Below are 72,089 nucleotides of genomic sequence, written 5' to 3'. Positions count from 1 at the left end.
ACGGAGATTAAGCACGCACATTACAACCAAACCAAGATCTTTTCTACAAAGATTTCTTATCATACAAAATATATTGTAGCACAAATGAAATTAAAAGGTGACATAAGTTACCCAAATTAACAAAAAAGGTAATATCTATTTTCCTTATGTACAAAAGGATCAAGTAATTTATTTTTTGTCATGTAAAGGATTATGATTTTAAAAGTACAAAAATTGATGTAATATTGTCCACATGCATGACAGTCATGACTTACTCACTTAGACACCACTTGGACTCCTGGGACGCCAGGTAGTCGTCATCTCCAACTCACTAACGATCGTTAGTCAAATTCCGTTAAATGCTCAAATTTTGTTAAATGCTCAAATTCCGTTAGTTTTTTACTTCCAGTCATGTAATCACGTGAGGATATTTTCGTCTAAGTTAATTTTTACCCTTTCCTTCGTCACCTTCATCTTCTATCTTATTCTTCCTTCGTCACCTTCATATCTTCATCCCTATCAAGATCTACAAATTCTATTTTTCAGTAACAACTTTATTTTATTTATTTACAATCAAAATTTGCAAAACTTTATTGTCAGGTCAATTATATATCTACGATTCTACTCAAGTTAGGACATTTTCTCTTTTATGGGAACCATGCAACTATGCAAGCACAAATATTTAGTTCACTATTAGTTTTCTTTTAAAATAAGACACGCACTACTACACTAGCTACACATTAGTAAACATTTCCACAATTAATTAATTAAGCCTGGCTAGAACAAGAGATAAGAGCGGTAGGTGATGACAGATAGAGAGTGAGCACATATAGCTTCAAGCATATTAGTGATCCATTTATACGCGTACTCGTTATATCTTCTTCATCCCATATCATGCAAGAAAACCTATTTGTGCTCACTCTCTTCTGTCACTACTTCTACTCTTGCCCTTAATCACACCACCATCAAATACAAAAAGATATATAACGTGTGCATAAAATCATACAATAGATGGATACAAAACAATTAAGGAAGAGAAGGGGGTGACAGAGAGAGGGTGAGCACACATAGTTTCAAACATATGATCATTAATTTGCATGAAAAACCATGTGTGCTCACTCTCTTCTGTCACCACCCTTTTACCTTTTTCATCTGAACATGATATGCAAATTTATACATATGTATAAAATAACCCTAATATATGTGTACAGTATCTAGAGAGCTTTCCTTTATTAGGCAAAGCCTCATATTTGGTTGTGTGATGGTAGTACTGTTTCATAAGACTATAACAGAAAACTACAGTGAGATTGAATGTGTGAGTAACTAGTGCAGGTTTGTTATCCCTTATATAGACCCAAAAAAGGTACTTTCCATGTCCCTTGGAATAAATGTGGTTCTATCTTTAACAAACCCTTCCACTTTTTAAATATTTATGAAATTTTTTTTCTTCTTAAAATGGTGATGCAATCTAACAACAAACTCATTAACTCAATAACTGTTACCAATGCTTTCTTGTAAGTCTAAATTTGTAACTATCCAAGACTTCATCTCCCTATGCTGTTCTTCCATATTAAATGGACATCTGGAAACTTGTTACACATACTCAATTGACTGCTTGCAAGATAAGGTAACATTGTTGACTTTTCTAGTCAAAGGATTGACATGTGTTGATGGTTAGAATTGGATATGTTAGTATGAACTAAATTGATAGACGTATGTAATTATCCTTCTTAGTGGCATCTGTTTGTATGGCAATAACTTTTGATTTTGACAGTTTTTATTAAAGAGAGAGAAGAAGGTATATATAGATTATGACTATTTTTCCTTGAAAAAGTAAAACCTTTCTTTATCAGTCATTTTTCATAAAGGCACTAGAATGGTGCATTGTTAAGTAGAATATTGTTGTTTTGTGCTGTCCCAAGAGGGAATTATGCTGACATGGCAGTGTTGTGGGAAGGAGAGGCCGGTGCCACGGTGATAAATGTTGTATTGTGATGCTGTGGAGTGTTGTAGGTGATGTGGTAGTTGAGTAAAAATAGCGATAAAAATTAAATAAATTATTTTGGACCAATCAAAATTCATTACATCCATTGTTTTCATCGCGGTCCGCCTAGCTCTACCACGCCTACAACTAAAACAATTACAACGACCCACAAGGCCGTTGGCCACGTAAGACAATTTACGTTGTCCTTGCCCAACAAATGGTCTTACTGTACAAATTTTGATATATGTATGTGGTCAAATTTGCCTCCTCATGGGGAGGCCGAAGATCAATTGCTTTAATTTTTAAGGTTTGTGTAGAGGGACTCTTTACAAGTACATGTTGTACTGAATTGTATATAAAGGACTACAACTCACATTATAAAAACGAATACAGTTTTTTCACTATCCGGTGTTTTTCACTATCCGGTGAGAGTGAGTATTTCCGAAGATATTCTGCTAGTTAGATAAGGAATTTAATTCTAATTCCATCAAATTCTTTTGGAATTCCGTGAATCAAACGGGGCCTTATATTCCATATATATTTCAACCATTAGGCTATCTCGGTGATATTTTTTAGTCATTACAATTATCATTTTTTATAGTTATTGTCTTTTCAATGAAAAGAATATGAATATGAATATATGACAAAGCCATATTTCAGTCATCGTGATAAAATATATACCGAGTGATGGTATAATTGAATTTTTTATTATAAACCGAGGACCTACATGTCGATCATTGTAGAATAATACGAGTATGTAGAACATAATAATGCAATTAAATTAAAAAATATTATCTCATGCTATAAAAAGGACCTACTTAGTGTGTTAGATATGGACGTTATGGAGACACATGCAGATGCCTGAAACCTCTCAAATTAGTGATCTTATTAATTTTTAAAGAACAGGCCACAATAGGCTTCTTCTAATAGAGAACAAGATTGGATTGATTATGGATCATGCACATTATAAATCAAGGTGAGAGTGGAATATTAGTGATTTCTGGTTTCACTTTCGGGTTAATTTGGATAATGAACATTCACTTCGCTAGAGAATCGATACTATTTGCAACGTGTTAAAGGGTTAATTAAAGGGTAGAGTTTTTTCCTTTTTAGGATAGCAATATTTTTACTCAGATGGTACTAGTTAGGTTTTGAACCTGAGACTTCAAGCGAGGTTATCAGAACGACAAACACTAAGCTTGTACCTTTTTTTTTCTTGCTTAAAAAGCATAAGCTTGTACTCCGTACTTCTTTACAATTGAAGCTAACTTTAATACATACAAACAGGAGTCCTACTAATTAATATTTTCTTTTTTTCGTAAGTTATTGATTTTTTGATTAATACTTAGTTGAACTATCACAAGATAGTCCAGTAGTTGGGGCCATTAATACTTAGTTGAAATATCACAAGATAGTCTAGGACGGATATTTGGTGGTGGCTAAGGAACTGTACATCAAAGTACAAGGTTGATGGTGTTGAAACTCGCGAGCATTTGTTTTTTGATTGCGATATAGCTCGAGATGTGTGGCATAAAATTCAGGTTTGGCTCGATTGCGGTATGCCTGTTTTATCGTCTTGGGATTCGTTTGTGGTTTGGCTTGAAGGTACTCGATTATCGGTCACTTCAAAGAATCGGATTATTGCGGTTACGGTGACTACTTTATGGGCTCTTTGGTGGTTCAGGAACGGCGTTGTTTTTCACGATTCATTTTGTTCTAAAAGTGACTTATTTGATGTAATTAGACTTTTTTCTTTTCGTTGGATTAAAAATAGAGGTCATTTAGTTTCTAATTGGAACTTATGGTTAGCTATTCCTTTGTAATCATCCCTTAGCGCTTGCTAGGGATCTTTTATTTATATAAATCATTCTTTGGCCGTAAAAAAAAAGTACAAGGTCAGATAAATCGTCCTCCAGAACAGGGAAAAACCTTCTACCTTTTCTTCATTGATTAATTATAGTTAGTTGTCTAGCAGTACCAACCTGTGGTTCGTAAAATATTCCACAATTCTTAATTTCCAGACATTTCCTATATACGCCTCTGGGTGTTCTTTTCGAATGCGAGTTCAATGACTTGATCGTGTGAACTCGATCTAATCCGATTGGCACAATTTCACTTCGAACATGTAAATAGATGAGATTCCAGTACGTGCACTTTAATTTGTTTATCTTTTAGCTAGCTAGCGTGCACACTCTTGCCTAGTATATTTTATCCAAAAATCTTGTCAATCAGTTTACTCGGCATTATATATGATGATAATAGCAGCATCAATAAGAATATGTCTCCCATTATTAAAGGCTGGTAACAAGTGTGTGATGTTGAGTACTTTTTGAACCTTGTCAAATATATTGACCAGGAATCCAGGATATAGTTTCTTGCACCTTCGAGATTACTTTCTATTTTGTTTCTCTTTTTTGACAAACCACAAGGACTATCCTGTCAAAAATATAAAACTGGACTATTCACGAAATTTTTAACAAACCAAAAGAATTATTTGTGTAATGTTGTCAAAAATATATTACATTATTATACACACCCAGCCCTCTCCAGCAAAAACTTAGAAGAGGCCAATGAATTATATAGGATTACATTGCCTGAATGCCAATTAATTTCCTTTCTACCTTAATTGACTATCCAACAATACGAGAAGCTGTATAAAAAATCAATATAAGTTCTCCAATTTTTTCTTAATAGTAAGTTCTACTTTCTACCTTAATTGGAAGTTTCATCTTTTTAATGAATTTTCTTTGTTAATATAAGTTTTTCGTTTTTTCGATGGAAAAAAAAAAATACGAGAAGCTACGATTACTATAAAAAATAGTTAATGTCTAATATATTTGCTTCTCTATATTTTTTATTGATACTATATGTAGTTTATATATGGGAGGTGATATTCACACACCACTTTTTGATCCATGTTGAAATGTCCCGTTCATATTGATTATAAACGTTCCATATTAATTGATTTCGTTGCGAGGTTTTGACCTCTATATGAGACGTTTTTCAAAGACTGCATTCATTTTTAAAACAAACATAACCTTTATTTTATCGATAAAGGTTTAAAAAGCATTACGTAGATTATCAAATAATGATAATCTAAAATATACTGTTTACACACGACCATTACATAATGGTTTACAATAAGAATATATTACATCAAAAATAAGTTTCTTGAATGCAGTTTTTACACAATATCATACAAGCATGGACTCCAAATCTTGTCCTTATTTTAGTACGCAACAGCGGAAGCTCTTAATAATCACCTGAGAATAAACATGCTTAAAACGTCAACAAAAATGTTGGTGAGTTATAGGTTTAACTTATATATTATCAAATCATAATAATAGACCACAAGATTTCATATTTCAATACATCCCATACATAGAGATAAAAATCATTCATATGGTGAACACCTGATAACCGACATTAACAAGATGCATATAAGAATATCCCCTATCATTTCGGGAAACCCTTCGGACATGATATAAACGAATTCGAAGTACTAAAGCATCCGGTACTTTGGATGAGGTTCGTTAGGCCCAATAGATATATCTTTAGGATTCGCGTCAATTAGTAGATCGGTTTACTAATTCTTAGGTTACCAAGCAAAAGGGGCATATTCGGCTTCGATCATTCAACCATATAATGTAGTTTCATTTACTTGTGTCTATTTGGTAAAACATTTATAAAACTGCATGTATTCTCATCCCAAAATATTAGATTTTAAAAGTGGGACTATAACTCACTTTCACAGATTTTTACTTCGTCGGGAAGTAAGACTTGGCCACTGGTCGATTCACGAACCTATACAAATATGTACATATATATCAAAGTATGCTCAAAATATATTTACAACATTTTTTAATACGTTATAATGTTTTAAGCTTATTAAGTCAGCTGTCCTCGTTAATAACCTACAACTAGTTGTCCATAGTTAGATGTACAGAAATAAATATAAATTATCTTGGATCAATCCACGACCCAGTGTATACAAGCCTCGGGCTAGATCACAACTCAAACTATATATATTATTTTGGAATCAACCTCAACCCTGTATAGCTAACTCCAACATTACTGCATATAGAGTGTCTATGGCTGTTCCAAAATATATTATATAGATGGGTCGATATGATATGTCAAAACATTGTATACGTGTCTATGGTTTCCCAAGATTACATAATATATATTAGAATACATGAATAATACAATATAAGTTTGCTAAGTTATGATTTGTATAGAATTGTTACAATATTTCCCGTAGCTACAATAATCAAAAAAATATCCAATCTTGTTTTACCCATAACTTCTTCGTTTTAAATCCGGTTTGAGTGAATCAAATTGCTATGGTTTCATATTGAACTCTATTTTATGAATCTATACAGAAAAAGTATAGGTTTATAGTCAGAAATATAAGTTACAAGTCATTTTTGTAAGAGGTAGTCATTTCAGTCGAAAGAACTACGTCTTGATGACCATTTTGAAAAACATACTTCCACTTTGAGTTTAACCATAATTTTCGGATATAGTTTCATGTTCATAAGAAAAATCATTTTCCCAGAAGAACAAATTTTAAATCAAAGTTTATCATAGTTTTTAATTATCAAACCCAAAACAGCCCGCGGTGTTACTACGACGGCGTATGTCCGGTTTTACGGTGTTTTTCGTGTTTCCAGGTTTTAAATCATTAAGTTAGCATATCATATAGATATAGAACATGTGTTTAGTTGATTTTAAAATTCAAGTTAGAAGGATTAACTTTATTTGCGAACAAGTTTAGAATTAACTAAACTATGTTCTAGTGATTACAAGTTTAAATCTTCGAATAAGATAGTTTTATATGTATGAATCGAATGATGTTATGAACATCATTACTACCTTAAGTTTAGTAGGTAAACCTACTGGAAGTGATAAGAAATGATCTAGCTTCAAAGGATCTTGGATGGCTTGAAAGTTCTTGAAGTAGGATCATGACACAAAAACAAGTTCAAGTAAGATTTTTACTCGAATTAAGATAGTTTATAGTTATAGAAATTGAATCAAAGTTTGAATATGATTATTACCTTGAATAAGAAAGATAACCTACTGTAAATAACAAAGGTTTCTTGATCTTAGATGATTACTTGGAATGGATTAGAAAGCTTGGATGTAAACTAGTAAACTTGAAAGGATTTTCGAAGTGTTCTTCCTAAGATGATTATAGCTTGATTCTTGAAGTAATTTTTGATGAAGATGATGATTAGCTACTGGCAAAATTCGTTCATAAGTGTGTGTGTGTGTTGAGAGAGAATTAGAAAGAGAATTGGAAGTGAAATGGAGTGAATGATGAGTGGTAAGTGGTGAGTGGTGAGTGGGTTTAAAAGGAGTTCTAATTAGTTGACTAGTTCATGGTAGAAGTTAAAATTGATTAGTCATGTATGACATAATCAAGAGTGGAATAACATGCTAGTTCCTATTGGTATACACCCATAGTAAGTACGTCTAGAAGCTGTGTATAATACGGGTATGAATACGACTAGAATTCTTGATGAAAAAAAGAATGGGAATGTAACTGTAACCATTTTCGTTAAGTATGAGTGTTTTGATATATGTCTTGAAGTCTTCCAAAAGTATATTAATACATCTAAATACACTACATGTATATACGTTTTAACTGAGTCGTTAAGTCATCGTTAGTCATTACATGTAAGTGTTGTTTTGAAACCTTTAAGTTAACGATCTCATTTAATATTGTTAACCCATTGTTTATTATATCTAATGAGATGTTAAATTATTATATTATCATGATATTATGATATATTAATATATCTTAATATGATATATATATATATATATATATATATATATATATATATATATATATATATATATATATATATATATACATTTAAATGTCGTTACAATGATAATCGTTACATATATGTCTCGTTTCGAAATCCTTAAGTTAGTAGTCTTGTTTTTATGTATATAACTCATTGTTAATATACTTATGGAGATACTTACTTATTATAATCTCATGTTAACAATATGTATATCCATATATATATATCATCATGTCGTTTTTACAAGTTTTAACGTTTGTGAATCGCCGGTCAACTTGGATGGTCAATTGTCTACATGAAACTCATTTCAAATAATCAAGTCTTAACAAGTTTGATTGCTTAACATGTTGGAAATATTTAATCATGTAAAAATTAATTTCATTTAATATATATAAACATGGAAAAGTTCGGGTCACTACAGTACCTACCCGTTAAATAAATTTCGTCCCGAAATTTTAAGCAGTTGGAGGTGTTGTCGTATCTTCTGGAAATAAGTGCGGGTATTTCTTCTTCATCTGATCTTCTCGTTCCCTGGTGAACTCGGGTCCTCTACGAGCATTCCATCGAACCTTAATATTTGGTATCTTGTTTTGCTTAAGTCTTTTAACCTCACGATCCATTATTTCGACGGGTTCCTCGATGAATTGAAGTTTTTCGTTGATTTGAATTTCGTCTAACGGAATAGTGAGATCTTCTTTAGCAAAACATTTCTTCAAATTCGAGACGTGGAAAGTGTTATGTACAGCCGCGAGTTGTTGAGGTAACTCAAGTCGGTAAGCTACTGGTCCGACACGATCAATAATCTTGAATGGTCCGATATACCTTGGATTTAATTTCCCTCGTTTACCAAATTGAACAACACCTTTCCATGTCTAGACGAGTTCCTAATGCTTGCTGTAATGTCTGCCAGAATCTTGAAATAAACCTGCCATCCCTATCAGAGATAATAGAGATTGGTATTCCATGTCTGGAGACGACTTCCTTCAAAAACAGTCTTGCTAACTTCTCCATCTTGTCATCTTCTCATATTAGCAGGAAGTGTGCTGATTTGGTGAGACGATCAACTATTACCCAAATAGTATCAAAACCACTTGCAGTCCTTGGCAATTTAGTGATGAAATCCATGGTAATGTTTTCCCATTTCCATTCCGGGATTTCGGGTTGTTGAAGTAGACCTGATGGTTTCTGATGCTCAGCTTTGACCTTAGAACACGTCAAATATTCTCCTACGTATTTAGCAACGTCGGCTTTCATACCTGGCCACCAAAAATGTTTCTTGAGATCCTTGTACATCTTCCCCGTTCCAGGATGTATTGAGTATCTGGTTTTATGAGCTTCTCTAAGTACCATTTCTCTCATATCTCCAAATTTTGGTACCCAAATTCTTTCAGCCCTATACCGGGTACCATCTTCCCGAATATTAAGATGTTTCTCCGATCCTTTGGGTATTTCATCCTTTAAGTTTCCCTCTTTTAAAACTCCTTGTTACGCCTCCTTTATTTGAGTAGTAAGGTTAGTGTGAATCATTATATTCATAGATTTTACACGAATGGGTTCTCTGTCCTTTCTTCTCAAGGCGTCGGCTACCACATTTGCCTTCCCTGGGTGGTAACGAATCTCAAAGTCGTAATCATTCAACAATTCAATCCACCTGCGCTGCCTCATGTTCAGTTGTTTCTGATTAAATATGTGTTGAAGACTTTTGTGGTCGGTATATATAATACTTTTGACCCCATATAAGTAGTGCCTCCAAGTCTTTAATGCAAAAACAACCGCGCCTAATTCCAAATCATGCGTCGTATAATTCTGTTCGCGAATCTTCAATTGTCTAGACGCATAAGCAATTACTTTCGTTCGTTGCATTAATACACAACCGAGACCTTGCTTTGAGGCTTCACAATATATCACAAAATCATCATTCCCTTCAGGTAATAACAATATAGGTGCCGTAGTTAACTTTTTCTTCAACAATTGAAACGCTTTTTCTTGTTCATCCTTCCATTCAAATTTCCTCCCTTTATGCGTTAATGCAGTTAAGGGTTTTGCTATTCTGGAAAAGTCTTGGATGAACCTTCTAGTAACCAGCTAGTCCTAAAAACTGGCATATGTGTTTTGGAGTTTTCGGGGTTTCCCACTTTTCAATGGTTTCAATCTTTGCTGGATCCACCTGAATACCTTCTTTGTTCACTATGTGACCGAGGAATTGAACTTCTTCCAACCAAAATGCACACTTTGAAAACTTAGCGTACAGTTTTTCCTTTCTGAACAACTCTAGCACTTTTCTCAAATGTTCTTCGTGCTCTTGGTCATTCTTTGAGTAAATAAGTATGTCATCGATGAAAACAATGACAAACTTATCAAGGTATGGCCCACACACTCGGTTCATGAGGTCTATGAACACAGCTGGTGCGTTAGTTAAACCAAACGGCATAACCATAAACTCATAATGACCGTAACGCGTCCTAAAAGCAGTCTTCGGAATATCATCATCCTTCACCCGCATTTGATGATACCGGAACGTAAATCGATCTTCGAATAAACCGACGAGCCTTGTAGTTGATCAAATAAGTCGTCGATTCTCGGTAATGGGTAGCGGTTCTTAATGGTAAGTTTGTTCAACTCTCGATAGTCAACCTAAATGTACCATCCTTCTTCTTGACAAACAAAATAGGAGCTCCCCACAGTGATGTGCTTGGTCGAATTAAACCACGCTCTAAAAGTTCTTGTAATTGGCTTTGGAGTTCTTTCATCTCACTGGGTGCAAGTCTGTATGGAGCACGAGCTATTGGTGCAGCTCCTGGTACAAGATCTATCTGAAATTCAACAGATCGGTGCGGAGGTAGTCCGGGTAATTCTTTCAAAAATACATTGGGAAATTCTTTTGCGACGGGAACATCATTGATGTTCTTTTCTTCAGGTTTAACTTCCTCGATGTGTGCTAGAATGACGTAACAACCTTTTCTTATTAGTTTTTGCGCCTTCAAACTACTAATAAGATTTAACTTCGCGTTGCTCTTTTCTCTGTACACCATTAAAGGTTTTCCTTTTTCACGCAAAATGCGAATCGCATTTTTGTAACAAACGATCTCTGCTCTCACCTTTTTCAGCCAGTCCATGCCAATTATTACATCAAAACTCCCTAACTCTACTGGTATTCAATCAATTTTAAACGTTTCATCCTCCAGTTTAATTTCTCTCTCCCGACATATATTATCTGCTGAAATTAATTTATCGTTTGCTAATTCGAGTAAAATTTACTAACCAAAGGCGTCAATGGGTAACTTAATTTAGCACAAAATTCTCTACTCATATAGCTTTTATCCACACCCGAATCAAATAAAACATAAGCAGATTTATCGTCAATAAGAAACGTACCTGTAACAAGCTCCGGGTCTTCCTGTGCTTCTGCCGCATTAATATTGAAAACTCTTCCACGGCCCTGCCCATTAGTATTCCCATGATTCGGGCAATTTCTAATAATGTGGTCTGGTTTTCCACATTTATAACAAACAGCGTTGGTATTACTTGCTCCGACACTATTCGTTTCGGCATTACTTGTTCCGACATTATTTGTTCCTTTAGTTCTGTTAAACTTTGGTCCGTAGACCTCACACTTTGTCGCGCTATGACCATTTCTTTTACACCTGTTGCAAAATGTCGTGCAAAACCCCTGATGATTTTCTTCAAACCTATGACATGGCTGTTTTTGGTTTTTGTTGTCGTTGTTGTTATTGAGGTTGTTGTTGGGATTGTTATTGTTGTTGAAATGGTTGTTGTAGTTGTTGTTGTTGTTGTTGGGATGTTTGTTGTAGTTATTGTTAGGATTGTGGTTATTGTTGCGATTATTGTTGCGATTGTTGGGATAGTTGTTGCGATTGTTGTTGTAATAATTGTTGTTGTTGTACTGGTGACTCTTGTCACCGTTTTCCTCCCACTTCCTCTTGAGTTGTTTCGTGTTGGCTTCTTCGGCCGCCTGCTCTTTAATTCTTCCCTCAATCTGATTTATGAGTTTATGAGCCATTCGACTTGCTTTCTGTATAGAAGCGGGCTCGTGTGAACTCACATCTTCTTGAATCCTTACTGGTAACCCTTTTACAAACGCGTCGATCTTCTCTTCTTCATCTTCGAATGCTCCCGGACACAATAGGCACAACTCTGTGAATCGTCGTTCATATGTGGTAACGTCAAACCCTTGTGTTCGTAACTCTCTAAGTTCTGCCTTGAGTTTATTGACTTCGTTTCTAGGACGGTACTGCTCGTTCATCAATTGCTTGAATACTGACCACGGTAGTGCGTAAGCAGCATTTTGTCCTACCTGTTCAAGATAGGTGTTCCACCACGTTAACGCAGTACCTATGAAGGTATGCGTAGCGTACTTAACTTTGTCCTCTTCAGTACACTTACTTATGGCAAACACCGATTCGACTTTCTCGGTCCACCGTTTCAATCCAATTGGTCATTCGGTTCCATCAAATTCCAAAGGTTTGCAGGCAGTGAATTCTTTGTAGGTGCATCCTACACGATTTCTTGCGCCGTTAGCTGCATTGCTAGATTCAGAGTTATTGTTGGTATGTAGCGCAGCTTGTACTGCAGCTATGTTTGCAGCAAGAAAAGTACGAAATTCCTCTTCGCTCATATTCATGATTTGTCGAGTAGTCGGTGCCATTTCCTTCAAAATAGCCAACTGAATCGAGTTAATCATACAGAATATTAAGAGTAGTCAATAGTATTTCGTAGCATAATATGAACTTATTTATAAAAGCTTTTTCTTCATATTAGCGTTTTATAAGTTTAAATTTGGGTACTACCTACCCGTTAAGTTCATACTTAGTAGCTAATATACAATTCAACTACTACAATTCCATATGAAAAACTGATTATAATAATATATCACATACAAATATTCTTCAAACTTACAACTTCGCTATATTACATATAACATGAAATATATTACACTTTGATACATGACAATTTTGAAGATAAATCTAGTTAATACGCAAGTTGTTCAGCAAAGGAAATAAAGACACGTAATTCATAAGTCCAGAAATAAGTCATGCATTCTGGTTTTACTAAGACGACTTCCCATCCTTGGTCTTGTGGAAAATAACCGTTATGACCATTGGCTAGGCAGCATGTTGTAATGTCGTCAAAAGGACGAGGGTTTCATAATGTCCAACAGCCCCGTAATAATCTAAAAACCTTGTTTCTCACCCCAACTACTGAATCCGTCATTTGTGGAAAGGTTTTATTTAAAAGTTGTAACCCGATATTCTTTTTCTCACTTTGGTAAGAAGCGAACATCACTAACCCGTAAGTATAACATGCTTCTTTATGTTGCATGTTAGAAGCTCTTTCTAACTCGCGAAATCCTATGTTGGGATATGTTGAGTCAAAATAGGTTCTTAACCCGTAGCGTAAAATTGCATTTGGGTTCCTCGCATTTAATGCTTTAAAGAAAACACGGCGTAACTTACGGTCTCTCCAATGTGATATACCCCACCTATCAAAGGAAAGCCTTTTATAAACTAAGGCATTTCTGGAAAGTCTTTCAAATGTTTGACAAGTTAATTTCGCCATAACTAAATGTGCTGATGAACTCTGACCGACTCTAGACAAGATTTCCTCAATCATATCCTCTGGTAGGACTTCTAAAATATTCGGTTGTCTACCCTTAACGTCCATTTTGTTTTTATACTGTAAAATAGACAAGGATTAGATTCATAAAAGATAATTAACAAACAATACAAGCAATTTTTACATAGAACATAAAAGTACAAGCACACTATAATACATATAATACACAACATGATTACAACTCCCTAATCTTAATCACTGGTTTCTTCTTCTTCGGACTTGGTTCGCTTTCCTAATTTTTCCAGGGATATATGGTGTTCCTCTAATACGAGGCGTCATTTTCCACAATGGTTTAGAAAAACCTGGTGGTTTAGAGGTTCCCGGGTTATTGTTACACTTTAGGAAATACGGATGTTGCCGATACACATAAAGCTCATCGGGGTTGGAATCGGGTTTCTCTATTTTTATACCTTTTCCCTTATTATTTTCTTTTGCTATATTAAATTGGGTCGAGGTGATTTCTATAACATCATCAGAATCCTCATCGGGATCCGATTCATCGGAAAATTGGTAATCTTCCCAATATTTTGCTTCCTCGGCAGAAACACCATTGACCATTTTTAACTTTGGTCCGTTGGTTGAGGATTTTCTTTTATTTAAACGTTTTACTGTAGGTATCACTATTTCTTCCTCCGGAACCTATTCTTCTTCTGGTTCCTCCTCTTCCGATTCATCCTCTTCTGGTTCCTCTTCTTTCGGTTCCTCCTCTTCCGGTTCCTCTTTGGAAATTTGTGAATCTTCCCAAAATATATTCGACTCTTCATTATTATTAGGTGAATCAATGGGATTTGTACTAGAGGTAGACATCTATCACACAATATCAAACACATTAAGAGGTTAATATATCACATAATATTTACATGTTAATAATATATAGTTTCCAACAAAAGTGTTAAGCAACCATTTTTTTAAAGAAAACACGGTCGAAGTCCAGACTCACTAATGTATCCTAACAAACTCGATAAGACACACTAATGCAAATTTCTGGTTCTCTAAGACCAACGCTCGGATACCAACTGAAATGTCCCGTTCATATTGATTATAAACGTTCCATATTAATTGATTTCGTTGCGAGGTTTTGACCTCTATATGAGACGTTTTTCAAAGACTGCATTCATTTTTAAAACAAACATAACCTTTATTTTATCGATAAAGGTTTAAAAAGCATTACGTAGATTATCAAATAATGATAATCTAAAATATACTGTTTACACACGACCATTACATAATGGTTTACAATAAGAATATATTACATCAAAAATAAGTTTCTTGAATGCAGTTTTTACACAATATCATACAAGCATGGACTCCAAATCTTGTCCTTATTTTAGTACGCAACAGCGGAAGCTCTTAATAATCACCTGAGAATAAACATGCTTAAAACGTCAACAAAAATGTTGGTGAGTTATAGGTTTAACTTATATATTATCAAATCATAATAATAGACCACAAGATTTCATATTTCAATACATCCCATACATAGAGATAAAAATCATTCATATGGTGAACACCTGGTAACCGACATTAACAAGATGCATATAAGAATATCCCCTATCATTCCGGGAAATCCTTCGGACATGATATAAATGAATTCGAAGTACTAAAGCATCCGGTACTTTGGATAGGGTTCGTTAGGCCCAATAGATCTATCTTTAGGATTCGCGTTAATTAGTAGATCGGTTTACTAATTCTTAGGTTACCAAGCAAAAGGGGCATATTCGGCTTCGATCATTCAACCATATAATGTAGTTTCATTTGCTTGTGTCTATTTCGTAAAACATTTATAAAACTGTGTGTATTCTCATTGATGTTCTGCGAGGTGTATATAAAATAGCTTATATTTTACAAGGAAATACTATTAAATACGATACAATTTTACTCAAGATATTTATTTATTTATTGAATGGATATACTTAAACCTTGCTACAACACTTATAAGCAGTGTACCTAATCGTATAGTAGTGTAGTTTTTAGTAAGTCCGGTTCGTTCCATAGGGAAAATCTTTAAACAAAGCTTAACGCTATATTAGTTTAAATTTATAAAAATACAAATATATATAAGTAATATTATTATTATAAAGGGGGTTTTTACCGTTTAATGACCGGTTTGTCGATTTTAAAACTTTAGTCGCAGTTAAAACCAAAATTAAAAATAAATACAAGACTTAATGTAAAGTAAATAACGATAATGAAATTGCGATAAATAAAAGTGCGATAAAATAAACTTGCGATAATTAAAAAGTACGATAATTAAAAGTGCAATTAAATACAATAACAATAAATAAAAGTGCGATAATTAGAAGTGCAATTAAATATAAAATAAAGGAAATTAAATATGAAATAAAAGAATTATGCTTATTTAAACTTCCGTAATCATGATGTTTGACGTGTTGATTTTAGTTTTATGCCCATGGGTTAATTGTCCTTTGTCCTGGATTATTTAATATGTCCGTTTGGTTTTTGTCCATAACAGTCCATCAGTCATAAATATAAAGTGCAAGTGTCCTCTTCAAATTATCCTTATACCCGAAGTTAAATATTCCAACTAATTGAGGACTTAAACTGTAACAAGCTTTTAATACTTTGTTTAATAATTACACCTGGATGTCGACTGCGTGTAACCCAAGGTTTTAATACTTTGTTATCAATTATGCCAAGTGTCCTTGTACATAATTTCACCCCTGTTTTAATAATTCTAGTGACTATTAATCCATTCCCGTGTCCGGTTAAATGAACGATTATTCGTACATATAAATATCCCGCCCATCGTGTCCGATTGAGTGTATATTTTTATTTATAGGGACGTCCAATTGTAAATCTTTATATTAAAATTAACAAACTAGCATTTAGTTAAACAAATATAAAGCCCATTAATAGCCCATAGTCTAATTTCCACAAGTGTCGTTCTTTTGTCCAAACCCCAATTATAGTACAAAGCCCAATTACCCAATTTTAGTAATTAGCCCAACATCATGATTACTTCATTTTAAATAAGCATAATAATAACTTAGCTACGAGACATTAATGTAAAAAGGTTGAACATAACTTACAATGATTAAAAATAGCGTAGCGTTACACGGACAGAATTTCGACTTACACCCTTACAACATTCGCTAACATACCCTTATTATTAGGATTTAAAATTAAATTTAAAATTAAAATTAAAATATAAATATAAATATTACGTATAGATATATTGAGAGATAGAAAAAGATGTGTTTTGTGTTACACCAAAGCTCGATTTTTATAAGCATGTGGGCTGGAACTGTGCACCATGCGATCGCATGGATTTATGCCTTCCAGGTCATGCGATCGCATGGCCAGCTGGGGAGACTCAAAAGTCTTTGTTTTTTTATGTCGACGGTTTTTAAATATAATATTATATATATATATATATATATATATATATATATATATATATATATATATATATATATATATTAATTTTAAAAATTAATTATATATTATATTATATTCATGTGCATAGTTGACTTGAAATTTTTAGTCCGTTGCGTCGAGCGTTGAGAGTTGACTCTGGTCCAGGTTCCGGATTTTCGAACGTCCTTGCAAATAATTTAATATCTTGTACATTGCGTTTTGAATCTTGTACTCTTGTAATTTTGAGACGTTTCTTATCAATAATTGGAACCTTATTGATTGTATTTTGTACTTTTGAGCTTTTTGGTTGTTTGCGTCTTCAATTCGTCGAATCTGTCTTTTGTCTTCACCTTTTATTATTTAAACGAATATCACTTGTAAATAGAACAATTGCAACTAAAAGCTTGTCTTTCTTGAGGAATAATGCTATGAAATATATGTTGGTTTTTAGCATTATCAAATATTCCCACACTTGAGCGTTGCTTGTCCTCAAGCAATATCGTCTTGAAATACTAGAATCACTTCTTTATTCTTCACACTTTGTACATCAGTGATTTCAATACGGCGGTACAAACAATGGTAGTAATGATGTGGTTTACAGTCTCACATGACTTATGAAAATTTAGATCCTTTAGAAAATTGGATCTTTATGAAAACATTTGATTTTTTTGAAAATTAAATCTAGCTTTTACCCTAGATAAGTTTTCCGGAATAACCCTTCACCGGTGTTTGCAAAATATTTTTGTGGGTTTGGTGGGTTTCAGATTTGAAAATTTTAGCTCAAAACTTGCGGTTTTGTGTCACCCACTTGATAACCATGTATTGGGAAAGCAACACGTCCAGTTTACTTGCTCCGTATATTACCTTTTGATAAACTACCGTCCGGTTGTAAAGGAAAGCGTTGAACAAGAAACTGTTAAGGCAATGTCCCCTGACATGCTTTTAATTATGGTCTATAACGTGTCGGACGCAATTACTATCCTTGGTAGGAGCAATAGTAAAGATCATCCTATGATTTTTTTGGTCTGGCACAAGGTCCTGTCTTTGACCATGCTATGCAACCACCGTTCTTACAGTTGACACCCGATTTGGTTTAGGTGACCTAATGAATTCCAGGTGAATTCCTAGGATTTTACGTTCAATGGTAATGAACGCATTGAAAATGGGTTTTCAGAAAACAAATCGGTTTGTAATTTTGATCAAAATATTTTCTCGTTCAAGCTCGAGTTTAGATATCATTGAATTCCATAAATTGAATTCTCAATCTTTAAGGTCAATCTCAAGGATTGAGTAATATCAGTCTTAAAAGCTGATTTTTAATCTTTAAGGAGATTATCCTTTCTGGGGATCTGATTCATTAGTCTTATCAAGCTAATTTGCACGGTGCCCCCCCATTTTACAAGACATATCCTCTCATGATTAGGATAAGTCTGACCACTTGGCGACCCTATTTTATGCTGAGGTCCGTGGATTTCCTGATGATGTTAGTGATGACTTTTCTAGGTTTTTTGTCAACCTACAGCTGGTCTGGACGACAACTTCATGATCTAAATCAAGAAGCGCGTGTCTTTTTCGGAAGACTTTACTTCCTTTTAATGATGGAATTGATTCATCGTGTAGATCCATCTTTTCTTTTCTTTCATCGGGTAAAACAGTTTAGTTTAGTCCAAAGCAAAAGTATCTTCAATTATTTGTTACAGAAATATGTGACATATGTTTAAGATAACTAGGTAATTTTTCCCACACTTGGCTTTTATTTTCCTTTTTATTGTCCTCTATTCCATTTTAAATGAATTTTAACATTTTGGTTTGTTTCTCAATTTATGTCCTTTTCGAGGTAACAATAATTTCGGTGTTAACACCTAGTTTTATCGTTCATAAATATGTATAAACATGATTTTGAGTTCATTTAATTGAAAATTTTGAAAATTTTTACTAGAATTGGGTAGTCAGTATATAAGACTAGGGCTGTTCTTTATTATCAGAGAGCACTAGATTCTAATACAACTACTACTTTACTAGTATTTTTAATGGTAACCAAGTGTATAAAGTAAAAATTTTAAAAATCCGAAAGAATTTAACCCCTTTCCACACTTAAGATCTTGCAATGCCCTCATTTGCAAGAAATCAGTAATAATTTAAATTATTGAGGGTGATTAGTGTGAAAATGATTAAATTTTACCAAAGTTTCCAAACATATTGGCGTTTGTTTGCTGAATGATAATTGGTGCATATCATTTGTTCATTCCGTCTGTTGTTACATCACATTTATTTGTCATCTTGTCGTCAAAATTAGTAGCTTTTGCTGAACTTAATGTCAGTCTTTGAAAATGCGCTGTTTTACCCTGTTTTGTACAATTTACAATATACATACATACAAATATAAACATGCATGGTAATTTGAAATGGGACTTAATATCCCACTTTCAAATCCTAAATGTGAAATATTAGTACACAATAATAATAAAAATGATAAAGGTTACATAAGTATATTCAATAACATAAGTTTAAACATGAATAAGTAAAAAGATAAAAACATAAAAATCATATAAATAACCAAATGGAACCAAATCAGTCTGGATAGGGGTTCCAGTTCATCTCATCAGGTGGGTTCCATTGTTGGTTATAGGTGTTCTGATAGGCTTGGTTATAGTCATACCGGTTAAAGGGTGGTCGGATATCGGGGCTGTGTGGCGGAAAATGAGCAGGTCGAGTAGGTACATAGTTATTTAGTACCTGATATGATAGCTGGCTCATGATTTGGTGCTGATGAACTACCCAGCTATCGTGTTGGCGTCGCCTATAATCCTTGTATACTCGCTCGGAGTTCCACTGCTCATACATACTATGTCTGGCCGCGTTCGTCATTGCTTCCTTATCTATACGAATGTGAACGTCAAGAATAGCATCTCGAAAGACATCCCTAATGTCTTCCGCCTCCTCCATTTCCTCGTCTGAGCCTCTCTCTACCTGAGGATGATATCCCTCATAGGGTACTGCCTGGTTACGTCTACTTTTCAATACCTTAGCACCCACATAAACTTTCAATCCTAAGGGCTCAACCTATTCTCTACAAAGCTGTATTGGACCCCCTTGGTTCCTATCAACACCTAAATACTCTCCAATGAGAGTAACAAAAATACCTCCTCCTATTATACTCTCGTCCTGCATTCCCTCTACCATTTTAGATAAATAAAAAGCAACACAGTAAGGGATATTGACAAAGCTTCTAGGATCCCGAATACACTTTAGGTAGAATAAATCATGTAAGGTAATTTTTTCTTTATTGTGACCTCTCTGTGTAATCGAGTTAGCTAAAAAATCTATGAATAATACGAAGCTCGGCTCTGTCAATATGTGTATAGGAGTGTCCTCCTGCTCGTGTAAAAACATCAAAATGTGACATACGCCTCCAAATGGCGTCAGCGTCAAAGTTACTATCTACCCTTTCACCATAATGAATCAAATATGTACAATCGGGTAATAGCAACTCACCAGGAGTATATATCTGTAAGGCCCTGGCCATGTCCAGCATGGACATTCTGTACATCCTACCGCCAAGGATAAACCTAAGAAATCTTCTATCATCTATTCTAACTATATTTGTATCAAGTGATACAGTACTCATCAACTCAACACACCATTCCTTATATACAGGTCTACGAATGGTGAAAAGACGTTCCCAATCTGTAAAAGAAGAACTGCCATACCTTTGTACCAAAAGCTGTCTAACACGGTCAGCTAGATGGACCGTTTCCAAAGGGGCCCAATCGATTACCCTTGGCACCTCTACATTTTTTGTTACTAATTTGAATTTGTTCCTTTGATATGTCTCGTAATCTCTCCATTTCCTATCAAATCTTAGATTAGGATGCAGAGTGTGCTCAGGAATCGTTGGGAATTCTACTGGCGGCCTCATTGGGAATACTATGAATTCATCAACAAACTGTACTGGATCATAATAAGGTACGTGCTGATCAGGCTGTTGTTGTTGTTCTTGTTGTTGTTCTTGTTCGTGTTGCATTTCTGGTTCTGGTTCTGGTGCTGGTGCTGGTCGTCTAGATGATGATGCTCCTGAACCTCCCGTATCGGATTTCTGCAAAACACATTAAACACAAAATTTGTGCATCCAAATATGCATTAGTGTTAGCAAAATAACAACTTAAAACAATCACTATAACATGTTAAATCAAAATTAAACTTATACACATTTTCACAATTTTTCACAATTCTACACTTTTCAAATAAGCATATATGAAAATGTATACAAAATTCATAAGCATTTAACTCAAATAACATGTCAAAATAGTCATTACTAATAATTAAACAAGTCTCAAATGGCAAATATATCAAATTAATCAAGTTCATGAATTTTGGACTTAAAAAGTCCACTTTAATCTCTAAAAATCATGTTTAGGATCAATGTTTGGATCATTTAACTATCTAAACATGTTACACTACTCAATTTAGCAATAATTCATGACAAAAATCGGCCATAACCTGTTTATATCAAAAAGCCCCAAATTACTCAAGAACACAAACCCTAGATTTTTAAAAATTTTGAAGTTTTTGGCTTCAAATCATGTTAAATAGCATCAATCTAGGTTATACATGCATAAAATACTAACAATTTAACACTAATTACACTAGAAATTAACAAAATTGCATTAGGTAAAAAATTGGTAATTATCACAAAAACTAGGAATTTATAGAGTTTAGGGGTGTAATTTTTACCATTTTGCTGAAGAATGAGAATCTAGGCATGATTAGAGCAAGAAAAATGACGAATTACGGTGGAAAATTGCGAATTTTAGAGGTGATTTTAGGGTTGGTTCGTATATGTGTGTGTGTTTTTTGTGCAGAACAGCGAGCTGTTCTTTTTATCAAACTGGCCTGAAATCCAGCCTCATGCGATCGCATGAGGTTGAAGAGTAAACCCCATGCGATCGCATGGGGTTCCGGGTACAGTACTTTCAGGTTTTTTATTTTATTTTATATAAAACCTTATTCTTAATAAAACATAAAATTAATAAAATTTTAAAAATTTGTTTCTTTTTAGGATAAGGGCGTTTCGGATCGATGTCCTAGTCTGTAACTCGACATAATTTTAAAATTTGTCAAATCAAAGCGCGGTTTTTAAAAGTAAAGATTTTTGGGTTTTTTAATGTTTTTGGCATACTTTAATTCAATAAGATTAAAAATAATGATAATAAAAGTTCTCGTCCCTCCCTCGGGTAAAGCAATTTCGGTTCAACGACCTAGTCTTCAACTCACGACGAATTTTAAAAAACATATTTTTAACTTAGCGAAATAAAGTAAATTTTTGTTTTTAAATTAACACCAAACTTAAATTTAAAATGCATAAAATTAAAAATTCACACCAAACTTATATTATATTTTTATTTTTATACATACAAACTTATATTAAAAAGATTAATTTTTCAAATATTTATAATTTTAAATATATTAATTTTAAAAAGTTTACAACATTATTTTAATTTTTATATATTAATTTTAAAACATGGTAAAAATAAAATTAAAAATCTTTTTGGCTTTTATCCCACTTTAATCAATCAAATATTATCAAAAATATACGCCCCTCTTTTCGGTAAAGTAATTTTGGTTCCATGACCTAATTTAACTCATGACGAATTTTTGAAATATTTTGGGTTGATTGATTAAAGATATTTATACCTTAAGAATAAACGTTAAATTTCGCAGTGATGTAATAAATTTTTGAATGATATCAATAATTTCGGTCGCCAAACCTAATTTTATTCAATACCAATTTAATACTTTATAGCGAACAAATTAGCGTTTATTATCAAAAGATTAAAAATAAAAATAAAAAAAATAAAAACTGTACAGACTTACCTGTAAGATAGTATTCTTAGTTATATGATCTATCACATTCATAAGATAGTCGGTTTTTTTGGTTTTCCATAGCTACATAGGCGTAACCTCGAGCATTCAGTGTTTTTTCTTCTAAACATATGAACGGTCCGTCTCTGCATAAATTAACAAATTCGGTGTTTGAATAGGTTTGATTATTTGAACATTTACCTCCATGTGACCATTTTCCGCATTTGTGACATCTTTCAAGGTGTCGTGCTCTTCTTTTCGCTGCGGATTTTGATTTTCCTTTATCAAATTGTAACTTATTATCTTCGCATCTGGATTCTTTTCTTACTCCATCCAATCTTTCTCTGATTACTGATACTAGTTCACTCGGAAGTGTGTCATTATTACGTTTAGTGATCAAAGCGTGTAGCATTAGACCATGGTTTAGTTCACAGGCAGCCTTCATTTCGTAAAAACCTAAAAAGAAATAAAAATTCAGAATGGGGGGAGAAGACTAGTTCTTTAGGGTCTGCTAGGGAAAGACCATTCGGGTTCCATTTTCGAGAACTACATGAAAACAGACAATCTAACTCTAACAGAAATACATATTATCCTTTAAAGACTTGATTCTCCCCACACATTCTTTTATCATGCTATTTATTCGTTCTTTCCTTATAGATTAACGAATTTTCGTATGCTTCTTGTCTTAATTCTTCTAATTCGTTTAGTTGAGTTAATCGTAGACGTCCAGCTTCATGTAAATCAAGATTACATGTCTTCAAAGCCCAAAATACTTTGTGTTCAATTTCTACTGGAAGATGACATGCTTTTCCATAAACGAGTTTGAAAGGTGTGGTTCCAATTGGAGTTTTGTAGGCTGTTCTAAAAGCCCAGAGTGCATCCTCCAACTTAATGGACCATTCCTTCGGATTTGATCCTACGGTTTTCTCTAGAATACGTTTTAAAGCTCGGTTGGTATTTTCAACTTGTCCACTTGTTTGTGGATGATATACAGTGGAGATTTTATGAGTTACTCCATATCTTTTAAGAACTTTCTCAAGTTGATTATTACAAAAATGAGTTCCCCGATCACTTATTAAAGCTTTCGGCGTTCCAAACCTTGCAAAAAGACGTTTTAAAAAGTTGACTACAACTCGTGCATCGTTAGTTGGGAGAGCTTGTGGTTCCGCCCATTTAGATACATAATCAATGGCTACGAGAATATATAGATTATTATGAGATTTTGGAAATGGACCCATAAAGTCAATACCCCAAATGTCAAATATTTCACATACTTGAATGACATTTTGTGGCATTTCATCACGTTGACTTATTTTTCCGGCCCTTTGACAAGCATCACAGGATTTGCAAAGAAGGTGTGCGTCTTTGTAAATTGTAGGCCAATAGAATCCAGCATCATAAACTTTTCTTGCTGTTAGTTGCGGCCCATAATGCCCTCCTGTTGGTCCTGTGTGACAATGGTTTAAAATTTTACTAGCTTCATCTCCGAATACACATCGGCGTATTATTCCATCGGGACAACTTTTAAACAAATGTGGATCTTCCCAGAAATAGTGTTTTATATCACTGAAGAATTTCTTTCGTTTTTGGTACGACAATCCTTTTTCAAGGAATCCACGTACTAAGTAGTTTGCATAGTCTGCAAACCATGGAATTTCATTATAATCTATCTTCAATAGATATTCATTAGGAAAGTTGTCTTGTATGGCCTATTCATTTAGAACTTCTAATTCGGGATTTTCAAGAAGAGAAAGATGATCGGCGGCGAGATTTTCTGCTCCTCTTTTATCTCGGATTTCAATATCGAACTCTTGTAAGAGTAAGATCCAACGGATTAATCTTGGTTTGGCATCTTGTTTCGAAAATAGGTATCTAAGAGCAGAATGGTCGGTATAGACCACCGTTTTTGCTAGAATGAGATATGAACGAAATTTGTCAAAAGCAAAGACAATAGCAGGGAGTTCTTTTTCAGTAGTTGTGTAATTCGTTTGTGCTCCTTGTAACATCTTACTAGCATAATATATAGGTTGAAATCGTTTTTCAATCCTTTGTCCTAAAACGGCTCCCATTGCAAAATCACTTGCATCGCACATTAGTTCAAACGGTAGATTCCAATTTGGTGTTATCATGATCGGCGCATTAGTGAGTTTCTCTTTAAGAATATTAAAAGATTTGATGCATTCATCTGAAAAGATGAATTGAGCATCCTTTTCTAGGAGTTTATTCATAGGAGTGGCAATTTTAGAAAAATCTTTTATGAAACGTCGGTAAAAACCGGCATGCCCTACAAAACTCCTAACTCCTCTAACATTAATGGGATGTGAAAGTTTAGCAATTACATCTACTTTAGCTCTATCCACTTCAATTCCTTCCTTTGAAATTTTATGACCAAGAACGATGCCTTCTTTAACCATGAAATGGCATTTCTCCCAATTAAGTACTAGATTTGATTGTCCGCATCTAATAAGCATTCGTTCCAGATTAACTAGACATGATTCAAAAGTATCACCGAAGACTGAAAAGTCATCCATGAAAACTTCCATGCATTCTTCTATCATGTCGTGAAAAATCGCCATCATGCACCTTTGAAAGGTTGCAGGGGCGTTGCAAAGTCCAAATGGCATGCGTTTGTAAGCAGAAGTACCATAAGGGCACATGAACGTGGTTTTCTCTTGATCTTCGGGTGCTATTGGAATTTGAAAATATCCGGAAAATCCATCAAGAAAACAATAGTAACTGTTTCCGGCTAATCTTTCCAACATTTTATCAATAAAAGGTAAGGGAAATTGATCTTTTCTGGTGGCGTCATTTAATTTTCTATAATCAATACACACACGCCATCCTGTTACAGTCCTTGTAGGAATAAGCTCATTTTTTTCATTTGTAATGACAGTCATGCCACCCTTCTTAGGCACGCATTGAACTGGGCTTTCCCATGGACTATCAGAGATTGGATAAATTAAACCTGCATCTAGCAGTTTAATAATTTCTTTTTTAACTACATCTTGCATATTCGGATTTAGTCTTCGTTGGCATTGCACATACGTTTTATGACCTTCTTCCATAAGGATTTTATGTGTGCAATACGAAGGACTTATTCCTTTAATATCATGAATCTTCCATTCAATGGCTGGTTTATGAGCTTTCAACACAGAAATGAGTTGTGATTTTTCATTTTCAGTAAGAGAAGACGATATTATTACAGGTAATTCAGATTCACCATGTAAATAAGCGTATTCCAAATGGTTTGGAAGTGGCTTTAATTCTAATGTCGGTGGTTCTTCTATCGATGATTTATATCGATATCTGTCTTCTTCTTTTAGCATTTGAATTTCTTCTGTTGTTGGTTCATATCCATTAGCTATTAGTGTAGCTAACATTTCAGCTTCATCAATTGGTTCATTACCTTCTCCTAAAGAACATTCTCCTATTCCTTGTAATTCTGGAAATTCTTCTAACAATTCTGCATGTGAATCTATAGTTTGAATATAATAACATGTATCATCTGCAGATTGCGATTGTTGCATTGCTCTATCAACTGAAAAGGTAACACTCTCGTCCTCTATAATTAAGGTTAATTTCTTACTGAACACATCTATCATTGCTTTAGCCGTGTTTAAGAATGGTCTTCCTAATATGAGAGGAACTTGAGAATCTTCTTCCATGTCCAGAACAACAAAATCTACTGGAAATACTAAAGTACCAACTTTAACTAGCATGTTTTCCATTATCCCTCTAGGATATTTTATTGATCTATCGGCTAGTTGTATACTTATTCTTGTTGATTTCAATTCTCCAAGGTCTAGTTTAGTGTATAGTGAATACGGCATTAAATTTATACTAGCACCTAAGTCTGCCAATGCTTTTATTGAACTAAGACTACTCAGAAAACATGGATTTGTGAAACTTCCTGGATCAGATAATTTTTCTGGTATCTTATTCAACAGCACTGCTGAACAATTAGCATTCATAGTAACAGCCGAGAGTTCTTCCATTTTCTTTCTATTTGAGATTAGATCTTTCAAGAATTTAGCATATCTAGGCATTCCTGAAATCACATCAATGAAAGGAAGATTTACATTTATCTGTTTAAACATATCCAAGAATTTGGATTGCTCGGCTTCAAGTTTCTCTTTCTTCATTTTACTCGGGTAAGGAAGTGGTGGTTGGTATGGTTTAACATAAGGTTTAGCCTTAACTGTGTTATCTTCATTAACCTTTTCAACTACCGGTTCTTTGTCCTTATCTTGTTCAGGTTGTGGTTCTTGTGGAGTAGGAATAGCTTCATCAGAAGTTACAGGTATTTCAGGTGGTTTAAGTGTTGTACCACTTCTTGTGGTAATGGCTTTAGCTGTTTCATTCCGGGGGTTAGCATTTGTATCACTAGGTAGACTTCCCGATTTTCTTTCACCTATTAACCTTCCTAGGTTACTTACTTCTTGTTCCAAGTTTTGAATAGAAGCTTGTTGATTTCTAAATGCTTGAGCATTTTGTTCATTAGTTTGTTTTTGAGATGTGAAAAGCTGTGTTTGAGTTTCAACTAGCTTCGTCATCATATCTTCTAAATTCGGCTTTTTATCATCGGTTTGTGGTGGTTTGTTTTGAAAATTAGGTCTTTGCTGATTGTAAGTATTATTGGATACTTGTTGATTGTTAGGACCTTGTTGGTTGTTGTATGGAATATTTCGATTATAATTCTGGTTTTGATTGTAGATCGGTCTTGGCGGTTGATAATTATTCTGATAATTATTTCCAGGCCTTTGGTTTAGATATGAAACATTCTCTCTTTGTTCCATTGTTAATTCAATACTGAGACAATCTTTTGTCAAATGTGGTCCTCCACACTGCTCACAACTAATTCGTATTGAGTGGATATCTTTAGTCATCTTTTCCATTCGTCTCTCGACAACATCTATCTTTGCGGAAATGGAATCTAAGTCATGGCTAGAATCGGCTCTAGCTGCTTTAGATGATCTAACAATATCTTTTTCTTGGTGCCACTCATGTGAGTGGGAAGCAGTGTTATCAATAATTTTGTAAGCATCAGTTTCGATTTTCTTCATAATAGAACCACCATCTGCTATGTCGATATCTTTCCTTGTAGTGATGTCGCATCCTTGGTAGAATATTTGTACTATTTGACAGGTGTCTAAACCATGCTGCGGACATCCTCTTAATAACTTTCCAAATCTTGTCCACGCCTCATATAGAGTTTCATTTGGCTTCTGTGTGAACGTAACAATTTCTCCTTGAAGTCTTACGGCTTTAGATGCCGGAAAGAATTGTTTAAGAAATTTTTCAACTAAAACGTCCCATGTATCAATCGCCCCTTCAGGTAACGATTCCAACCAATATTTGGCTTCTCTCTTTAAAGTCCAGGGAAATAACATGAGATATATCTGTTCATCCTCCACTTCTCGAATTTTAAATAGTGTACAGATCCTATTAAAGGTACGAAGATGTTCATTTGGATCTTCCTTCGGCGCACCACTAAATTGGCATTGATTAGTCACCATGTGTAGAATTTGTCTTTTGATTTCATAATCTGGCGCATTAATGTCAGGATGAGTAATTGCGTGACCTTGGCCAGTACGTTTAGCTCTCATTCGGTCTTTCATACTTAAAGGTTCCAGATTCTCCATAATTGAATTTGTTGAATCGGAATCACTAGAGGATTCTGATTTAATGGTTCGTTCCTCAACAATCTCTGTTTGAATGATTGGTGGTTCCGGAGGAAAATTTAATGGTTCAGGATCTATGAATCGTCCCTGAATATTCTCCGGATTCTCAATTGTGAGGTCGGGTTCAAAAAATGGATTATCGGAAATTTGAACTGGAGTACTTGGTTGACTGGATGACGATTCTAAAGAAAAATCAACGGCGGTAATATTTGCTAGATGTCTTGATCTAGTTACAGGTGGTGAACGTACAAAAGGTGGTGAACGTCTTGCTCGGTACATTCACTGAATATCCTATTAGTCTTTAAAAGGAAAGAAAAAATTATATAAGTTATCCAATTAATAGACTTTTCTGATTTTGCCCACGTTTCGAATAGCCAAAAGATGCAGCAGAGGGGCAGGATTCGTTTGGTCTCAATATAATTGAGGACTGTTTGGCTCCAATAACCCAGTCCACGTACAAATCCAACTATTACTACGAACCTAGAAAATTTTGATGTCTATCAATTTAACCACTTAAAATAAAATTTCGTAATTTTAAGAAGTATAGATAAGAAGTAGAAAAAAAAAATCTATGTCCTAAAAACTAGAATGACGAGAAATAAGAAAGAAAAAGAGCGCGTCGAAAAAGGTTGAAAAATAAAAGGCGTCGAAAAATAAGAAAGAAAAAATGACTTATAGAACTTAAAAACACTCGACTAATCCAACCTTATTACTATCACTAACTTAAAATTATAATCGCAAATTGAGATTACTAATTGGAATGATAATTGATACATAGGTAAAAGGCGTCTAAAAATATTAAAGCTTACAAGTAAAACTATATCCCAAATGGCAATATCTTAAAAAGGTACTAAAACTTAAAAAGGCGTCGCAAAATTCTAAAGCACTTAAATCTTAGTCTAAAGAAAAAGCACTTAAGGGATTTTACGGCAAGGCCTAAAAATCTATAAATAACTATGGCAAAAACTATATTTTAAAACTAAAAATGAGCGAAAAATACAAAAATTACGCTAAAATGAATAAAAAGGAACAAATTATAAAAATATACTAAAAGTTGCAAAAATTACAATTTTTATAAAAATATTATTTTTATATTATTTATTTTATAAAACTATTAATTTTATAAATTAATTAAACTAATTAAACTAAATAATACAAATAATAAAATAACTAAACTAAATAATATAATATATATAACCTAATTAGGGTTTTAAATTAATAATAATAAATAATACCCGTAATAAATGCTGAATTAGGGTAAACTGTGGCGTGTCAGACGATCTCATGCGATCGCATGAGTTTATACCTTCGGGCTCATGCGATCGCATGAGCCAGGATTTTGGGCCAGGTTACGGGCTGCTACAGTAGAAGGCCGAATGTTTTATTTTTTTTTTTTTTTATATTGCTGTGTTTATTTTTTCTGTTTTAAATATTTATATAATATATTTTTATATATTAAATAAAACTTATATTTTTATAAAATAAATATAAAGAAATTTTTATAGAACTTAAATATTTAACAAACTCTTAAAAATATTTATATTTTTGTTTTTCTTTTTATATTTTCGAATATATTAAAACGTATTTTTTTTACAAAAGCGTATTTTTTTTATAAAAGTAAACTAAAAAGAAAAATCTTTTTTTTATATATATATATATATTAGCGTTGCGCTTCCGGCTTTTAAGCAAGAAAGTTCCCCGGCAGCGGCGCCAAAAATACTTGATGTTCTGCGAGGTGTATATAAAATAGCTTATATTTTATAAGGAAATACTATTAAATACGATACAATTTTACTCAAGATATTTATTTATTTATTGAATGGATATACTTAAACCTTGCTACAACACTTATAGGCAGTGTACCTAATCGTACAGTAGTGTAGTTTTTAGTAAGTCCGGTTCGTTCTACAGGGAAAATCTTTAAACAAAGCTTAACGCTATATTAGTTTAAATTTATAAAAATACAAATATATATAAGTAATATTATTATTATAAAGGGAGGTTTTTTTTCGTTTAATGACCGGTTTGTCGATTTTAAAACTTTAGTCGCAGTTAAAACCAAAATTAAAAATAAATGCAAGACTTAATGTAAAGTAAATAACGATAATGAAATTGCGATAAATAAAAGTGCGATAAAATAAACTTGCGATAATTAAAAAGTACGATAATTAAAAGTGCAATTAAATACAATAACAATAAATAAAAGTGCGATAATTAGAAGTGCAATTAAATATAAAATAAAGGAAATTAAATATGAAATAAAAGAATTATGCTTATTTAAACTTCCGTAATCATGATGTTTGACGTGTTGATTTTAGTTTTATGCCCATGGGTTAATTGTCCTTTGTCCTGGATTATTTAATATGTCCGTCTGGTTTTTGTCCATAACAGTCCATCAGTCATAAATATAAAGTGCGAGTGTCCTCTTCAAATTATCCTTATACCCGAACTTAAATATTCCAACTAATTGGGGACTTAAACTGTAACAAGGTTTTAATACTTTGTTTAATAATTACACCAGGATGTCGACTGCGTGTAACCCAAGGTTTTAATACTTTGTTATCAATTATGCCAAGTGTCCTTGTACATAATTTCACCCCTGTTTTAATAATTCTAGTGACTATTAATCCATTCCCGTGTCCGGTTAAATGAACGATTATTCGTACATATAAATATCCCGCCCATCGTGTCCGATTGAGTGTATATGGTTATTTATAGGGACGTCCAATTATAAATCTTTATATTAAAATTAACAAACTATCATTTAGTTAAACAAATATAAAGCCCATTAATAGCCCATAGTCTAATTTCCACAAGTGTCGTTCTTTTGTCCAAACCTCAATTATGGTACAAAGTCCAATTACCCAATTTTAGTAATTAGCCCAACATCATGATTACTTCGTTTTAAATAAGCATAATAATAACTTAGCTACGAGACATTAATGTAAAAAGGTTGAACATAACTTACAATGATTAAAAATAGCGTAGCGTTACACGGACAGAATTTCGACTTACACCCTTACAACATTCGCTAACATACCCTTATTATTAGGATTTAAAATTAAATTTAAAATTAAAATTAAAATTAAAATTAAAATATAAATATAAATATTACGTATAGATATATTGAGAGATAGAAAAAGATGTGTTTTGTGTTACACCAAAGCTCGATTTTTATAAGCATGTGGGCTGGAACTGTGCACCATGCGATCGCATGGATTTATGCCTTCCAGGCCATGCGATCGCATGGCCAGCTGGGGAGACTCAAAAGTCTTTGTTTTTTTATGCCGACGGTTTTTAAATATAATATAATATATATATTAATTTTAAGAATTAATTATATATTATATTATATTCATGTGCATAGCTGACTTGAAATTTTTAGTCCGTTGCGTCGAGCGTTGAGAGTTGACTCTGGTCCCGGTTCCGGATTTTCGAACGTCCTTGCAAATAATTTAATATCTTGTACTTTGCGTTTTGAATCTTGTACTCTTGTAATTTTGAGACGTTTTTTATCAATAATTGGAACCTTATTGATTGTATTTTGTACTTTTGAGCTTTTTGGTCGTTTGCGTCTTCAATTAATCGAATCTGTCTTTTGTCTTCACCTTTTATTATTTAAACGAATATCACTTGTAAATAGAACAATTGCAACTAAAAGCTTGTCTTTCTTGAGGAATAATGCTATGAAATATATGTTCGTTTTTAGCATTATCACTCATCCCAAAATATTAGATTTTAAAAGTGGGACTATAACTCACTTTCACAGATTTTTATTTCGTCGGGAAGTAAGACTTGGCCACTGGTCGATTCACGAACCTATACAAATATGTACATATATATCAAAGTATGCTCAAAATATATTTACAACATTTTTTAATACATTATAATGTTTTAAGCTTATTAAGTCAGCTGTCCTCGTTAATAACCTACAACTAGTTGTCCATAGTTAGATGTACAGAAATAAATATAAATTATGTTGGATCAATCCACGACCCAGTGTATACAAGCCTCAGGCTAGATCACAACTCAAACTATATATATTATTTTGGAATCAACCTCAACCCTGTATAGCTAACTCTAACATTACTGCATATATAGTGTCTATGGTTGTTCCAAAATATATTATATAGATGGGTCGATATGATATGTCAAAACATTGTATACGTGTCTATGGTATCCCAAGATTACATAATATATATTAGAATATATGAATAATACAATATAAGTTTGTTAAGTTATGATTTGTATAGAATTGTTACAATATTTCCCGTAGCTACAATAATCAAAAAAATATCCAATCTTGTTTTACCCATAACTTCTTCGTTTTAAATCCGTTTTGAGTGAATAAAATTGCTATGGTTTCATATTGAACTATATTTTATGAATCTATACATAAAAAGTATAGGTTTATAGTCGAAAATATAAGTTACAAGTCATTTTTGTAAGAGGTAGTCATTTTAGTCGAAAGAACGACGTCTTGATGACCATTTTGAAAAACATACTTCCACTTTGAGTTTAACCATGATTTTTGGATATAGTTTCATGTTCATAAGAAAAATCATTTTCCCAGAAGAACAAATTTTAAATCAAAGTTTATCATAGTTTTTAATTATCAAACCCAAAACAGCCCGCGGTGTTACTACGACAGCGTATGTCCGGTTTTACGGTGTTTTTTGTTTTTCCAGGTTTTAAATCATTAAGTTAGCATATCATATAGATATATAACATGTGTTTAGTTGATTTTAAAAGTCAAGTTAGAAGGATTAACTTTATTTTCGAACAATTTTAGAATTAACTAAACTATGTTCTAGTGATTACAAGTTTAAATCTTTGAATAAGATAGTTTTATATGTATGAATCGAATGATGTTATGAACATCATTACTACCTTAAGTTTAGTAGGTAAACCTACTAGAAGTGACAAGAAATGATCTAGCTTCAAAGGATCTTGGATGGCTTGAAAGTTCTTGAAGTAGGATCATGACACAAAAACAAGTTCAAGTAAGATTTTTACTCGAATTAAGATAGTTTATAGTTATAGAAATTGAATCAAAGTTTTAATATGATTATTACCTTGAATAAGAAAGATAACCTACTGTAAATAATAAAGGTTTCTTGATCTTAGATGATTACTTGGAATGGATTAGAAAGCTTGGATGTAAACTAGTAAACTTGAAAGGATTTTCGAAGTGTTCTTGAAGTGTTCTTCCTAAGATGATTATAGCTTGATTCTTGAAGTAATTTTTGATGAAGATGATGATTAGCTACTGGAAAAATTCGTTCATAAGTGTGTGTGTGTGTGTGTGTGTGTTGAGAGAGAATTAGAAAGAGAATTGGAAGTGAAATGGAGTGAATGATGAGTGGTAAGTGGTGAGTGGTGAGTGGGGTTAAAAGGAGTTCTAATTAGTTGACTAGTTCATGGTAAAAGTTAAAATTGATTAGTCATGTATGACATAATCAAGAGTGGAATCCCATGCTAGTTCCTATTGGTATATACCCATAGTAAGTACGTCTAAAAGCTGTGTATAATACGGGTATGAATACGACTAGAATTCTTGATAAAAAAAGAATGGAAATGTAACTGTAACCATTTTCGTTAAGTATGAGTATTTTGATATATGTCTTGAAGTCTTCCAAAAGTATATTAATACATCTAAATACACTACATGTATATACATTTTAACTGAGTCGTTAAGTCATCGTTAGTCGTTACATGTAAGTGTTGTTTTGAAACCTTTAAGTTAACGATCTCATTTAATATTGTTAACCCATTGTTTATTATATCTAATGAGATGTTAAATTATTATATTATCATGATATTATGATATATTAATATATGTTAATATAATATATATACATTTAAATGTCGTTACAACGATAATCGTTACATATATGTCTCGTTTCGAAATCCTTAAGTTAGTAGTCTTGTTTTTATGTATATAACTCATTGTTAATATACTTATGGAGATACTTACTTATCATAATCTCATGTTAACAATATGTATATCCATATATATATCGTCATGTCATTTTTACAAGTTTTAACGTTCGTGAATTGCCGGTGAACTTGGGTGGTCAATTGTCTACATGAAACTCATTTCAAATAATCAAGTCTTAACAAGTTTGATTGCTTAACATGTTGGAAATATTTAATCATGTAAAAATCAATTTCATTTAATATATATAAACATAGAAAAGTTCGGGTCACTACACATGTACACCTAATTACCTATTATACCCTTAATTATACTTATAATAATAATATAAGTTCAACTTCCTAGATTAATTCAGGTTTATAACTGTAAATATATGAGACAAAAGTGTACATGGATCAAAAAGTTGTGTGTGAGGATCACCTCCCTTTATATATAGTTAACTAGAGAACTAATAATAACTATTAAATCATACTAATTGTTGCAAATGACGTCTTGAACTCGGACTTTTCTGCCTCTTGTTTTAACTTCTGAGGTATAAGCGAAGCAATATGCCTCTTATAAAGCTGCTCTCCAAGAAGTAGGACCCGATCATGAAGTTAAATTGGTTAGAATTGAAGAGGAAGAGGATGTTGTGGTGGAGTGTGAGGTAGTTTGTGGCGGTTGCAAAGTTTTTTAGGTGGGTGAGGACTTATCTCGAATTGTTTTTTGAATGCTTCTTCAGATCATGCTCTTTTTTGGGCAATGCTTCTACTCTTGATCCTGTGTTGGGTACACATTCGGTGTATGCGGGTATTCGATTCAGTTAACTTCCCATGACGTGGTAAATCATGCGATAAATGTTTGTCATGGTGATTGATGTGTGTGTCAATTTCATGTCAATTCGAAGGCGGCTTCGTCCAACAATAACGGTGTCGTGTTAGGTAGTTAGGGGATTAAATCTAAGGTTAAGAACAAAAAGAAGTTGGTGGTCGATGACTGTGACTATTCCTTACGAGATTACGATTAGGAGATTGAGTTTGAAAATAATACCTAAGGACCAAGGTTTCTTTTCGGGTTTGGCGAAACATGATCTTATTTCTTCTACTTTTTATCAACGGCCAAAATATATTAAACAACGACCCTCCAGAAAGATTCTAGAGCTGTCACAACCACACAATTACAATGGGTTCATTAGCCAAACGGCCCAAGAAATATTACATTTCCTCTAAATCTAATCCAATGATACGAAAAAATACAAGTAGAATAAAAAAGTTTGGATTTTTGCACCGTCAAATTATAGAAGACTACTCCATTCCAATGTCTCTAAAGAAACTAAAAACACACCGCAACGATAGCATAGACATTGTTCTTGACTTCTTCAGAACCACTTTAATGCTCGAACCAAAGCATCCAATCTGACAAGGAATTAGATACCAGCATGTTGCAATCAACCCATCTTCTAATTTTAACCCAAATATGATCTGCCACTTCACAATGAAAGAAAATATGGTCTTGTGATTCAATATTATTCGAACAAACAGGACACGGTATATAACTTATTTCCAAACCGCGCACCGATAAATTTAATTGTGTAGGCAACCTATTGATACCTAAACGCCACATTAAAATATTAACTTTTCGAGGAATCACTTTGCAACAAAACGTTGCAGGAGATAATGAAGGAAGTAACATGTTATCTATATGAGATCTTGTTTAATTTACTGCAAAAATTCCATCAGAAGCGATGGACCAAACACAACTATCATCTTGCGCTCCCAACCCAATAGAAGATAGCTCAGCTAGCATGGTGCCAAACATGGCCACATTCTGACGAGACACTCCTACTTTAGCTACGCTTATTAGTAACAAGTCGTCTAACATGTTATCATATTCATTTGAGTCCATGTTGAAGAAGGTGGTTAATCTTGACAAAGTCGACTGTAAGGTGCATAGAACGGGTCCTAAAGGCCGAAAATAAGCTTTATTAGCTTGTATTGTATTGACGGGGTTTTATTTTTTCTATGATCGTTGTTGTGCAGATTTATATTTTGTTTGTGTGGTGCTAGTTAGTTTTTGCCTTATGTGGTTTTGCTTTAGTTTATTGTTTGTGTTAGGTTATTTGGTTTGGTGAGTTTGGTGTTTAGTGTTTGCTTGGTTGGTTTGTATTTTGTGTTCGGTTTGTGCTGCATAGATGCTCGATTTTTTGTTGTGTTAGCTAGCGGTTTTGGTTTATATTGTTTTCTAGTTGTGAGCCTTTTTATTTGATTGGTTGTATTTGTTTTAGTTCTTTCATCTTTTGTTGAAAATATCTTGTTACATACTTCGTAGTATTTTTTACTTATTTTTTTGAAAAAAAAAAACAAACTGTTTGATCTTTTTTTCCCGACTAAGTTTCAGTAACTTTTTTTTTTTTTTGAACGGCAGAAGATTTTATAGTTTTCAGTAACTAGCAATTGATAAATAATAACCATTATCTTCTCTATTCTTATAGTTTTCAATAAATCTAACGTAATACAAGCTACCAAGGTTGCAAAATTCGCTATTCAGGGCTTAATCGGTTGAGACTTTGGAATGATTAATTGAATTGTACTTTATATATTTAAATATTAAATATAGAAAAAACCATAAACATAAATAAACTTTAAAATAATTGTCTAAAATTGTTCATTTTGTACAAAAACTTTAAAGTTCTAGTATAAATTCATGTTAGAATGTTGACCAATTTTGACATTGACAGACTTTGATTACCAAATTCAATTTGACCCATCAATCGACGTTGACCGGATAATTAAACGAATTTTTGAAAATCGAAACGGACTGCTCTTGAAATGAGTAATCGGGGAGTAATCTAGTTTTTTACAACAATGCAAGCTACACAATGGGCTAGGCCGGATACAATCATAATAGGGACAAAATTGTGCGGTTGGTCCTTCAACTTTGTCTTAAAAAACGCATGTGACACTTAACTATTTTTTGACCTAGATGACCATCATCTTTCGAATTTTGACACAAATGACCTTGTGTGTAACTTATGTTAGTTTTCCACCGTTAAGTTGTCACGTACAGATAGCGTGAAGGCAGATTCATCCAGTTTATTTAGTTCTGCATTGTAATTCCATCACTTGTTAAACCATAAAGGAAAGGTAATCAACATATTAATGATTTTTTAGAGCCTCAAATTAACGAACAACTTAAATATAAAACATCGAAGCTACAAAAGAGATAAAACTCAAACACGTCTCAATTTTTAATGTTTATCAAACACCGCTCACTAATTTACATTGAATTCAAAAAAAAAACTCAGGAGATGAATTTGATAAATAACATGTGTTCTTGCAAGACGAAATATTTGGATCCTCATATGTTGAAGTTTTCGCATATTGTTTAAATGAAAGGCTAATTGTTGGAATGATTTCAATTTTGTTTGAGAATGATAAGTCTAGTAGCTTTAATGAACAAAAAACACTTTTTGCACTCATGAGGATGAAGCAAAATCACATAAAATGATGATGGTTTTTAGTAATTCTTTTGGATGATAAAAAAACTTACGGTTTTAAATAAACTGGACAAATTTTTCCTCATGGCACGTGACAAAACTTAACGGTGGAAAACTAGCAGAAGTTACACACAGAGTCATCCCTGTCAAAATTCGAAAGATGAGGCTCACCTAGGTCAAAAAAATAGTTAAGTGTCACATGCGTTGTTTAAGACAAAGATGAGGGACCAATTGTGCAATTTTGTCATAATAGGTAAACGACTAACATGGGCGAACAATATAATGATTTGCTAACAATGATATGGTAACCTATCACCGATTTTCCCGACTACATTTGGAGACCAAGTCACCAACGACCGATTAATCTAACATACACTACTTCATTTTAGAGGATTATAGTCTGGATTGTTTATAACAATGCTATATTGAAACGACCTTGATCCATTTTTAGAAAAACGACAATTTTTTTCCAGGTGACACCATAGTTCCAGGTAACACCTTTCCTTTAAAACTTTCAGGTGACACTAAACTTTCAGGTGACACTCAACTTTCAGATGACACCTTTGACCCGTTTCCAAAGACCCATTTCGACACCTGCCGTTTAACCAAAACATAGTTCATTTCAATTACATTTAAACCAACACTTCCATTAAATTTACGCGATAATCAATCAACATTTAATATTAGACCGAACCGTTACAAAATCATGTGACAAACTTGACCCATTTGACACTTCTTTACCAAAAGACTAGATATCTAGAGCATAAGTTATAAGGTAATTACTACCCATCCAAAAGAACTACAATCAATTCCATGAAGTGCAAAGTCTAGTCTTCATTCCCACAACTATGATCATAACAACTCGATAAACGTCATGTCCTTACTATTCCCTTGCACAAACTGAAATCTATAAAAAGGTTGAACAACAACGAGTAAGCAAAACGCTTAGTGAATACAATATGCACATATCATTAAATACATTTAATAGTAATTACATAAACCGCATACAGTCATTATACAAATTGCACCACGTACCAAGCTAGGTCCTTGCTTTGTCCCCGACAAGAAGCGAGTCCCATTGACATCCCCGATGTCCTAGACAAGGGGCGTTCTCAATGTCAAAATACCATCAAAATGCGTCCCAATGCCGGAAACCCATTGTACATCTTTCAATGTACCATGAGTTCCAATTACCATCAAAATGTGTCCCCGACGCCGGCAACCCATTGTACATCTTTCAATGTACCATGAGTTCCAACCATATCACAATTTGCATACCACAATTATATCTATCAACAATATATGCACATTGTACGCAACTTGATTCCAAGCAATAAATTCGATTTAAGCAATCCCACAAGCACTTCCAAGCAAGAAGTCAACACAATTGTTCTCAAACACAATTTACCTAAACAATAGGTACACATACAATATATCATAAATCTACTACACTTAGTCAATAAGGTCAACAAAACCTAGGGTTTATCTCTCAAACCCACAAACCCACTTTTGACATCTTTTAACAACCTCAAGACTTATTTACATAAGTCTTCTCAACTCAAACATCACTTCACTAATTAATAACCTACTTTCACAAAGTCTCTTAGTCAAACGTAGTCAACATTAGAGTTTAGACTCTATCAAACAAGCTTTTCAAGTACAAGTTTATTTCTTTACAAAATTCACAATTTCTCTAACTTTACTTTATCCAAACAGAAGACTTATAATATTACAAAACTAACAAATTATAACTTACCATTTCAAAGTCTTATGTCAAACATGACTTTTACCATTTTAAGCTTAAACATACAAGTTACCAAGTTACCAACCAAATTTTCCATTTGACTAGTTCATCACTACTACCAAATTTTAACCCACAAACCCTAAATTACCAAAATTTCAAATTAGGGTTTATATTAAGCTAAAAACCACATCTAGAAACTAACCCAACCAAAATAATTATATAAATTTGGAATTAAAAACAATAATAATTCATACCTCAAGTCTAGGTTACAAAACCCCGGCCCGGCCCAAAGGGTGTACAAGATGTACAACCGCACAGAGCCCATTAATTTTAGGGGCCCAATAATTTTAATTTAGGGGCCCAATAATTTTAAGTTAGGCCCTATATATTTTTATATATACATAAAAATGATTCGATGGATTAGTAACACGTAATAAGCCCAAGTAATCAATCCAAGCTTTTCTTTTTCTCTTTTTTTTAAATCGCGCCTTTTAAATTTATAGGGTATTGTTATTTAGAAACCCAACGATGTGGGATACAGAAGAAAATTTTTAGCTTAATTTTAACATATCGTTTAATTATGCATTTATACTTATAAACTTTTGTTAGATATTTTCAACCCATAAAATGGAGTGGACTAAGCAATTGCACCATTTAAAATTTTCAACCCATAAAATGGATTGATCGATAAACATGCGAGTAACATTAACCAGATACGTGGAGTGGACTAAGCAATTGCACCATTTAAAATTTTTAATATACAACAAAACAATATAAATGGAATTAACTCAGTGTTCTATGAGACAACTAGTCTTTTACATTTCTTCTAAAGTTTGTAAACATGACTACCATAACACAATGTCAACCAGAAAGTTTGATATGAGCAAATAATATTACTACTAATTACTCATTCTGTCCCAATTATATTGCAATTGTCCGCTAAATTTCTAACACGTAAAAATCAAATCTCGGAAAAAATCAAAGTCGAAAAAAACCGGTTCAAAACCGAGAAATTCTGATTTCAGAGGGCCCTTTTTTTCTTCTCGATCAGGGCACTCGAATTTTCGGGACCGGCCCTGACAAAACCTACAAATTGAAGATGAAGATTGGAGAATCTAGGGTTCCAATGGCTCAAGCTAGAGTTAGGAAGGTAGATTACACCCAAAATTTAACTTGCATGAAGAAATTTCAAGGGTTCTTGTTTGATTTACCCAGAATTCCCACTATCTCTCAACTCTCGCTCTTTCTAAATAATTTCAGCAATTTAGAAATAATAGCTGCTCTCCAGATTCTTAAAAGAGTGTTTAAACACCTATTTACACTTTCAGTCCATGCCCAAACTTTTACTTTGCATCCTTGGTCCTTTTCTTGCAACTATGGTCCTTTCTCCTAACAAAAGTCAAGTTAACAAACACCATACAATGATAAAATAATACTTTATAAAATGGGTTGTTACATATATGCATCTAGTCTTAGAATTTACTAAATTATATTTTCCTAAAAAAAAAACTCTTGGTCGATCAAGAATCAATTAAAAAAAGGTAGAAATTGATTAAACCTGTAAAAACATAAGAGAAACAATTAAATAAGACGGATTTCACAACTTTTATATATAAGGTGTATAGAAAAAAGTTTAAGCTTATTTCAGAAAATCATCCATTTTTCGATATCAATAACTATAGTGGAAGACTAATAATCAGAGGTTTGAGACTCACCGTTGACAGTGTTTACGAGTAATTCTTTAGCTCTCATCTGTTTTTCAAAATTTTATTTTCCTTACTTTTCTATTTAGTCCAATTCAATTGAACGGTAACTGAAACTTCTAATGATTGCCTCTCGAGTGCCACATACCATTAGCTAATTAACAAATTGTGTCTAGCTCCTATAAGAAGAACAAGAGATATAATTAGAGTGGTTGGTGACAGATAGAGGGTGAGCACACGTAGCTTCAAGCATATGAATATTTGCAAGAAAAGCCCATGTGTGCTCACTCTCTTCTGTCACCATTCCTCGATCCTCTTATTCTCTTGCCTTTAATTAGTAGATCGTACGTAGTATTATTTTTTTTTAGAAAGACAACGAACTCACACTCGGCACTCCCCAATACAAATTTATATATTTTTTCACGAATATATACATATGTCCGCCACCCTGAACCTGGACTCACAACCTCATCGTCAGAAGGTCATATATGTTTTGCTAGCTAGGCCATTGTCCCTTTTGTTAATTAACTTTAACTCATGCTATTACAACAACAACAAAACCCAATCTCACATATGTGGGGTATGGGGAGGTAAGATGTAGACAATCATTCTCCTATCCTAAAATAAAGAGAAGTTATTTCTCCACTCAGAGTAAAACACCTCACGAATAGAGAAAGTCCTCCCTCTTAGACTTCTATGGACAGATAGATTGCCTCTGAATGAACCTCCGGCCAATAAGTAGGTTAATAAGGAAAATGTGTGAGACGTCATGGAAATGATAGAATTAAATTTCCATGAGTTTTAAACCTGCTCGAATTTCAATTTAGGATTTAAGCGGCAATCAAGTTGCTAATAAATCAACGTTTGTTGTTGACTCGATTAATAGAGTCATTACTCATAACTCATACAACTCATAACTCATGCTATTAAAACAAACAAAAATAAAAGGAACATAAATTGAAGAGAGGGGATGTGACAGATAGAGGGTGAGCTTACGTAGCTTCAAGCATCAAGCATATGTATATATAATCATTAACTAATTTGCAAGAATGACTATGTGTGCTCACTCTCTTCTGTCACCACCCTTTTACCTTACCATATTTCCAAATGATCGAACGTGTTAGGCAATCAACGTTTATTATGTGTCTAACAAACTTAGCTAAACATGATTGTATGAAACCCGGCCTAGAAAGCTTTCCTAATTAATTAAGTGAAACTTTAAATTTGGTAAGTGGTTCTACAATTGTGTTGCACAGGAACACTTACTATTATGATTTTGGTGACTAACAAGTGAAGTTGATTATCCCTTATATAGACTTCACAATGATTCGTTCCATGTCTGTTGGAAATAACTAGTGGCTAGCTGGCTAGATAACCATCATATCTTTTATTTTCCTCATTATTATATACAAGTTTCCAAAAAATTTATTATATAATATAAATTTCAATATATATGATACGGAGTATATAAACAAAGTTCGTTCTCTTAAGAACATTTTACGCCAACAACGTGTAACGAATTAGGTAATTTTACATATGTACTCTTATAGATAGATAAATGAAGTCTTACTTATGTCATGACTTATTCAAGGTTTATTATCTTTATTTGCAAATTCACCTTTCATTTTTTTTATTTAACTAGTCCGGATCCTGCCCGCGCGATGCGGCGGGGGCTTTCGGCCTGTGTATTCATATTTAACGTAGCGTTGTGTATTTACAGAGGGGAAAACGGCACAAGTCTTAAGCGCCGTTTTAGATGTCGTTGTCTTAAGCGTTTTTTAAAAAGTGTCCGTTTCGAACGTAGTTAGTTTCGTTTTGTTCATAAATTTTTTTCGAGTGTAACGGTGTTGTCGGAAAAATTTAACTTGCGGCGAACAGAAAGATACGGGCTATCGTTGTGTTAAGTGTTTTTCAAAAAGTGTCTGTTTCGCGTATAGTTAGTCCCGTTGGGTTCGTGAGGTTTTTTCGAGTTGAACGGCGGTCTTGAAAAAATTTAACTCGCACCGAGCGAGAAGATAGAACCTGTTATAAATTCGGGGGAATTAGTTTATTTTATTTTAATAAAATTATAGGTTTACACTTTCTGCCCGTGAAAAAGTGTAAACTTGAGGGGCTGTTGTGTAAATTGAGCCGAATTTGAGGGACCGATTGTAGTGTGAATACAAACTCAAAACTACAATCTGAATCAAGTAAAACTACATATTTAGCCATGCCTTTTAGTATATAAGGGTTAATGGCGGTAAGAGGTTAAATTAGTATTATAATACCACTTAAGTTTGACTTGAGTGGTATGAAGTGAGATTCAATTTGGGGTACTGCCAACTCAGGTTCGATTCTCATTCCAAGCAGGGAGTTTCAAACATTTGATGGTACTGCCAACATCAATGATTTGAGAAGGTCTCTGGGATTTTCCCAACCTTCGATGGTACTGCCAACATCGCCGCGAATTGACTTTCTTCCTAACGTGTGTGTGGACAAATGAGAACATTCGATGTAGATATCGCCGTAAAAAAAATAGTATTATAATAATAATATAATATTATAATAATAATATTATATTATAATGTAGAACACATTTTTGTTCGACTACCCGTGTGTTCTACATTTCTTTGTTCGACTATCATTAAATGTAGAACACATTTTGTTCGACTATCACGTTTTTTGTTCGACTATCACCTTTTTTTTTGGCGCCTTTTTTTTTGTTCCTCCTTCCCATTTTTTGCTCGACTTCCCCTTTTTTTTGTTCGTCCGTGTCTCATTTTTGCTCGAATTTCCCCTTTTTGCTCGATGTCAGTGTATTTTTGAGTTTTTAGGGTTCTCACACAAAAAAAAGTTCTCATTTGATCCCTTTAATATATATATATATATATATATATATATATATATATATATATATATATATATATATATATATATATATATATATATATAGGGGCAGGATCAATGAGGAAGTAACCAATCGGGGGAAGTGGGGGAAGCAAAAAAAAAATTTCTTTCGTTTTTTTAAATTTTTTTTTTCTGGCATCAAGATCACACGAAAATATGAACATTTAGAAGAGACACTTCGTGATGAATGTTATTATTTAGGCGGGAAAACGATCGACAAAAATAACATTCAAGATAATATTGTTCGTGAAGAATGTGAACGTTTTTTTTCTTTCATGTTTCGTGAAGTAAAATTTAGCCCGATTTAGAGTTTAGAGTTTAGGGTTTGGTGTTTTGGGTTTATTCCATAAACCCAAAACACCAAACCCTAAACCCTAAACCCTAAACCCTAAACTCTAAACCGTTCGTGTTAAAAACTCAATCTAAATCCTAAATATAAACCCTAAATCTAAACCCTAAGCCCTAAATTTCTAAACCCTAATATCTAAACCCTATAAACCCTAATATCTAAACTCAAATATCTAACCCCTAATATCTAAAACCTCAACATACGCTCGAAAAACACGATAATTGTTATATATTACTTCTTCGAGCATTTTTTCGCCAAAATAAAAACATTTATCACAAAGTGTCTTTATTAAATGTTCATATTTTCATCCAATATATAATGTTCGTGAACAAAGTTTTTTAAAAAAACGAAGATAAAAAAAATTGCTTCCCTCCGCTTCCCCTTGATCCTACCAATATATATATATATATATATATATATATATATATATATATATATATATATATATATATATATATATATATATATATATATAAGAATAAAATGATTGCGTGAATAAAGGGGCTGCGATACTCTGATTATGATTTCTAACTTAATGACTAATAATTTAACATGGATTATCTATTATCTGTGGGAATCTGAGTTTCAAATTAGTTTTAGTTCATATGCTTTGATGAAAGTGGACAATTGTTTAAGATATCCAAATAGTCTTCAACTTTTTCTTGTGGGCCGGATTAATTGAGTAGCAGAATGCTTGTATACCGGCCTTTTGAGTTTTTTTTTTTTTTTTTTTTTTTTTAAGTAGTGGGTTTTTTAAAGCAATTTACAAAATAGTATTTTGAAACTTTTTTTTTTTTTCAAAACTAGTAAATCGGTGTTGGGAAGACTGATTTGGCCATGTCAGAAAAAAAAAAATTCAAAGCTAGTATAACCGGTGTTGAGAACGTTTCATTGTTTAAATATGAGATTGCACACGTTTTGTGGACAATTCTTATTGTTTAGATTCTATTGTCATTTTGGATGATTGATTAACTTGTCAATATATGGAGTTGGTTACATGTTAATGTGTTCATTCTATTGTAGAAGCAAGATTGGTTGGACTAACTTACTTTCAGATTTGATAATTACTATACGGTCTATTTTCTTTATCGTCCTGGTACTCCATTTTATCAATGTATATGTATGTGCGGGGGATATAATGCAAGGGGAAGTACCTTTTTTCTAGGAAAAGAGAAGAACATAAATTAAACTGTGAATAATCTCAACTTTGTTAATGCACATGTGAAGGTAAGAATTTACAAAATGTTTTTTTTTTTTTTTTTTAACAGCGATTGAGATCACCCGAGGGGGACTAAACCACCCGTTGCGATCATCTCCCGTTACGACTATGCCGATGCAGCGATAATAACCCCGACCCCATCGCTACCTTACAAAATGTTGATTGATTGCTTTAAACATGTACACTTATAAATAATACATAAATATATGTTAAGTCGGTAATATACATCTTGATAAAAATTGACGTCCTGAAAAACGAATTTTAAATTTTTTACAAATATATTGATCTATATATCATTTCTCAATTATATTGCCCATATTCACTGTTCATTTAGCTAAAAAAAAAATAATTTTACATTTTCTCGTTGTTAAATATTGATTGATCTAAGTTATCTAAATATTGTAAGTTTATTGGTGAGAAGTTTTTGAGTGAGTTTTTATGGGGAACTTTTTTGATGGGAAATGATGAGAGGGAATATTGTAGTTATAAATCTGAGCTATTGTAGGTAGAAAAAAAGTAGATGAGGTAGAGATATAAAAGTAAAGAATGTATGAATGTCATCTTACTCATTTCATGCGGTGGTTTCGGTGATTCAATAACGATGGAATCGAATTTCGTTATTGTAATCAACCGTTATGAGAGGTGTTGATTGATACGTGATAATATTCAAGAGTTGTAAATAGCGTTCATTCTTGTAACATTTTTGTATATAGTGAAATTTAAGTGGTCGCTGGTCCTATGATTTTTACTCTCCCTTAAGAGGTTTTCCACGTAAAATATTGTGTGTGCGTTACTTTTATGTTTTGCTGATTCATTATTGACTTATACATGGTTGTGTGGTTCTTATTGTGATGGTGATCGATCCAAAAAGTGGTATGTGGTCAGGATCGATCCCAACATATATCACCGTGTGAATTAATTTTCTTAAAAGTATTTAGGCCACCCCATATGTTAACAGTCCTTAACAAAACTTCTATTCTACATCAGCGTCATAGCAGTACAAAAACTTTAACATTTCTTTAGCTAAACCCCCTCTATCTTTCATTAGATAATATTCTCAAATATACTCGTAAAATACAACATGCACAAATAATCAAGCACAATGTACAAAATAAAATAAAAATATGAGACCCACCCCTTTTTTGCCAAACTTCCGTCGCAACAGTGACTAACATGGCCTTTCACGAATTGCTCCTTATCTTTGTTATTTGTTTGGCATGTATTAACGGGTCCTCTCATTCCCACATAGGGAGTGGCCTTACAGGCCTTACAATGATGCCGCAATTCGGTGATCCAAGGGTTAGACCATTCTTTATTTTGAGCCTCACTAACTGAACTTCTCTCTTCAACATCAGCGCCACATCAATACAAGATACTTTAACATTCCTTTAACGTATCCCTCCCTATCTTACACTCACACCTCAAACTTTAACCTATTTAAATTATTATTCAAATACATATATAAAAATATAATAATACTTAACTAAATATAAATATAACATTAAAATTAATTAAAACATTACATTAATAATTTAAAATTAAAAAACATTAATTTAAAATTCGAATACATAAAATAAACTACGATTATATAAATTGAAAAAAAAAAACGATTACATGATTCAAAACTACAAAAACATAAATTAAAACTACTAAAACATAAATAAATAATTTCCTAAAAATACGTTTAGGGAAAGCTCCAATCGTGTCGTCGCTCACCCATCCCTCTTCGCTCGATTCGTAATTCGTTATTACGAATCGACCAAACACTCCTACAATACAACGTAATTCGTTGCGAGAGGAGCTTCGCTTTCCCGACCAACTCATGCCATTTTTTTGGGTTTTAAGAAACACGAAAAATTTTGTGTCTTCGTCAATGTATAAGAAGTCAGCGCTCTCGAAGTCAAAATGTTCCCTTAAAAAGTCTTTCAAACTTGATAAATCCCAACCGGTAATATCGAGACGGTCAAATGTTTTTATTACAGTCGTAGTAAAATTTTCGATTGTGACTGAGTTCTCCGGCGTGGTACACGTCGAGATTAATAATGCAAGCACTAGCCATGAAGAATTATGTGAAGTCTATTATATGCTATGAAAATGGCACATACATGACACCATTTTATAAATTTTACCCTAGGTTAAAAAAATAATATGGGACACATGACACCAAACTAAAATACCTTGCTTACATCATTAATTAAAAAATCTTTTAAACTATTTAATAAAAAAAAGGTATTTAAAAAAAAAAAACCCAAAACAAAAAAGTTTTTTTTTTTTTTTTTTTTTTTTTTTTTTTTTTTTTTACGGAATACATTTAATACAAAAGAAGCATGCGTGCTTTCCTTCATCTGTTCTCCTGCCAATTTCTTTATAACTTAAAATTTTCAAAATTGCCTTGAAAATCTTATATGCACGCCTATTCTCTACCTTCAATTGAACAATTCTCTTTCTTTTCTCCTTCCCATTTTAGCTTTCTTCATGTCATATGAATCTTCATCACATCATCTTTTTTCTTCAACATTCAGGGCATCACTTTTTGATTGGTAATACCATCAAGTGAGTATAAACATCAAAAAGGTACTGTTCAAGCATTTTGCTTTAAGAAAACCCTAATTAAAAGTATGTTCTTCAAGAAAACCCTAATTAAAAGTATGTGCTTTACCTCATTTCATCCTTTCAAGCATTTTGCTTTAAGAATTGAAACCTGTTCAGATCTTCTTCCTTTTCGTTTTTATTTGTCTCCATATTCATTGTTATCTTGATCATTATTCTTTCCCAGATATATATTTGATGGACTCGAAAAAAACCACAACAAAATCACATCGAATTCATAGATATGTGATGATTTTTGGTTTGGAAGTCACTGGAGATCTAATAACGATTTTACTCGCCGGAGAAACCACCACGACCAGCAGTTTAATAACACCGATGGTGGTGGCGGCAGTTTGATGTTTTTGTGTTTGGCACAGAACCCGATGAGGTTTCTCCGACGAAATTGGACAGAACAGATGGTGGTGGTTCAAACGAAAATTCCATGTTTGTAAACTTGGATTAGTTGAAGTCGAAACTGTTGGGTGATAGACCAATTACAAGGTATTTGAGCTGATGCTTTTGTTTTGTTGTTTATTTGGACATAACTTATTACAGTTTATTTGTTTTCTCATTATTATTGTTGTTTGTCTTTTTGAATGAAGGATACGAAATTATAAGCTGATAGTGGATGCATAATGCTATTTTACTCAATGAACACCAGCTGCTCGATAAAATGTCACGAAGAAGTTCAAGAACGAATGTGGTTAGTTATCTAATTTTTTAATATACTTGCTGGTGCTTATGAATATAGCTCTTGAAATCCTAAAGGCCATTACTAGCTTGCACAATCTAGAAAGATCAAAGATGAATCAAAGGTGAATCCATTAAATCTTATAAACCTTAAAGACTTTCTCTTTGCTAACTTTGAACATGTATTAGCTTTTATATATTTTGGTATTCTACATTTAAACTCACATTAGTGATGAATGATGACTGCCTTCGGTCTTGAAATACTTTTTAGGTAATCTTATTTTTTTGTCATACTTTCAAATGTTGTTGTTTATGTGTCTACATATTGTTGGTTTGTCATACTTTCAAATATTATTGTTTATGGATGAGATAAGTTCAAATATAATCGAATGATTTTTTTGTTCATAGAATTCTGGTCAACAACAATCTTGATGCTAATTTGTTAGCTTATACGGAAATCATTTTGGAGAGACACCTATAAGTTGACCTCTTTTTTTTTGAAAGGCAAGTATTATTAATAAAAAAAACTAGCAAGAAGCTAGCAAGTACAAACACGAGACCACGCAAAGACACGACCAACAAAAAGGGGGGGCTTGACCACCCTATAAGTTGACTTGATAATTTTTAAAATTATGAATGCCATTTGTTAATACTAAATTTACTTTAGTATCTCTCATTTAGATGTGGCAATATTGATCCATTATTATATGGCTTTGCTTTTTGTTATTTTCAGATTACAAGATGATAGTTTGATTTTTGAAATATTAACCTACTATGTTGACTTACTATGTTCATTACTTTTTATTGAAATCGTACTGGTAGATGCTTTTATTCAGCAAGATGATAGTTTGATGATAGTTCCATGTTTAATTATTGCAGGAAGATGAAACATAGAGTAATGAAATCGATTTTTATTTTTGATGTTGATATGTTGTATTTTTCAGATTTGAAGAACGAGAGCTTATTCATAAAATCTTATTGGTTTTGCAAAGGTACAATTCATGCATACTCAGTGTTTGTGTTTAGTTTATTTTTTATATCTATGCAAAATCTTGATCTACTCTCAATTGATAATGAATAGCAATGATACATATATATTTTTTTTTCGAAAAGCAAAAGATTTATTAAAACTAGAATGAGAGTTTAGCATAGAACAATGAGTATGCAGAACAATACAAGAGTAGGGGTGTGCATGTATGAAAAAAATCGAAAAATTCTGAGGAACTGCATTAGGGTTATCCGTGAAAAACTGTGAAGCACAAATTAACACGCTTGAAAGTATCTTTGATTCTCTGGTACTAATGTCATTATACAGGCTTAACCATTTATTTAAAAAGTTAACGTGAAGTATGAATTAATGCACTAACAATGATGAATGGGCAGGTTCACATACTACAGAACAGGACCGACCCGAATAAAGTCACCTCATCTAAGTCGCATGAAATGTGTTTCTATCAGACAACCACAGTTGACCATGTAGAGCTGAAAGTCCAACTCGAATCCTTGCGATTAAAGGTCACTACTTTAATAAAAAAAAAGCTTTTGATTTTGTTATTACATCAAACAGAATGAACATTTGAAGATTATATCTTATATGTCTTTTGTGTCGCTATTTTCCCTCACAATTTGAAGAACAGCTTCTTTAGATGCAAGGATTCACTTAAAAATAATCACAAAGATACTGACAAAAAGCACGAGATTTTTGTGAAAATGGCTGTCTTCTGATCATGCTGAGATTATATATTGATTATTGCTAAATCTTTGCCCGATGATATGTTACTCTTGATCTAATGTGCATGTTTCGATTATCATCGTCCATAATTATATTGTGGATATTTAGAATATATTAATTCTTGAGCTCTTTTAATCCAAACCAATATTTTTTTTTTTTTTTTTTCTCGGGCTATAAATATCTTCTTAATGTTGGATGTGATTATGAGCAGATAGTAGCAGCTGGCTACATCTATCCAAAATTATCTGGAGTATTACTTATTTTTCAGTCATTCAGGTAACTCATATTTTACTACAAAACATATAATTAGATTTTTTATATATGGCATAAATCACTCCAATTGATTATATTACTTAGCAACTGTAATTCGATCAGAAGAACGATTTTGAGATGAGTTCTAATTGGTGTAAGTAGTTATATTTGTTTGATGTACATTCATGTTGAGCATCTGTTAAATCTGTGTTCTGCTTTCAGGAACCTTCATCATTTAAAGTTTCTGGTTCATTGTCTACTTGACTTGGTTTCTTATATCTTTCATAGGTATGATGCTGAGCCAATGGAATCTGAACTTCAAGTAAGTAATACACTCTGTGATGTATTTATATCAATAGATTCTCGAAAGAGTAACGTCGCTTCACAGTTGGTTTGACAATTTTCTTCAGAAATGTTCTTTATGAAAATTTAGGCTAAGCTTCTTCAAGCATCAGGTATTCCAGAATTCCAATTGGGAGCTAACTGATTTGTGACTTTAAATATGTTCTTTCATATAAAAGATGATTATCTAATTTATCTATAATGCTTGACAACGAAAAAAGTTGAACTTGATGAATTGCAAAAGAATCACATGGTAATTTCAAATTGATGCATATTGGAGGTGAGTTTTTAACTTTCTTATAAACTCTCCAAATGATTCAAGTAAGATTCAAATGTAGTTGGTAAACAGAAATTGTTTATTTTTTTATTGATTATCAATGGAGCTCATTAGGTAAGCTTCTTTCTTTGTCACTGACTTAAAAAATAATAAACCTAGATATTGCATAGTAGTTCTTTCAATGATTAAGAAGGGCACCTCATTTGGTAATTTTGATCTTCAATGGGTTATTGGTGAAGTCATTTGATGTCTTTTAATGTGTTGATTTTGCATGTGTACAAGTACCTAGCAACAAGAGTTCAGAACGATTTCTCTATTCAAGAGCAATGGCATTTCAGGGGTTTAAGCCCCGTCGTGAGCATATTCATGGATAAATTAGTGTTGGGGTGTTTTGAGTTCTTAAAAAAAAATTGAATGACATTTCAAAGGTTTTGTTAGGTTTATGGAACTTTTAGTATTATGATCTTCTTTGTAATTCATTTGTTATTCTAGGTTCATTTGATATGGACCAATACATATATATCAATAGTGTAAACATTTGTTATTCATGTTTATCCTCTCAATTATATATCTATGAACATTGTAGCAATCATGTTAAGCATTGTGAGGGTTGTGTCAATGATGTTAAGTATATGGTTTAATGGTTGAACTTATGATTTATTTATAGATGTTCTTATATACACCATTAATGGGTTCAAATTGCCACTTTAAATAGATTGAATTTGTGATTCCGTTTTTTACTTCAATTTTTCATATGATTTTCTTGAACAAATCCGTGAATCTACGGGTCTTTGCACTAGTTTAGAAATTGAAATGGTACGATTAAGGTATAACAATGAGTTTTTTGTGTGAAATAATGTTTGGATAAAAATGAGTGTAATGGAGGTGTTGTATTTATAGTGGGGTGAAAATGAGTGTTTAATAAGAAAATAAAATATTTTTAGAAAAAGTTACAAAATGGTAGGAGTCGTTTGGGTAATAATCAGTGTTTTTTTTTTCTTTTAAAAGAAAAACTAACGGTCGATAGAAAAAAAGTATGCGGGCACCCATCGAAATTAACTTTCCCACATTATCACTCACACGCATGTATATCATTTATTTATGTTGGTGTAATTTCACCAAAACTTTACATGTGCATGGGCACCCATCGAGTCAATAATTGATAAGGCATATATGTTGTGAGTTGTGACACATTATTCATCTTTTCTGTTTGGTTGCCATAAAAGTCATCTTTCCCATATTCGCATTCAATTCTATCTTAGCTTGCTTTCCACTTTCGGCCATTTTTGACCATATATGATGTGTAGCATCCCTGTTCGTCCACGTGGAACTCTAGGTTCGATCAGCATCTTAACTTAAAGTTTATGACTCATTCGATTAGAGATTTTCCTTTTTTCCTTATTCGATGTTAATGACGTTACAACCTCTTTACTAGTTAATACTAGCTGAGTAGCTCTATAGAGATTATGATGTTGAACATTACATGATTAAACAGGAAAATAATGAGTTATGGGCAAATACATAATCGATCTTATCTTTTCCTTGTCTCATTAGAATCACTAAATAAAATAAAATAAATTGATAGAAAAGAAAATGTTGATTAGACCGGAGCCAACGGAACCTTCTTTGCCTCCGTCATTTTACAGATTAAAAAGACACTATTGGCATGGTTAAGTCATTTTACGTCATTTAATGAAGTTTTTGGAATTTGTCCTAATTGAGAAGTTGAAAGACGGGCTTCTGACAGAAAAATCAATAAAATATTTTAACATGCATGATTCATTATTTGTTTTATACTATTCTACTATTGTTTTGCTATTATTAATTTTTTTATATTTGATAATATTGATTTAGTGGGACCAGTCTTTTTAAAGAAGTTGGTCATAGTTGTTAGTATTCAGTCTTTTTCAGTCTTTTAAAAGAAATGTTGATGTGACGCTGAAGTGGAATTCAGTCTTTTTTAAGAAACATGGCATGGTTAAAGTGGTCTAAAAAGATAGCATTGAGATTAATGTTGCATGTGTAAAAAATTTGCAAAATATGTTACACTATCGAATGAATATTAGTTAGTTCTGATGTTCAATAAAGTATTCAATAATAATAATAATAATAATAATAATAATAATAATTATAATAATAATAATAATAATAATGCTTATAGTTGAAGTATTGATATCCTTATATCCTTAAACTTTTATCGTGTCTATATATATCTATTATTTATTATTATTATATTATATAAAGCACGTATCATTATGCTGACGTATCATCTCCCCATTTATTCTTGACATGTGTCATTCGATCGTTTTTTTCATCTATTTAATTGATTTTCTCAAATAAGGAAATCATTCATATTCTAAATAAAATACAATTGCTTTAAATATTAAATTAAATAAATAATATAAATATAAATATAATAAATGGAAGTAACAAGAGCAATAGAATGTGAAGTGACGTTAACAAAAATATAAAATTAAATAATAATTAAAATTAAATAAATAAATAATATAATAATTAATATTGTTTAATGATATCATATTCTAAGTACAATACAATTACTTAAATATTTGATCTGAAAATATTATTATCAGCTAATAGCAGGTACACACATAAAAAGTAGTATACAAGATTTACACCCTAATACATAAGATTATATTTTAGGATAAATTATACTTCATAACACAAATGTGTGTGTGAAATGTACAGAAAATAAATGAATAAACTTTAAATAAAATTAGGTATATAACTTAATTTAAATAAACAATCAAGTATCTATACTAAATACAAAATATGATATTTAAATAAATTTAAAGTATATCAACTTTTTGACATTTGCGATACGTATTTTAAAGGACGGACTCATAAACGTATCACTCTATGTTCAAGAAACTTTGCAACATTGGTGAGAACAACTGATTGTTGTATTGTAATTGTATTCAGTAGTAACGTTTACGATATAATGTTTTCAATAGCTCATAATCATGTTATCATACATTATATAAAGTCAAGTGTGTACAATACTAACGCTATCGTATACAAGATTTTTGATAGTAATACTTTCGATACAAATATTAACGGTGATAAATGATTTTTTTTTATTATAACTGTATTATATATTTGGTGAGTATCAATTTTCAGGTTTTGCATAGCTTCCCAAGCGCCCGGCTTTCTTTTTGGGTTCCGAAAGGCAGAGTAGCTTCAGCATCGAGTAGGGTATGGGATAGAGTTCGAGTGAGGCATCCACCATAGATTGCGGAACTTTCGAGATGCTTCCTTGCGAAAGCCAACGGAGTCTTAATATACTAATTTATACAAGTGTCGTGCAACGCACAAGCTCATAAAAATAGTATGTATGTATATATATATATATATATATATATATATATATATATATATATATATATATATATATATATATATATATATATATATATATATATATATATATATATATATTGAAGGGATCCAGAGATAACTAAGGGTGAGAGAGAACTCATAGAACACATAGATTTAGCTGCATATAAATTGGCTCAATCAGCACACAAATTGACTCAATTTAAGATTGAGCTCAATCTGCACACAGAAAACCCAGTGACGATTGTAAGATTACAACTCAATGGGGTACCGAAATTTTTTTCAGTACTAATTATATTTGAATGTTATTTTAGTAGTAGTTTACCTTTAAAAAATTATAAATTCGAAAAATATATGGGTTCCGATTAGTTAAATTTAGTGGTGCACTATATAATTTAAAAGAAATACTATAAATTTGAAAAATATATGGGGTCCTCCAGTTAAATTTAGTGGTGTCCTATACAATTTAAAGAGTATTTTCTACTAAAAATTTTCAAGCTAGTAGTGTCCCGTGACCCCACGGGGTTATACATAGACTCGCCACTAAGAAAACCCTTAGTTCTCTCTGAATTCTCACCCTATATATATATATATATATATATATATATATATATATATATATATATATATATATATATATATATACACACACACACACACACACACACACACACACACACAACAACAACAACAACAAAAACCAAATCACATACGTGTGGGGTATGGGGGATGTGTGACGTAGACAATCTTTCCTCTATCATTGAATAAAGAGAAGTCATTTTTTCACCCCGAGTGAAACACCTCCAAGAGTGGAGAGAGTCGTCCCTCTCTCGATTCGACGGATAAAGAGATTGCTTCCAAGCGGACCTCCAGCCAAAAAATAGTGGAAATGTAAAAAAAATAAAAAAAATAAATAAAAATTAAAAATACGCCATGAAAATGGTAGAATCAATATATGTGTGTGTGGGTGTGTGTGTTTGACTCAGGAAAGAGTTGAAGATGATCACAGAATAACTCAAATAGACTCATCCAACAAATTAATTAACAAAAGGAATTAAGAACAACATAGAATTTTAATTTTACTAAACAACAAAAGAAATTAACATATTAAAAAAAGTAGTGATTTTTATAACAATTTAAGGTTGATGGAATGACTTCCCGTCCTAACGAGAGAAATAAAAAACGCTCGTCCAAAGTCGGTTAATCGGATTTAGTTTGTGTTTGTCGCTCATGGGGTTGTTTTTGTGGTTTTTTGTGCTTTGATCATTTTGGCAACTCTGATATTGGGCTTTTGTGTTTCGATAGATTAGTTTGTGTTGTGTGATTTTCGACATAGTTAGGCTCGTATTGAGTTAACGTTTATTTAGATTTGTTTAGGTTGGTTTACTCTCTTCGAGCCTCTCATCGCGTTGTTTGTTTCCTTTTCTTGTACGGTTTAAAATTCTTTTGTTGATGAAGTTTCCTTAATTTTAATAGTATTGGTTATTTTAGTAAAAATAAAAATAAAACTGTAATAATAAATCGAAATACATGTGAAAATGATATAGATAACGTGAACACTCACATAAAAGTCCATAAAATTCATAAAATATATAAAAAATGTCATTGGGTCGGAGGTATCGAGGTGGTTTCTTCAAATAAAAGAAAACATGTGTATACTCATGAAAAAAAAAAAATTGAACTTTGAGTTTGCATTAAAAAAATCATGATCACGCATCTAAGAGTATATCATAAGGTGCGAGGGAAAAGGGTTAGAAATGGCTATATAGAGTAACCTAATTAAACCGGTATAATTGAATGAAAATGTTTCACTTCCCTATCTATAGTTTCTATTAAATTCTATAATGATGATGTCATTATTAGACTAATTCTTTTGTTAAGAAAAAATCAAAAATAAAAAGAAACAAATCTAAGTTACTTAGATGATGTCATTAATCCTAAGTATTTTATAATTAAAATAAATTGTACTTATAGTAACTAATTATTTAATAATCTCCCCTATTATTATGGAAAGAAAATAAAACACTCCCATAATCATATGTACAATATTTGAAATATTATGTACAACCTTATGGTAAAAACACCCTATCAACGTATGAACAATATTTGAAACATTATGTACACCTTATGATAAAACACCCATATGATCATATGTACAAAATTTAAAACAAATTATACAATCTTCTACGGAACACTCAATGAACACATTTATAATTATTTAATAACCTCCCATATTAATATGAAAAGAAAATAAAACACCCTCATAATCATATGTACAATGTTTGAAATATTATGTACAACCTTATGGTAAAAACACCTTATGATCATATGTATAATATTTAAAATATTATGTACAACTTTATGATAAAACACTCACATGACTATACGTGCAAACTTTAAAACAAATTCTACAATCTTCTACAGAACACCCAATGAACACATTCATAAATATTAAAGTATATTGTACAACCTTTATATAATAATTGTATTTTAATTTTCTAAAAAAATTCAAAAAACATTTGTTATTACTAATAATTATTATTGAAAATAACTTTGAGCAAACTTTATTATTATTATTATTATTATTATTATTATTATTATTATTATTATTATTATTATTATTTCTAATAATTATAATTATTATATTATATTATTAACATTTAAATATGGATTCTCTTTAGTTACGTTACACATGTATGCGAAAATATAGGTCTCTATATATTTGTAAAAACAACGACAAGTTTTTTAGTCAGAATCTGTGATTCCACGGGTCATTAAAATAAATGACTTTAGCATTTACATTTTAATAAATGACTTTAGCATTTACATTCACTTAATAACTAAAACATGTCATTAAATTATTTTGTTTAAATAAAGCCGTGGTTCCACGGGTCATTTCACTAGTATACTCTTAAACCTTATCTATTTAACTATTTATTAATTTACATTTTCCACTATTTGTCTGCTAAATATTTCGTTTAAACTCCGTTACTAATTGTGAAGTTAACTTAGATAATGTGAGAGAATTTTTATCGTGTGCTTTTCAACTCCATTTCTCCACAAAATTAACTTGGTTCTCACTATATAAAAGATTAAAGAGAGATAAAAGACATTAATAAAAACGAGAAAAAATGGCACAATTGGTCCATATGATTGCATCATATGAAGTAGTATCCCTATAAATTTTTATTCAGGTGGTTGGTCCTTATGGTTTATAAATCGGGCTTGGGTGGTTCTTGTTAGTGTTAGCGTATAGTTTAGGGTTAGGCTCAAGTCCGATTATGGGCTTGGGTTCGTTATGTTTTGTTTTTTTTAGGGTTATGCCCTCTATAAATAGGGCTAATATTATCTATAATAATTGACGGATTTCATTATCTTACATATCAGGCTAGGTTTCTCTAACCGCCGGTCATCGACTATTTGTTGATGATCCGGAGGGATCTCCATTGATTTATTGTCTTCGCTTTATTATTATTATCATTTCGTTTGATTAGTTCCTTTGTTTCAATCGGTATACGTTCTAAGTAATATCCGTTCTAAAACCTAATACGTGGTAATATTTTCCTTGTACCCTGCACTCCTGATCTCTCTTTTTTTCTTGTTTGATGTTTCTGTATATTGTGTCACATACCTTGTTTGTCGTCATTTAACCGGCTGCCGAAATAAAAAATAGCTTCTTACGATACCTAAACACCTTGCATCAATTAAAACCTAGTTAAACAGGTGTACGCATTATCTAGACCACCACCGATCTCACATTTTTTTTATTATTTGTCTTTTCCAATATCCTTGATTCTTATTCCGACAAATCTCTTGCAATAATCGGCGTGGAGCTGAGCCGCATAGCTTAACTAGGTTCCAAACCCCGAAAAAAAAAAGAGGAATAAAAAAAAAAAAAAACTCTCATTTGCAGCGTTGAAGATGACTGTTATCGTCCGACAAAAGTTCTATGCTCAAGTCCTGCTCAATCCTTAGGCAAACAAGCCACGGCGTAAAAGAAAAACGCTACGAAAAAGGAATACGCAGTCAAACAATATCTGTCTATTTATCGCATCAAACAAGAGAAGATTTTTTTTTTTTTTTTTTGTATTTTTATTAGTTTATTTTATATTTAGCTTTACCTTTGTGATTTCACCGTTCAAACGACGAGGTAGTGTTAGTGTATGGTTTAGGGTTATGCCCAAATCCGATTGTGGGCTTGAGTCCGTTATGTTTTCTAGGGTTATGCTCTCTATAAATAGGGCTAATATTATCTATAATAATTGACGGGTTTCATTATCTTACAGTTAGTAACAGCCGTTAAAAATGTATGTTAAGTTATGTCATGGACGATGTATTTGAGAGGTATTTTTGTCTTTTGGTCCATCTTTTTTACCACTTCATCTCTGTAAGTTATAAAAAAAAAGATATTTTCAAAGGTGTTGATTTGTACACAACCAAAAAGTTATCATACACAATCAATTATGCATTACATTGTGGTAATGTACAACACCTTAAAGCATGATTGGTTGCGTGTGACTAATTTTTGATTGTGTACATACAAACTCTCATTTTCAAAAGGGGATATTTTCAGAAGAGATATTTGCACACATGTATCACACATGACATTATTTAACAGATATTTTTAATGGTTGTTACTGACATGGACCACTCACACTTATTTTGTAACCACATGAATCAATCACCTTGAAAAAAACTTACAGGGACCAACTACTTCATACGATGTAAATTACAAGGACCAACCGCCCAATTATTTCTAAAAATGAAGTACTAACCTATGCAGTCATGTTGACATGCTGATCAGCTCTTCAAAGTTTGCTGGCTGCCACTTGAGAAAAAATACAACTCTCCCAATAAGAATAAGACTAGACTGTCATTACCATATATACTAACCAACACCCAAATTTTGGTCGTTTTATCCCAACCCCCACCCAAATTCCCCCAAAAACGACAACAAGGAAAAAAGGGGAAAAAAAATACAAAACACCCCCCTAAAAAATGTAAAAAGTTACATCCCAACCCTCAAACCAGGGGTATCAAGTGTAAAATCAATATTTTAATAAAAAAACTTAATTAAACTTCACCCATATTTTCAACGGGACATACCTTTCCGCTCGACTCGCGTTAAAATTTTTCGAACCAACCGTTCAACTAAAAAAAATCTAACGAACACAACGGGACTAACTATACGCGAAACGGACACTTCTAAAAAAACGCTAAATACCTCGGATTCTATTCAATACTCAACGGGACATATCTTCCCGCTCGGCTCGCGTTAATTTTTTTCGAACCCACCGTTCAACTCAAAAAAATCTAACGAACACAACGAGACTAACTATACGCGACACGGACACTTCCAAAAAAAAAAACGCTAATTACGTGTATTTAGATCAGTGTTCCATAACCTATAATAAACTCCCCAAACTAACTACATCATATCGATAATTCTGTTTCCCTTTTTTTTTTACACGATCTTCATGCCGTTAAAAAGGCCATTAGGTACATTAGATACTAACTACATGTATTTAAAAACACCCGTAGTAAAACGTTTTTACTTCTGTAAATACATAACGCTCCATTAACTATGAATATACAACCCGAAAGGTACCGCGGCATCGCGCGGGCCCATTTTACTAGTTGACTAAATAATCCTGCTTAAATATTGTCTACTTTTCTTGCATTATATTTGTACCTTTTTTCAATCAAACATGAGACTCTAGATTCTTATAAACTACCACCTATATCAATTCTTTTAACCACCCAAATCTCTCTTTCTCTCCCTCATGGGTGATTATAGATCAAGATCATATAGATACAGTGATGAGGGAGATATGCAAATAGAGAGATACTATGGTGGAGTAGAACCAAAAATATCCAATTTTGACAACAACCCACCTTATAATTTCAGGTCTTATAGTGTTTCATATGGTCAACCTCCACAAACCAATATGGATCTTGTTGTTGCTGGTACTTACAAAAACTTTGACTTCAAGAAAGAAAAGTCAACTAAAAAATCATGGAGCTTTAATGATCCTGAGTTCCAGAGAAAGAAAAGGGTTGCAAGCTATAAAGTCTACTCAGTTGAAGGAAAAGTCAAAGGGTCTTTTAGAAAGAGTTTCAGATGGCTTAAAGATAAGTACACAAATGTTGTTTATGGATGGTGGTAGACTCGTATATATAAAGAAAAACATTCAAATCTTTATCTAAATATTGATAATTTTGTGTGTTGTATTGTTTTTCAATTTCTTCTTGTTTATTATGTGATATTGGCAATTAGAAATTAGAAATAATTTGATTTGTATACTTGAGTACCAATTGCATATGTTGAGTGGTATCATGGTTTGTTACATGAAACTTTAAATTCATACTGTGTTTATCATTAGAAATGCAATTAGTCTAAAAAATTGCTGCAAACCATAAAATCATATAACGACCCATATAAGTTTGATAAACACAAACTGTGATATTTTCAACAGATATGTGTGATTAAATGAAAAACAGAGTTGGCAATTTTTCAGATGAATTCATATTGTATTTATCAATATATTATATGGGTGATTACATAGTTTTTTAATTATTAATAGGATATGATTCACATGACAAAAATTAATCTAACAGATTGCAAATTCTTGTATACTAGTATATGGTTTAAAGAATGCAATAAGTTTGTTTTGGCGTGCAGGTAAAGGGTAAAATGTGGTTTTTCTGTTTAGGTTATCAATTTGTAATATTTTAAGTTAAAATTCATCTAACTATTAAAGTTCATTCTATTTTATATATTCTATATTCTATATTGTTGACGTGCTTATCAATACTTTCAAGTTGAGAAGTTATGGACTTGATTGTTTTGTAGGGCTAAAAAAATTATTTGGAATATATTCAACTGGGTGGTTGTGAAATTGCTAGAGAAAAAAAAAAATATGAAAAAAATACACACTTAACAATGGCATCTTTCTTGTTTTTCTTGTTTATGGTTGTGAATTTGTTATACTGTATATACAATCTGGCTATGGATAATGTGCACACAACAACTAGGTATACCCATGGATATCTCTCTCATATAAAACTTCAATAATAGTTTGTGTATATAATTAAAACACAAACTGACAAAAGGGTAACAGATTTAATAGAATAGAGTTAAAATTTAAAATAGATCCAAAAATATACTTCAACCATTAAAAAAAATAAAAACTTAACGAAAAGAGAAAAATATTGCGATGCCCCGGTTAGAAACGGTGATCTGAACCTTGAGGGAAACAACTAAGATCAAAAATAGAAATAAAATAATTAAACTAACAAAGTACTATATTTACCATCTTTAAACAAATACGTAATACAATGAGGATACAATTGACACAAATGCTAGTCTTTGTTCAACTTGATGGTTATTTTTACATGTTAAACAACAAGTAAAAGCTAGTGAACTAAGGAATCATTATTTGGTTGTTAGCTACTTAAATAAGTCTTCATAAGCAATGTAATATCTTCAATGTTCCCACATCTTCCATCATGTCTCTAAATAAATAAACCAACACTTACCAACCGTTTTAACCAAGAAAGTTTGTCGAATTACTCTTGCCAGGCGTACGGTAGTGAACAGTGAACTTAGCTGCAGGCAAAGCCTTAACACAACTTTCACAAAGGGCCCACGAAAGAACACGTGTTAAAAGTCAATACCATTGACTACCGGGCCCACCTTGTGCAGCAGCAAGTTTTCTTGGAACGTATGGAGGTCGCAATTGTATCCCGTTGCTTGAAACATCTATACTCGTTTCTACCTTATCGTTTTTGCAGGTACCTGAGTTGGTGCTTCGTCGTGGGTAAGAAGATGTGGGAAGAGGGAATTGGGTTGGGGCAGCTACCGTATTATTATTCCTACTTGCCCTTCGTTGTTCAAACGCATCTCCTGATCCTACGGGTGCAGGTGCGGGTGCAACTGCTGGTCCGGCGTTATTGTAACGCATCACGGAACCAACTACTTTACCAGGCCTCGCAGCACTTCCCCCTGTTAAAAGCAAAATAACCATAACCATATATCATAAACGCATAACACACATAAATTACACTCCCTCCTCCGCCCAATTTAATTGTCTAACAGACAAAAAACACAGTTTAAAAAATCAACAAACCTTGGATGATTTGGGGAACTTGTAGAGGAAGTCTGCTCATTGGCACGGGGTTAGTCATATACTGCTTCCCGGGTTCTTTAATTGAGCACTTTGAAAGACCGTTTGTAACTTCTACTGCACCTTGGACAGCCTCTTTTGGATATAGAACACACGCCCTAACCAAAAGTCAAGCAAAAAATCTAACTTCAAGACACAAATCATAAACAACCCAACAATTATTTATTTAGACTAATTAATACGACGATAAAAATTTGTAATGTGGTGGACTAGGTCGTGTTTAATCCAAAACAGCCCAATAGTTATTGACTTGTAGAATTATTGTAATAATAAAATAATACGTCTATATCATAAGTATTAAAAGAACAAAAAGCATTGTGGGCCACAAATTTGAAAGCATGAAGATAAGTTACCTTGGTAACGATGAAGATTGTTGCCTCTCAAGAGGAGCAGCAGATGTGCCTTTCCCATAATGTTCTTCAAGATGAGCAAACTGCTTCTTGAATTGATCAACAGCACTGCGAATCAGAAACAACAATTAAAGCAGATAAAAATTTAGTCTACAAATGCAAATTTCATTTTGAAAAAGATCAATGAGAGGCTTATTATAACATATTACTTTTTAACATATTTACTCAAGGCACACTAATGAAAAAATAGCATTACACAAAAGAGTAGAAAAGGCAATTTCAACTAATATTATAATGTATTTGAAAATGTGTCAATTAGCTATATGTATATTATCACTCCTAACATATAGAGAGCTAACCTCGATCTTACGGCTTCAAGAGAAACAATTCGACGTTATAAAAGCCACATTTTTAGAAACATTATGCATTCAAACCAACTCAAGCTATTATTAACCCTCCAAAAGACAGCTTGTTTTTATCCAGCCCGCCCAGTTTGACACTTATAACAATGATGATATACAGAAAGTCTTGTGACAACTACGTAATGGGGGATAATATTGTTCTGGTCTAACCAAATAACTTCTTAGTAGGCTCGTAACAGGTCTGGTGTCGGCCCAGGAACTTTCAGTTTGTTTGAACTGTTCAACCAAATGAAGCTAAAACAAATCTAAACCGACCCATTTGTATATAGATAGATCAAGATTTGAACCTCTACATTTCGTTTACATATTAAACAAAAGTTCGTTAATCGCACCTTGGATACATGAAGCCAGTTGGTTCAGCTCCATCCAAGAACTCTTTAAGCATATTTGGATGATATTCAAGAATCTCTCTATAAATCAATTCACGTACATCTTCTTTTGTAATTCTTCTTCTTTCAAACTCAAACTCCATCTTGGTAACGGGTTGCGCAGACGGCTCACGTTCAACCTTTGCCAAATTCTTGAAATATGGATCCGAAAGAGCCTATAAATGAAACAATATCTAATTTTTCAATAAATATAAAATAAGAGACAATAAAACAATTTAGATAAACAGATAAGATATTATTATTACCTCCTCTGCAGTAGGACGATCCTTCGGCTCAAACGCAAGCATTCTTTCTAATAAACGAAGAGCAAGAGGATCTGCATTTGGAAACTTTTGTGAAAAAGGAATCGGCTTTTTCTTCCTCATGCTGCTTAAGTATCTTCGGGCCTTCTCATTTCTTATCTAATTGTAAATTACTAATGTTAATATGATGATGAAAGCAACAAAAAATTAAAAAAAAAAAATAAAAAAAAAAATGAAAGATTTGTAGTTGCGTTTTGAAAGTGATTATTTAGTGTTGAATAACCAGATTCAAGCAATCAGCCATCAATAGCCACATAGAAATAAGGTTAACTAGATACTCAAAATATTAAGTTGTGCAAGAGAAATGGGTTGGGTGTGCTAAAGGACTTTGAAATGGAAATAATCAGAAAATCAAAAGTTAAACGCTTTACAAACTAAAGATTATTTATCAAACCAAAGACTAAAACTGAATACATACTAGAGCAAATTCTTCTCAAACTAAACAAAAAAAACTGAAACATATATTTTTGATTTAGAGCTTGAAATCTTTCTTTAATATTCCCTCCGTCCCATATCTATTGTCCACTATTCCTTTTTGGGATGTCCTAAATTTATTGTCCAATTCCATAAATGGAAAAATGTGATAAATTACTTTCTGCCCTTATTTTATACATATAAGACAAAAAGATAGGTAAAAAGTAATGGTTAAATTTGAAAAGTTAACAAAAAAGTACATGTGTCAGGTACTTTTTCTTAAACTGTGTTTTTTGTCTGGGGACAATAAATTTGGGAATTTGGGACGGAGGGAGTAGCATATTTCTAAATCAGAGTATTAAAGTTTAACAAAAAAGGTAATAACTAACAAAACGCATATCCAAACACATTTTATGTTGACTAATAATACAGACCCTTGCTATGGCTTCGGGTGATGGGGTCCCCAAAAGATCAGTCATGAGATCCAACTGATGGACCACATTTTTGCCAGGGAAAAGAGGTTTTCCAGTTAATAGCTCTGCAAATATACATCCAATACTCCATGTGTCTATAGCCGGTGTATACTGCACAAAACATCAAGTTAATACAAAAGTGGGAAAAGAATAATTTACATGTTTAACATGTGATATTCATTTTGCCATCTAACGTATAATACTTTCCATTTTTTTCAGTATTACATATAGATTTAAAAGATGCACTCGTTGTGTCGTCTCACAGTATACTGGGAGGTAAATTTTAAAACAAATATGGAGTAACATCTTAGTTATCAAAGTTATGTTTAATATTGCAACTTGACTGCTTCGTCTGCGTGGACGATCAACCACATTCTTTGGCGTTCAAATGATTATTCTGTCTTTTAAAGTTCTGTAGTTTTTTTTTTTTTTTTTTTTTTTTTTTTTGTTGTAATAGTAAAATATTGAACTTGTGCATCATAAATGATTTGGTCCTTGACCCGCAATTGTATTCTCAAGGTGGGAAAAGTCGTGACATAGAGACAAGTCAGTCGGGACGTTAAGACGACTAATCAGTAGAGTCGGGGTCGAGTCGAAGTTGATTTTAGTAATATATATATATATATATATATATATATATATATATATATATATATATATATATATATATATATATATATATATATATGTATGTTACACATACATATCAAACATTAATATTTCAAATGTAAGGGCACAAAATCTAAGTAAATATTTGATCCAACTATGACCAACCTTGACTTCGACTAACTCACTTTTTAGCGTTGACCGACTAATTAGACGTTTTCAACGAAACATGACGGGCAAGTCACCAAACCGACCCGCCGGCCGAGACGATCGCCATTTACAACACTAATTCTCTCCCTATAAAGATGAACACAACACCAACCCTTAACATCCGAGAAAACATACACCAGAGATCGGAGGAAACATGACATCCAATCAAACGAAAAATAAAAGAATCTGAACGAAGTTATAGAAATCATCCAAAGGAAGCTCAAGACAAGTTGTGAAAAATAGACGACATAGCAAACTGGCCGTCAGTAACAAAGTTATAGAAATCATCCAAAGGAGATAAAGAAAAATTACGCTATTTGCCATTTAAGACGAGGAGAGAAGGCAAGTTGGTGGCCATTAAAGAGTGTGAAGGATAAAAGAAGACAAATTAGGAATAAGAGAGTGAAAGATGATCATGAAAGACTAAGAAATATAAAACCCGCATTCATCAAGAGCCTCGATGTGGAATGAAGAAAGAGAGAAATGAGTGGATATTATATAATTAATATAAGCAGGTAGGTTACATATGTTTTTATTTAATGTTGTCCGTACGCATCGTATTTCTCTAAAGACAAGTGCATACGGCCCACATGAAAGGAAACATTCTAACTTATTACTTCTACGTAATTATACAATATCCATTAATTCCTCTCTTTACACCCTAGTTGAAGGTGGTCTTTTTCTGATCCCTCTAACGGATTTTTTTGTGAGTATAATATTTCTCAGTCTTCGATCTTCCACGTAAATAAATAGCGAACAACATTATTTCTCCCTTTCTCGTTTGACTGACTTCCATGAGTTTGTGCTGACAACCAATTTGCAAAGTCGTCCATTTCCCACGACTTGACGAATTGATTCTTTCTGAGCTTCTTTTTACAATAAAAGACCCTTATTTTCTATATTTTGTTGTTTGAATGACATATTTCCTAAGAAATTCGGTGTATATTTCCAAATGTTTTTAAGATTGGCGTTGTGTTTATATATTATATAAAGAGAAATATACAATATTGGGTCAAGGGAGCGAATGGTTTTTTTCTCTCAATCTTCCCATAATAATTGTTGCCATTTCCTATCATTGACATTTAGTTAATAAAAAAGCTTTTATTAATTAGAACCAAAACATTTTTGTAGATTGTTGTGCCAAAACTATCAATGCATCTGATTAACTCTAAGCATGTACCTGCAAAGGTGACTATTTTACCTTAGAAAAAAATGATCCGCACAATTCTGGAGCCCTATACCATCTTGTTGCGACATAATCCTGTAATCAAATCCGACAAACATAAGTACCAAAACCCGACCACAAAAAACTTTAAGTTCGCAAGTAGGTTGGATAATAGGGCAAAATGTGTGATTTTGCACTTTTTACGTTCAGCTCAATCGCTGCCCAGGAACTTAACACATATAGCTCACAATAATGTCTAGAAACCCAAACACTTTTTGCCAATAAATTTATCTTTTGCACAAATTATATATTTAATATTTGATGTGAAATGATCAAAGAGGTTCGTGCGTTGATAAGTAGGCTTTATACACGTTTAGCCATCCATTCTATTTCCAATTAAACTAACTTCCCATTTTCACCCATTTGACCCGTCATACACTACCCATATCAACCCATAAATTAGTAAAACGGTTAAATCTGCCACCAAATAACAGTAATATGAGTCGAAAAGCATACTGTCCAGAATATTGCAGTAGGTGTATCATTAAATGCAACTCTTGCAAGACCAAAGTCACAAATCTTGAGTTTGCAATCGGCATTTGCTAAAATATTTTTGGGTTTCAGATCTCTGTGAAATACATTGGCTGCAAAAGTAAATCAAAAACAACATATAAATAGATATAACAAGTCATTAACCACTCGTAATAAACGACATAAAGTCGTATGTTATAGATTCATATGTATAACCTGTATGTATGTATTTTAATCCTCGTAGAAGCTGATAAAGAAAAAACTGATAATGTTCTGGTGTTAAGTCATCATTTGCTTTAATAACCTGATGTAAATCAGATTCCATCAGCTCAAACACAACATATATATCTCTAAATTCTCGTCTTGAAGGCGGTAACAAAATGTGTTTAATTTCAACAATATCCGGATGACGAAGAAGCCTTAAAAGCTTAATCTCGCGAAGAATACGAGTTGCGTCGGAAACATGTTCAAATATATCGTTTATCTTTTTAATAGCTACTTTTTCACCAAGATGAGTATCGTATGCAGAACATACAACACCATAGCTTCCTTTACCTATTACTTCCTCTATCTTATACCTACTCCCTTCACCATACTCTGTAAAAAAATCGACTTCTGCAGATCCCTATAACATTAAATCATTTACAAATTAAAACTTTACTAAAAAAACCATCAAATGTAAATCAAACTTTATGTAAACCTAAACATATGCATATTGATCCATTGCAACATAAACATCAAATATATACTGATCTATCATCTATAATACCTCATCAAATCAACAGTTATATGTATAAACATAATAGACTATATAATATATACACTTATTTCAAACTATTAACATTAACAGTAATAAGAATGAAACCATTTTTAGGATACCTTTCTTCTTTGGTCAGGCTGCATCTCAGAGGCAAAGCATCAAACACCTCGCAGGCAGGCAACTTTTAGTAGATCACAAACTAATGAGATCTAGCCAAATAAACCAAAAATTAATTTGACAATTAAGTTGTCAAATTCAAGTCAATGGAGAACACAAAAACCCCTAAACGTGGGAGCAAAAAAGATTAAATTTTGAAGTAAAAAATGAAGTTTTCTTGAGTGGGTTAGTAGTATAAATGAAAAGAAAACAAAAGATATATGGGTTTTTGAACGGATGAAATCAATGAATAAATAGTAGATAGATCTATAATAACAAAGGATTGACGATGACTATTTTACAAGAACTATGCTTGAGTGTATGGATCAAAGAAAATAAACCCTTTTATTTGTTGGGTTTTGTTTGCTGAAGTTGAAGATAAATTTTGGATCCAGAGACGGATAAGAGATTTAGAATATCTAAATGTGTTTGTATGAAACTAACAACATGAGCTCATGGACTAGAGAGGTAGCTGTAGCCGGAGCCGTAGCTGGAGCTGGAGCTCATGCACTAGAGCTGTAGTCGGAGCTGGAGCTTATTTTTAAAGCTGATAGATGGACTTTATTATTTTTTATAAGTTTATGGTAAACTAGTTAGAGCTTATTTTTCAGTTTATAAGCTCTACTTTTTTCATAAGCTATTACAAGTAACTTCATTTTTAAGAGCTTATAATTTTCATAAGCTCTACTTTTTTTTGTCTACCAAACAAAACTTATGACTTTGAGCTTATTAAAATTATAAGCTGAAGCTCCTATAAGCTCACACAGGCTCCAATAAGCTAGTGTGCCAAACACACCCTAAGTCTAAAGATATATGATAAATTGATAAGCGTATTTATAAATAAGGATTATTAAAGCTTAAAAATATTTAAAAATTTAAAAAAAAATCCTAAGTGTTATTAAAATAATTAATTATTTTTAATAAAATTATTAACATGTTAATTGTATAATATATATATATATATATATATATATATATATATATATATATATATATATATATATATATATATATATATATATATATATATATATATATATATATATATATATATATATATATATATATATATATATAAAGCATTATATACAACCTTATGATAAAATACTTCCATGACCATATGTAGAATATTTGAAACATTATGTACAACCTATAGTAAAACACCCAAACCCCCATAACCATATGTACAATATTTCAAACATTATGTACAACCTTATGATAAAACACATCATGATCATATGTACAAACTTTAAAACAAATTGTACAATCTTTTACATAACAACCCATGAAACATGTACAAACTTTGAAGTATATTGTACAAACTTTATACAATAATTGTATTTTAGGTTTTTTTTTTTTTTAAAAATAAAGAGACATTTTGTTATTGCTAATAATTATTATTAAAAATATAAATTCTCAATTTTAAAGCAAACTTTATTATTATTATTTAAATATGTGTTCTTCTTATGGGATTAATTACATTATATATATATATATATATATATATATATATATATATATATATATATATATATATATGCCTCAATAAAATGTTGTAATGTACCTTTTATGACAAGAAAAATAATAATTGTGATGAAAATTGAAAGAAAATGATGGGAGAATAAATGTAGTTCATTTATTCTAATCAAGTTAAGTATATCAATATGTTTGTAAAACAACGACAAGTTTTGTTAGTCGAAATCTGTGATGACCCGGAAATTTCTGACCAAATTTAAACTTTATCTTTAAATGATTTAATGTTTTCGACACGATAAGCAAAGTCTGTAATGTTGAGTCTCAAAGTTTTGGAACTATATTCATGTAATCAATTATTCTTTAACTGTTCTCGAAGATTCGCGAACAATATATATATATATATATATATATATATATATATATATATATATATATATATATATATATATATATATATATATATATATATATAAAACTTAATGTGCATATATATATATATATATATATATATATATATATATATATATATATATATATATGATTTCAAGTTATTTAGTAAACGATATTAACATTCGATTATTGATTCGATTAATATTTAGATAAGTTAACTAAAACGTTTAAGATAAATCAGTAAAACACTAATTTGCTACAGTATTTTCGAATTTCTACAGTACCCGAAAAGCTACAGTGTTTTCGAAAATCACTATTTGCTACAGTAAAAAAACCTTGCTACAGTGACTTTGCTAAAGTAAAACACTATTTCAAAATGAAAATGTATATATTATATATATATTAACAAATAGCGAGATGATGATTTATCGAAGTAAATGACCAAAACACTCAAGTGTATAAGTTACAATTCTAGTGATATAATTTAGGGATAATTTAAGGCTATATTTTGACAAAGGTACGTGTCTCAAAATGTAAATTACAAGTTTTCTCAGCGTACGAAGGGACGTTCGAAAAATCGGAACCGGGACATAAGTCGAGTGACGACGTACGACTTATCGGAGCAAAAGTTACAAGTCAACTATGCACATAAATTTAATATAATATATAATTAATTATATAAATTAAATATATATTATATATATATTAATATTTAATTACGTCGACAAACTAAATTACAAAATCATATGTGAGCTGGAAAAGGGGTCCATGCGATCGCATGGAGTCCCCTCACAACAGCCATGCGATCGCATGGCAGGGAAATTCAGGCCACCTATAAAAGCTCGTTCGATCTGGTCCAGTTTCATCAATCTATATCTCTCGATATCTTTCTCTATGTATATATTTATATATTATTATTATTATTATTATTATTATTATTATTATTATTATTATTATTATTATTAAAATTAAAATTAAAATTATTATTAATCTTATTATTATTAGTATTATTAATTAGTATTATACATAAACTACTACGATGAGGTTATGAGCGTGTCACTTTTAAAATGGATTTTCAAACGGGTTAAAGCTAAGGAAATTATGGGTTATTGTCAAGGAGATTATGGGTAATGTTCGGGGGTATATTTGTGAATCAAATCTAGTATTTATCATCTTCGTTACGTCTACGTACTTTCCTACAAAATTGAATCTCAATATTGATACGTAAGCACTCATATTTTATCTTTTATATATTAATTGTGTATCCATGTCTAGTGCTCGAGTATATATATTTATACATGCTTGTATGCTAAATTTCGTCGTTAAACAGTTTATGATGAATCACGAATTAAATACATATGTTACTGGTAAA

The 72,089-nt window shown here is 32.2% G+C and overlaps 2 protein-coding genes across 2 annotated transcripts; one reads left to right on the top strand and one right to left on the bottom strand.

The window, feature by feature from the left end:
* The first annotated feature begins 60,670 nt into the window (after positions 1–60,670).
* Positions 60,671–61,054, top strand: LOC139901793 (uncharacterized). The gene has a single exon (XM_071884469.1). The coding sequence runs from the start codon at positions 60,671–60,673 to the stop codon at positions 61,052–61,054; it is 384 nt and encodes a 127-aa protein (XP_071740570.1).
* A 1,139-nt stretch (positions 61,055–62,193) lies between these two features.
* LOC139902884 (mitogen-activated protein kinase 15-like) lies at positions 62,194–69,178 on the bottom strand. Its single transcript, XM_071885553.1, has 10 exons — positions 68,815–69,178; positions 68,152–68,560; positions 67,921–68,048; positions 67,441–67,500; positions 65,385–65,534; positions 64,480–64,635; positions 64,178–64,389; positions 63,427–63,531; positions 63,017–63,171; positions 62,194–62,892 (listed from the first exon to the last, which is right to left on the bottom strand). Exons 1-10 carry the CDS (start codon positions 68,836–68,838, stop codon positions 62,558–62,560), a joined length of 1,734 nt encoding a protein of 577 aa, XP_071741654.1. The 5' UTR covers positions 68,839–69,178; the 3' UTR covers positions 62,194–62,557.
* Positions 69,179–72,089: the final 2,911 nt, after the last annotated feature.

This window comes from Rutidosis leptorrhynchoides, chromosome 3 (assembly GCF_046630445.1).
Source record: "Rutidosis leptorrhynchoides isolate AG116_Rl617_1_P2 chromosome 3, CSIRO_AGI_Rlap_v1, whole genome shotgun sequence".
Classification (NCBI taxonomy): domain Eukaryota; kingdom Viridiplantae; phylum Streptophyta; class Magnoliopsida; order Asterales; family Asteraceae; genus Rutidosis; species Rutidosis leptorrhynchoides.
Note: the sequence above shows the minus strand (reverse complement) of the source record. Positions and strands in the feature narration are given on the sequence as shown.

Bases quoted from the DNA above. Each gene is read 5' to 3' on its own strand.
- LOC139902884 (XM_071885553.1), bottom strand. From the start codon at position 68,838: ATGCAGCCTGACCAAAGAAGAAAG. The intron at 64,636-65,384 runs GTCTGTATTATT...ATTTACAATTAG, and splicing joins CACCCGAAGCCATAGCAAGG to ATAAGAAATGAGAAGGCCCG. The intron at 63,172-63,426 runs GTAACTTATCTT...ACTTTTGGTTAG, and splicing joins CAATCTTCATCGTTACCAAG to GGCGTGTGTTCTATATCCAA.
- LOC139901793 (XM_071884469.1), top strand. From the start codon at position 60,671: ATGGGTGATTATAGATCAAGATCATATAGATACAGTGATGAGGGAGAT.